This window comes from Haliotis rufescens, unplaced genomic scaffold, assembly GCF_023055435.1.
Source record: "Haliotis rufescens isolate VD_foot unplaced genomic scaffold, xgHalRufe1.0.p SCAF_3, whole genome shotgun sequence".
NCBI lineage: Eukaryota > Metazoa > Mollusca > Gastropoda > Lepetellida > Haliotidae > Haliotis > Haliotis rufescens.
The window spans coordinates 26,197,800-26,269,888 of record NW_025964001.1 but is presented as its reverse complement, the minus strand read 5'-3'; the positions used below and the strand labels follow the sequence as shown (position 1 = coordinate 26,269,888).

The 72,089-nt window shown below is 39.1% G+C and overlaps 1 protein-coding gene across 2 annotated transcripts; it reads right to left on the bottom strand.

Moving 5' to 3' along the window:
* Window positions 1-41,873: 41,873 nt before the first annotated feature.
* Window positions 41,874-50,573, bottom strand: LOC124144788. Of its 2 annotated transcripts, none has more exons than XM_046514350.2 (2): window positions 50,296-50,573; window positions 41,874-49,774 (listed from the first exon to the last, which is right to left on the bottom strand). In XM_046514350.2, exon 2 carries the CDS (start codon window positions 49,714-49,716, stop codon window positions 48,598-48,600), a length of 1,119 nt encoding a protein of 372 aa, XP_046370306.1. In that variant the 5' UTR covers window positions 49,717-49,774; window positions 50,296-50,573; the 3' UTR covers window positions 41,874-48,597. The 2 variants fall into 2 exon arrangements, with proteins under 2 accessions (XP_046370306.1, XP_046370315.1); XM_046514359.2 differs by lacking the exon at window positions 50,296-50,573 and adding an exon at window positions 50,152-50,273.
* Window positions 50,574-72,089: the final 21,516 nt, after the last annotated feature.

Genomic DNA, 72,089 nt, shown 5'->3' with positions numbered 1-72,089 from the left:
GACTCAGGCCCCGATCCTGGCTCCGGACACAAGTCTCATGCTCTGACCCCAGATCCATGCTCCATGCTCCATGCTCCATGCTCCATGCTCCAAGTTCCAGGCTCCTGACTCCAAACACTAGGTTCAGACTCAGACCCCAGCTAAAGGCCCTATGATCCAGGCTGCAGGCTCACATCTCAGCTCCAGGCTCCAGGCTCCAGGCTCCAGACACTAGATTCAGACGCAGATCCCAGCTAAAGGCCCTATGTTCCATGTTCCAGGCTCCAGGCTCCAGCTACTAGGTTCAGACTCAGACCCCAGCTAAAGGCCCTATGCTCCAGGGTGCAGGCTCACATCCCAGCTCCAGGCTCCGGGCTCCAGACACTAGATTCAGACTCAGACCCCAGCTAAAGGCCCTATGCTCCAGGTTGCAGGCTCACATCTCAGCTCCAGGCTCCAGGCTCCAGACACTAGATTCAGACTCAGACCCCAGCTAAAGGCCCTATGCTCCAGGCTGCAGGCTCACATCTCAGCTCCAGGCTCCAGGCTCCAGACACTAGATTCAGACGCAGATCCCAGCTAAAGGCCCTATGTTCCATGTTCCAGGCTCCAGGCTCCAGCTACTAGGTTCAGACTCAGACCCCAGCTAAAGGCCCTATGCTCCAGGGTGCAGGCTCACATCCCAGCTCCAGGCTCCAGGCTCCAGGCTCCAGGCTCCAGGCTCCAGGCTCCGGACACCAGGCCCTAGATCCGGGTTCCGGACAGCGAGAATATTCATGATTTGCTGACCAAAACTTGCAACATATGTGACCCAGAATATAAATGGATCATCATTATTACCCGGGAATGAGGAATGTTGGTTGTACATCAACAATTTCAAGAGCATAGGCTTATTTTACGGACTTTGATATGCAAAAGAGAAGTATAAATCATAGATCAGGTCGTTCATCAGGTGACGAGGCTAAAATATTCATCCGTGCCTCCTTTCCCTCGCTTCATCTCTCTTCATCCCTTGTAATCGCTCCTCTGGGGTGTGTGTGTGTGTGTGTGCGTGTGTGTGTGTGTGTGTGCGTGTGTGTGTGTGTGTGTGTGTGTGTGTGTGTGTGTGTGTGTGTGTGTGTGTGTGTGTGTGTGTGTGTGTGTGTGTGTGTGTGTGTGTGTGTGGGTGTGTGTGTCTGTCTCTCTCTGTGTGTGTGTGTGTGTAGGTGTGCGTGCGTGCGTGTGTGTGTGTGTGTAGGTGTGTGTGTGTGTGTGTAGGTGTGCGTGCGTGTGTGTGTGTGTGTGTGTGTGTGCGTGTGCGTGTGCGTGCGCGTGTGTGTGTTTGTGTAGGTGTGCGTGTGTGAGTGTGTGTGTTTGTTTGTGTGACAGTAGTAATTATATGTCACCAACAGGATATAAGCTTTTGAATGAATGTCCTTTATTGAGTCCGTGTGAGTGCAGGGGGGTGGGGTCTATATGTGTATAATGTATGAGACTGTCGGTATTTGTATACATACAATGGTTTAATAACTGTACACACAGTGGTTTAATGTCAAATGTATGTGTGTCCAATGTACCTGTATATGTGTGGTAGAAGGCAATTGTTTTATGTTTACAGTGCATATACTTTAAGTGCATATTGGTAATCTATGTCGCTTTCTTTGTCTGTCTGTCTGTCTGTCGGTCTGTCTACATACATACATACATACATTGGACATACATACATACATACATACATACATACATACATACATACATACATACATACATACATACATACATACATACATACATACATACATACATACATCAAGCTTGACAAATATTATGTGGCATTCACGTCGATAATACTATGACCAATAAATTGCATTTTTCGAAGGCATTTGGCAATATATGTTTATATATTAATTTTAAGCCCGAGTAGTTATGCTCGTTCTATAAATACGCACAGGAATAACATGTTTTATTTGATGCTGATAATAATTATAAATGTATGTGTTATAAGAAGCAGCGACAATTTTAACATGGCAGAGGCGTATAACCTTTCGATAAATGTATCGTTAAAAAATAAAATCTTTCTACATGAAGTTATCAAGGTTATGTAGTGTACAAGAGGTCTAAATCTTGACGCCATACACGTTGAGCGAGTAATGTTGAGGAACAATGGCGTTTAATGGCGAGTATTTTCACTTGTGTGTGCGCGTGCGTGCGTGCGTGCGTGCGTGCGTGCGTGCGTGCGTGTGTGTCTGCTCACAGAGATACCATGCCGCAGTTTACACGGATAGCCCACTCAGACATAATATATAGACTCCGAGCCAACCCTTGTTTTATCCCCTTAATGCCGGTCGCCAGGCAGTGTAAGAACAAGTACCATCTTCTAACGTATATTTTGGTATGATGCACCCAGGGGATCAAACCACCGACATTCCGCATCCGCTGACGATCTATCCACTAGATCGCAGAGGCGGTCGAATAAAAATGCTCTCTATTCATTTTTACATCTACCAACATAAGCCAAATTACACGAATCTCCTTGAAAATGTCATTGTTTGTACGATAAGAAGTTTTACATGTAGACATATTGGCTACTTGTTTGTGTAGCTTACGTTTTGATTTATATTTATCTAATAAACTACGGTTACAAATATCGAAACATTCAGGTAAACTACCTTGGTCAATGACTTTTTCAATATCCACGAGTAAGCATGCATTGAACAGGTACCTGAGAGTTTTACCGAAAGAGAGACTTGGCACAAACACACTTTAGAACGGAAACTGATACGAAACTAATAGCCTGGAAATACTTACACCAGAGAGCACAGCATCAACCAATAACTGGACGATACGTACATATGAGAGCATTGTATCAACCAATAGCATGAAACTACCTACACTAGAGAGCCTTGCATCTATTAATAGCATGAAAACATACATACCATCATTATGAAACTACTTACACCAGAGAGCATGTATCAATCTATCACGTGAAACGTAGAACAGAGAGCACTGCATCAACTAATAGTATAAAGCTACGTACACCAGAGAGCACTGCATCAACCAGAAACACGAGATACGTATATCAGAGAGCATGCATCAACCAGAAACACGGAGATACGTATATCAGAGAGCATGCATCAACCAGAAACACGGAGATACGTATATCAGAGAGCATGCATCAACCAGAAACACGGAGATACGTATATCAGAGAGCATGCATCAACCAGGAACACGGAGATACGTATATCAGAGAGCACTGCATCAACCAGAAACACGGAAATACGTATATCAGAGAGCATGCATCAACCAGAAACACGGAGATACGTATATCAGAGAGCATGCATTAACCAGAAACACGGAGATACGTAGATCAGAGAGCATGCATCAACCAGAAACACGGAGATACGTATATCAGGGAGCACTGCATCAACCAGAAACAAGGAGATACGTATATCAGAGAGCATGCATCAACCAGGAACACGGAGATACGTATATCAGAGAGCACTGCATCAACCAGGAACACGGAGATACGTATATTAGAGAGCACTGCATCAACCAGAAACAAGGAGATACGTATATCAGAGAGCATGCATCAACCAGAAACACGGAGATACGTATATCAGAGAGCATGCATCAACCAGAAACACGGAGATACGTATATCAGAGAGCATGCATCAAACAGCGGCACAAAGCCACCTACGATAGAGAGCATGCATCAACCAATAGAATGAAACTATGTGCAACAGAGAGCACTGCATCAACCAGGAACGCGGAGATACGTATATCAGAGAGCATGCATCAAACAACAGCATGAAAACACGTACACTGTACATATATAATTACGCTTTCCTTAATACAACAATAGCAGAGCATTGAGACAGGAGGCTGTCCGGCCACAGCTGGACAAACGGCAGGCAGTCCGGCATTCGACTCGGCTGAACTTTAGACATTCAGTTATGGCCATACATTGATATTATTTCGAGATTGGCAGATATATTCAGAATAATGGGATTACTGGCGTTATTGCCCATTTCTTTTACTGAAATATTATTTAATATTTAATCAATAGGTTTTAATAATATCGCATTCCGATGGCTGTCACGTGCGCGTTTCTTACATTAATCCTGTAAGTTATTAAACTAAAGGTTCTGAGTGGTATTACACGTTTCACATGAACCCATTTAATCCCAGCGTAGCAGATGTAGATGTTAGTTGAGGGTCTACATTGATTTAAGCAGATTGGCTGCAACGCCGCTTTCAACAGAGTTGAAATATAATAATGCATATAGATTTAACGGTTAAATGCATCAAGCGACCATTTCACAAATGGTTGAGTGTAAGCTTTTCGTTACAAAATGTTTGGCACCATGCAATGTTTACTCATTAAATTGTTTGTTTGCGTTTTTGTAATCAAGATGCTGTGTTGCTGACGTGTACAGAAAGGCGTATTTAAGCTACGTGGTACTTTAGGTCATCCAGTCTTTTAGTATGGCTCGACGACTATCTCTAAAGATATTCTATATCTCTGTATGTTATTAATTCTTTCGGTGGATGTCGTTTGGAAAAAAACAACACGGCCGTCTCACCCACAGGGGGAAGACTACTGCTAAATAAATCTGATATTTGCGGGCAGGTGACGCGATACATATGGCGGTTTTTAGATGTGATTGACAACTAGGAAAACCCAGAAACTACACCACGGTTCACTACGGGACGAGGAAGAAGTGTTAATCTATCAGTGTTTGCTTGGTTCTTAAAATTAGTGCTATGAAATAGGCCATGAAGCTACATACAGGGCGATAGGTGATGTGCGACGAAACGTAACCACTAACCTATGCAAACAGTACTAAATTACCGTTCAATTGATTTACATTTTGGCACAGGGGATGAGTACTTGTTATTTACGCGAGAAGAAGACCATAAAAACTATTTAATGGTTAAGCAAATTTGTTCAGACGACAATGATTTAACTGACGAAAATAACAAATGTACTCGATTTGCGAGATATTACCTTTAATATTATAGTTTATGAGGACTTATCAAGGAACAATGTTCATCCCATGACGAATGTTTACCCAAGACCAATGTTTACCCAAGACCAATGTTTACCCAAGACCAACGTTGTTTACCCATGACCAATGTTGTTTACCCAAGACCAATGTTGTTTACCAATGACCAATGTTTACACATGACCAATGTAGTTTACCCATGACCAATGTTTACCAAAGACCAATGTAGTTTACCAATGACCAATGTTTACCCAAGACCAACGTTGTTTACCCATGACCAATGTTGTTTACCCATGACGAATGTTGTTTACCCAAGACCAATGTTGTTTACCAATGACCAATGTTTACACATGACCAATGTAGTTTACCCATGACCAATGTTTACCAAAGACCAATGTAGTTTACCCAAGACCAATGTTTACCCAAGACCAATGTTTACCCAAGACCAACGTTGTTTACCCATGACCAATGTTGTTTACCCAAGACCAATGTTGTTTACCAATGACCAATGTTTACACATGACCAATGTAGTTTACCCATGACCAATGTTTACCAAAGACCAATGTAGTTTACCAATGACCAATGTTTACCCAAGACCAACGTTGTTTACCCATGACCAATGTTGTTTACCCATGACCAATGTTGTTTACCCAAGACCAATGTTGTTTACCAATGACCAATGTTTACACATGACCAATGTAGTTTACCCATGACCAATGTTTACCAAAGACCAATGTAGTTTACCCAAGACCAATGTTTACCCAAGACCAATGTTTACCCAAGACCAACGTTGTTTACCCATGACCAATGTTGTTTACCCAAGACCAATGTTGTTTACCAATGACCAATGTTTACACATGACCAATGTAGTTTACCCATGACCAATGTTTACCAAAGACCAATGTAGTTTACCAATGACCAATGTTTACCCAAGACCAATGTAGTTTACCCATGACCAATGTTGTTTACCCATGACCAATGTTTACCAAAGACCAATGTTGTTTACCCATGACCAATGTTTACCAAAGACCAATGTAGTTTACCAATGACCAATGTTTACCCAAGACCAATGTAGTTTACCCATGACCAATGTTGTTTACCCATGACCAATGTTGTCTACCCATGACCAATGTTTACCAAAGACCAATGTTGTTTACCCATGACCAATGTTTACCCAAGACCAATGTAATTTACCAATGACCAATGTTTACCCAAGACCAATGTAGTTTACCCATGACCAATGTTGTTTACCCAAGACCAATGTTGTTTACCCATGACCAATGTTTACCCAAGACCAATGTTGTTTACCCATGACCAATGTGTATCCATGTCCAATGTTGTTTACCCATGACCAATGTTGTTTACCATAGACCAATGTTGTTTACCCCTGACCAATGTTTTCATAAGATCAAAATTGTTACCCAGGACCAATTTGTACAGTGGACCCATCTCTAACCTGTAAGAATATTTACTCAAGACCAGTGTTTACTCAAGACCATTGTTTACTCTAGACCAATGTTTACATAAGACCAAGTTTTAGATGAGATTAATGTTTACTAAATATCATTGTTTACACAAGACCAATGTAAACGTTAGACCAATGTTTAGACGAGATTAATGTTTACACAAGACTAATGTTTTCATTAGACAATGTTTAGACGAGATTAATGTTTACTAAAGACCATTGTTTACACAAGACCAATGTTTAGGTGAGATTAATGTTTACTCAAAACCATTGTTTACTCTTGACCAATGTTTACATTAGACCAAGGTTTAGACGAGATTAATGTTTACTATATACCATTAGTTACACAAGACCAGTGTTTACATTAGACCAATGTTTAGACGAGATTAATATTTACTCAAGACCATTGTTTACTTAAGACCGATGTTTACACAAGACCAATGTTTAGGTGAGATTAATGTTTACTCAACACCAATGCTTACACAAGACCAATGTTTACACAAGACTAATCTCTACAAGAGAAGAATGTTTACATACAAGTAATGTTTACCCAAAACCAACCCCTACAAGAGAAGAATGTTTACACACGATCAATGTTTACCCGAGACCAATCCATACCAGAGAAGAATGTTTACATTAATCAATGTTTACCCGAGACCAATCTCTACAAGAGAAGAAAGTTTACACACGATCAATGTTTACCCAAGACCAATCTCTACAAGAGAAGAATGTTTACATTAATCAATGTTTACTCAAGACCAATCTCTACAAGAGAAGATTGTTTACACACGATCAATGTTCACCCAAGACGAATCTCTACCCGATAAGAATGTTTACATTAATCAATGTTTACCCCAGACCAATCTCTACCCGAGAAGATTGTTTACACACGATCAATGTTCACCCAAGACCAATCTCTACAAGAGAAGAATGTTTACATTAATCAATGTTCACCCAAGACCAATCTCTACCCGAGAAGAATGTTTACATTAATCAATGTTTACCCAAGACCAATCTCTACCCGAGAAGATTGTTTACACACGATCAATGTTCACCCAAGACCAATCTCTACCCGAGAAGAATGTTTACATTAATCAATGTTCACCCAAGACCAATCTCTACCAGAGAAGAATGTTTACACACGATCAATGTTTACCCAAGACCAATCTCTACCCGAGAAGAATGTTTACATTAATCAATGTTTACCCAAGACCAATCTCTACAAGAGAAGAATGTTTACATTAATCAATGTTTACACAAGACCAATCTCTACCAGAGAAGAATGTTTACACACGATCAATGTTTACCCAAGACCAATCTCTACCCGAGAAGAATGTTTAAATCAATCAATGTTAACACAAGACCAATCTCTACAAGAGAAGAATGTTTACACACGATCAATGTTTACCCAAGACCAATCTCTACCCGAGAAGAATGTTTACATTAATCAATGTTTACCCAAGACCAATCTCTACAAGAGAAGAATGTTTACATTAATCAATGTTTACACAAGACCAATCTCTACCAGAGAAGAATGTTTACATTAATCAATGTTCACCCAAGACTAATCTCTACAAGAGAAGAATGTTTACATTAATCAATGTTTACCCAAGACCAATCTCTACAAGAGAAGAATGTTTACACACGATCAATGTTTACCCGAGACCAATCTCTACCAGAGAAGAATGTTTACATTAATCAATGTTTACCCGAGACCAATCTCTACCCGAGAGAAGAATGTTTACATTAATCAATGTTTACCCAAGACCAATCTCTACAAGAGAAGAATGTTTACACACGATCAATGTTTACCCCAGACCAATCTCTACCCGAGAAGAATGTTTACATTAATCAATGTTTACCCAAGACCAATCTCTACAAGAGAAGAATGTTTACACACGATCAATGTTTACCCAAGACCAATCTCTACCCGAGAAGAATGTTTACATTACTCAATGTTTACCCAAGACCAATCTCTACAAGAGAAGAATGTTTACACACGAACAATGTTTACCCAAGACCAATCTCTACCCGAGAAGAATGTTTACATTAATCAATGTTCACCCGAGACCAATCTCTACCCGAGAAGAATGTTTACACACGATCAATGTTTACCCAAGACCAATCCCTACAAGAGAAGAATGTTTACATTAATCAATGTTTACCCAAGACCAATCTCTACAAGAGAAGAATGTTTACATTAATCAATGTTCACCCAAGACCAATCTCTACCAGAGAAGAATGTTTACACACGATCAATGTTTACCCAAGACCAATCTCTACTCGATAAGAATGTTTACATCAATCAATGTTAACCCAAGACCAATCTCTACAAGAGAAGAATGTTTACACATGATCAATGTTTACCCAAGACCAATCTCTACCCGAGAAGAATGTTTACATTAATCAATGTTCACCAAAGACCAATCTCTACAAGAGAAGAATGTTTACATTAATCAATGTTTACCCAAGACCAATCTCTACAAGAGAAGAATGTTTACACACGATCAATGTTTACCCCAGACCAATCTCTACCCGAGAAGAATGTTTACATTAATCAATGTTTACACAAGACCAATCTCTACCAGAGAGGAATGTTTACACACGAACAATGTTTGCCCGAGACCAATCTCTACAAGAGAAGAATGTTTACACACGATCAATGTTCACCCAAGACCAATCTCTACCAGAGAAGAATGTTTACACACGATCAATGTTTACCCGAGACCAAACCCTACCAGAGAAGAATGTTTACATCCGAACAATGTTTACCCGAGACCAATCTCTACCAGAGAAGAATGTTTACACACGAACAATGTTTACCCAAGACCAATCTCTACTCGATAAGAATGTTTACACACGATCAATGTTTACCCGAGACCAATCTCTACAAGAGAAGAATGTTTACACACGATCAATGTTTACCCAAGACTAATCTCTACCAGAGAAGAATGTTTACACACGATCAATGTTTACCCAAGACTAATCTCTACCAGAGAAGAATGTTTACACACGATCAATGTTTACCCAAGACCAATCTCTACCAGAGAAGAATGTTTACACACGATCAATGTTTACCCAAGACTAATCTCTACGAGAGAAGAATGTTTACACACGATCAATGTTTACCCAAGACTAATCTCTACCAGAGAAGAATGTTTACATTAATCAATGTTTACACAAGACTAATCTCTACCAGAGAAGAATGTTTACACACGATCAATGTTTACCCAAGACTAATCTCTACAAGAGAAGAATGTTTACACACGATCAATGTTTACCCGAGACCAATCTCTACCAGAGAAGAATGTTTACACACGAACAATGTTTACCCAAGACCAATCTCTACCAGAGAAGAATGTTTACACACGAACAATGTTTACCCAAGACCAATCTCTACCAGAGAAGAATGTTTACACACGAACAATGTTTACCCAAGACCAATCTCTACCAGAGAAGAATGTTTACACACGATCAATGTTTACCCAAGACTAATCTCTACCAGAGAAGAATGTTTACACACGATCAATGTTTACCCAAGACTAATCTCTACCAGAGAAGAATGTTTACATTAATCAATGTTTACACAAGACCAATCTCTACCAGAGAAGAATGTTTACACACGATCAATGTTTACCCAAGACTAATCTCTACCAGAGAAGAATGTGTACACACGATCAATGTTTACCCGAGATCAATCTCTACCAGAGAAGAATGTTTACACACGAACAATGTTTACCCAAGACCAATCTCTACCAGAGAAGAATGTTTACACACGAACAATGTTTACCCAAGACCAATCTCTACCAGAGAAGAATTATTACACACGAACAATGTTTACCCAAGACCAATCTCTACCAGAGAAGAATGTTTACACACGAACAATGTTTACCTAAGACCAATCTCTACCCGATAAGAATGTTTACACACGATCAATGTTTACCCAAGACTAATCTCTACCAGAGAAGAATGTTTACACACGATCAATGTTTACCCAAGACTAATCTCTACCAGAGAAGAATGTTTACACACGATCAATATTTACCCGAGATTAATAATTACAGAAGCCCAATCTTTACACAAGACCAATGTTTTCATTAGACCAATGTTTACCCGAGACCAACTTCTACCAGAGACCAATGTTTAAACAAGACCAATGTTTATCCGAGAACAATAATTTCCTGAGACCAATGTTTACAGAAGACCAATACTTATACAAGTCCACTGTTTCCCCGAGGCAAATGTTTACTCAAGACCAATGTTTACCCGAGAAAAAAGTTTACCCAAGACATATGATTGCACAAGACCAATGGTTAATCAAGACCAAGCGCCAAAAGCAATTTACTTTGATATAAAAAACCGCAGTGTACAATTCCGACTATATTAATAATCGAGACCCCTGGTTATGTTCTATCAGGACAAAACCAATACTGGATGGGAGATCTATACAAAATACGTTTACTGATTAAATATGGTATCGAAATAGGACCATATATTGTAACGGTAAAAATAAAACTGTGCTTATATATATAATATTTAAAAAAAACCATTCTGAAATTAGATGATGCATCTTTCAATAAATATTCATAAAGGCGATTCGACTTTACGGTCGTGATTCACAATTAGCACGTGTTCTCCAGACCTCTCCCCCATAGAACATGTCTAGGATGAGCTAGAAAGACCAGAACCAGCCGCTAACGCTAGCTCAGTTGGCAAATCTTCTGTTGACATTTGCAACAACACCCCCCCCCCCCCCCCCCCCCCCCACCCCCAAGGATGTTTTCAACCATCTGGTGTCTTCAATGCACCGCCGCTGCCTCGCCTGTATCAACTCAAATGGTGGTCACATCCGATACTGACATTGTTAATTGAGTTGTTACATCTCTTCTCTTTTAGGGCGCGTGCCTCTGTCTCCTGTCACCAGGTATGGGTTTTGTCAATGAATTTGGTACCATAAAACATAGATCAGACGAATGGCCAAATCCGTTGTTGTTATTTTCATAAACATAACATTCACACCACTTTCTATGAAGCACAGTTACATAATTTATTTCCGCTAACAGGTGAGAACATTTATGTCAATTCACCCATAGTTATAACAACAATACAGTAAAGTACGGTTATAACGAACTCAAAAGGACTAATAATTTTAGTTCGTTATAACCGTAGTTCGTTATAAGCATAAGATAAGATAAGATAAGATAATATTTATTGCAGAAACGTTCCATTACGGGACAGATGCAATTTTAAAAGACAAGACATTATGATTTATATATACATATATACAGACAAACATAATTTACATTCCTGTAGACACATACAAAAACAAAATAATCAATATTACATATTTTTATACATAAAATGTCAACGGTTGATTATGAGGGGGTATTTATTGTTTGAAATTATAGATGTGGAAACAAACGCAGTTGATATTGACTGCTTCATTATTTGACAGGATGTATTGAAATAATTTGTCTTCATGACTGTGGACATTTACATTTACATTTTGTCTGGATAGTTTTTCAAATAGTATATTTCTTTCTCGAGTGTGTTTAATACAGTGAAGTAAGTAATGTTTTTCGTTATCAATGATTGAACATGTAGAGCATAGCCTCTGATGTAGTGGGGTTGGTGGCTTTGTGTGTCTTCCAAGTTCAGACGAATGGCCAAATCCGTTGATGTTATTTTCATAAACATAACATTCACACCACTTTCTATGAAGCACAGTTACCTAATTTATTTCCGCTAACAGGTGAGAACATTTATGTCAATTCACCCATTGATATAACAACAATACATAAAAAACAACAACACCCCCTTCGTATTTTCTTTAATGCAAACTCTGGCCTTCAATATATTATTAACGCGACATTTAGTGCTATATAACGCTGTAACCTCACGTTGTCCATTCACAAATTCCTCCATCGGTATTAAGAGTTCACATGATTAATATTTCATCCTGTGGTACTATCACATTTCTCACACACCATTAGTAACACAGGCTTAGTTTTCATATTCTTTCTTACGTTGCTCTGTTTTCTAGCAACCACTCATTGTTTCTATGTGTTGGACAATTAGTGCACACCGCGTTACTTATATGTTTGAAATGATTTATTAATATAACAACTGTGTAACTACTTAAGGGATATGGCCTTTTAATATTTCAAAGAAAGGCCTTAGGCATGATTTATGACCCATAGATTTCCACTGGGCTTCGTGTATCAAATAGACTTGAGGTTTTGCCGTGGTTCTGAACAGATTGTATGTTTCTGTGTGCTAGCTGATAAAGTTGGAATTGAATGTCATGGTTGTGGTTGTGATGTTAATAATTGCGAACATTTGCTCGACGATCCGGGTAAGATACTTGGTTATGATAGTCATTTTGGTCGGATTATGAGGGAGTGAATGTATGGCTTTATGCCGCTTTTAGCAATAATATTGCTGTAGATGACGGTGATGATGATGATGGTGAGGTGAGGTGAGGTGAGGTGAGGTGAGGTGAGGTGAGGTGAGGTGAGGTGAGGTGAGGTGTTGAACGTCGCGTCTAAGATTATTGCACTTATTGCACTTATATAACATGCATGTACTAGTCCAGACTAATCACGGTTTTTTAGTGTCACCCCACTGAGATACCATGCCGCAGTTTAACATGAATATCCCACCTAGACACAGTATACTGACTCCGAGCCGACTAGTCCTTGTTTTAGCCCCCTAATACCGGGCACCAGACAGGGTAACAACAAGTACCAGCGTTTTACGTGTTTTGGTATGACGTGGCCGGTGATCGATCCCCCGATCTTCTCTAGACCACGGAGGCGGTCTGATGATGATGATGGTGAAGATGCTGATGATGATAGTTGTGAAAATTAGAACGACATTTGCGTTGGTGGTGGTAGGTTATGGTGGCAGTAATGGTTGAGGTGATGGTGAAGTTGATGGTAATATTGACGATGGTACACGATGGTGTAGGCGATGGTTGTTGATGCATAGGCGATGGTTGGGATGATGAGTATGCTGTTGGTGATGCCGTGTATGTTTTGGCTGTCTTTTCTTTTGCTGTTGGCAATAATAGAGCTACGACGATGGTGCTATTGATTGTTGCTTGTTGTGTTGTCCTTTTTGATGTAATGAATTGTTGACGACGATGATGAAGTAAATAGAAGTGTATGTTTTTATTTTGAATATGCTTACACGATACCGGTGATACTAGGGGTAGATGGTTGTGTAGGTAGTGGTTAGCATGGTGACTCGAAATGGTTGGCGTAGTAGAATGGGTAGTTGTGGTGGAAAAGGTTAGGTTAAAATATGTGAAGAGTGAGTGAGTATGGTTTTACGCCGCTTTTATCAACCGTTCCAGCAATATTACGGCGGGAAACACCAGAAATGGGTTTCACACATAGTACCCATGTCGGGAATCGAATCCGGGTCTTCGGCGTGACGAGCGAATGCTTTAACCACTAGGCTACCCGACCGCCCCTAAATATATGAAGTACTTACATTAAAAGTCACTTGCATCTTTACAATGAATATTTGGCAGTTGTCACATTAACAATTTAAGATATCATATCTTTGCAGCTATTATTTGAAAGAACAGAACACCTCTGTAAACTAATGCTCGTAAATGTGAACTTTTGACTCATGGATGCCAGTGGTTTATCAACATTTGGAACAACTCAGGGCGTAAGGCTAAAACTGTTAAATTATTCAAGTGGAATTTTCTCAGATGTCATTTAGGCCAGATCGTCGTCTCTTTCAACATACCGTAAGACGATCCTGCCAAAAAGTCGTTAGAAACAGTAAATTCATGTAGCTCCATAAAACTCCTTTGTTTTGCATGTTATAGATAAAGCCGAAGATATAACATGTAAGATAGAAAAAGTAGTTATTTCGTTTGTGAGGTCTATATTTCTTTAAAACAATGCACACATTGTCAGTAGCACAGTACATCATTGCTCTGCAGTGTTGATAGTCGTATACTATAGTACATGTACTTCTGTCAGGGTTTGTGAATGTTAAACATGCTCCAGACGAGGTGAAGTAAAGTGAAATAGAGTTTAACGTCGCGTCAGGATTCTTGCACTTGTATAGCGACGTGCATGCATGCATATGTGTGTGTGTGTGTGCGTGCGTGTGTGTGTAGCTGCTTGTACTAGTCCAGACTTATGACGAATCTTTAGTGCTAGCCCACAGCGATACCATGCCACAGTTTAACATAAATTCCCCACTCAATCGCAGTATACTGACTCCGAGCCGACCAGTCCTTGCTTCAGGCAGTGTAACAGCAAGTACCATCTTTTAACGTCTTTTGGTATGACGCGGCCGGGGATCGAACCCAGACCTTCCACTCTCTGAGCGGACGCTCTGCCCGTAGACCACAGAGGCTGGATTTAAAGGCACCAGTGTGATCATTAATAATAACTTTATAATAAAAAGAATCTAGGCACAGTATTGATTCATATTTATATGTACTGTATGTATTTATATTTATATGTACCACTTAAAAGACGTTGAAGAACACCCTTCTTTTCGTATGATCTGTCATGACCCTACCACCGGGAGTTCTTTCGCGACCACTTGGTGTCCTCACTGATTTTAAGTGGCCCATTCATATTGTTTTCCCAGTTTGTCAGCCCTTTACGGCAAGTGGAATCTGTTTCGGGGGATAAACTAGACTAGCTATTCTCTTGCATTGACAATTTATATTAACTTCTTTTGAGTAGTATATTTTACATTCATTTTGAAGCAGGGTAAGTAATGATTTTCTTATCTCAACTTGTCGTGTATGTCCGATGTGTATATTGGCTTTGATTTACCAATGGGTGATTGTCAATCAGACGTCGTTTGTCTACACTGTACGACTGAACAATATAAAGTTAGTTTATTATCAACGACCTTTGCTCTGGAGCATGTTTGGGCATGTTTATCGAGAAAATGCTGTTACTAGTTTCATCTGTACTGATATGTGCCCATAACGGTGTTATCGGATTTATGAAATGCTATTCTGTGAGTCTGAACAATTGTCTAGGTCAACTTCTGAATTAATCGTACTATACTCATGCATATTAGAAACGCAACGTCTTTTAGCTGTTAATGGTATATGCGCAGACTTGCCTATGATTTTAAGTATTTCATATTTTCATTTGAAACCGATAGTTGTTTCTGTGACTTTCGACAGTCTGCGCTGACCTCTAACAGTTGTGAAAAGAAATGGTGTCAATTTAGAATACAGCGACGTAAGTAACAATGGATGGCGTTACTGCAAAAATGGAAACGGTATATGTTTCCATGGCAACTTAACCGCATTGTCAGTATATAGACTCATCAGGGAAGTTTTTCTGTAATACCTTAATTAAATTGAATACATAATGAATTTATTATTCATGTTGTCATGCCGAATAGCAATTTTGCAACTGAGGTCAAAATATGTTTTTGAAAGGAAAATATTCTTACACCGTAAACAGAAAACATGCAATCTGTGCTTCAAATCCGATTTGATCATGCTTTTTCACCAATTGAAGATCTTTTCAATTCTGTTGATACCAATGTTTGTTCGATGAGTGGAAAAGGCGTTTGTCGTGGTTTGCTTGCGTATAACACATACAATCATGTATTTTTTTAGAATTAATTACGAACAAAAGTACGACCTAGGTACAACACTCTCCAATTAGCGATTTTAAACAATGTTTATTGTTAAATGAACAATTAGAATGGCCAGCTATTATGTTATGTGATTGACTGTTTTGATTGAATTGACAGTTATGGAAGTAATTGATATTAATTTTGTTATGGTGGGACATAACAAGGGTGTCACATTTACCCAATATTATTTCACCATTTTCAATTAAGAAGTCACTAACTTTCGATTTAATACAATTTGTGTATATCCATTTAAGGGCACAATACCAAAATATGCCCTACCTTAGGTAAGAGCGATAGAGGTGATGTATCGAATGATGGTTTGAAACCTTAGAATGGTTGTTTATTTCAGAAATTGAGAAGTGTTCTTTCCAGAACAATATGAAAACAAGATATCGTTTCCAATATCGTACTCATGTTAGGGACCGACCATGTGATATTCTGGGATTTTGTATCGGGATTAGATATTATTTGCAGCTTCAGCTAGAAAACCAGATATTTTTTTATTCAAGACTATGAGTCTAAATGCCAACTCGCGCACCCCAATTAGTGTGACGTAAGTGATAATAAACTGGGATATTCAGTTTACAGACTTGTGGGTGCGCCTCCGTGGTCCAGTAGATAAAGCGTGTGCCCCGAGAGCGGAAGCTCTTCTGTGGTTTGTTCCTCGGCCCCGTCATACCAAAAGACGTTAAAAGATGTTGTTACCATACCTGGCGCTCGGTATTAAGGGGATAAAACAAGGACTTGTCAACTCGGGGTCAGTATAGTGTGTCCGAGTGTTTTTTGTGGTTTTTTTGTTGTTTAATGGCGCACTCAACAATATCCCAGCTATATGACGGCTGTCTGAACCAGAAAATTCAGTGACTGATGTTATGAGTATCGATCCACGGGACTTGGATACGATGACATGCATCAACCTAGTCAGCCAGCTTGACCACCCGATCCCGTTAGTCGCCCTTTGGGACAACCATTGTCGACTCCTACGGCAATCATGGGTTGCTGAAGACCTATTCTAACCCGTATCTTCACGGGGCGCGTCAAGCAATCCAGCACCGTTGGCCGAAGTGTGTAGATCTCGGAGGTGATTATGTTGAAAAAAAGTAATTAGCAACCGACTCCATCAACGCTATCCATCGAAGCCAAGCTCAGAACCTTTTAGACGCCCATCGTACGTGGAATAATCATGACCAACACCTTTCCATGCTAATGACTTAAGCTGTATAGTCTTCCATACGCAACATGCATACTAGCACTCCTGGGATATGAAAATGAAGGTTTTATTGTAATTCGCCATGGTATATGATGCGATAGTGACATTGTATCGATGACATGTACCAAGCAGAGTGTATCATTGTGGTTTCAGTTACTTGGTGGTAGTTTCAAACAATTTGGTATTGATTAGAGTTCATAACTTTGTATTTTGTTCAGTGTAGGGATAGTTACATTGCATTTTACAACATGTGGTATATAGAGGCAGTAACGTTATATTTAGACTAACACGTAGTCAATGAAAACCTGTCTTTAAAATATTTTTTTACAAATTCTTTGAAAGAACATTTACTTTTCTGCTGTTTTATATGGAATGAAGCAAACTAGACTTGGTTTGTTTGATCAAGACTGGCCTGGGCTTTTAGTAAAAAAAAAATACCTAAAAATATAGATTCCACAGTCATGTGGACAACTTGATGTTGTGTCTACTTGATTATTATAGAGTGAGTGAGTTGGGTTTAACGCCGCTTTTAACAGTATTACAGTTATATCACGGCGTGTCAGCTTAATGTGGGAGGAAAGCCCGAAGTGATGCAGGGCTCAGACGTTGACCACTTCGGTGAAACCCACGAGCACGGGTATGGTGCTGACAAACCTAGAAACATAATAGGGGCGAGCCGGGATTCGAACACACAATCATAGATTTCTTGCGTACCCAAGGGACGCAACTCTGCACAGCGAATCGCGGCGCCTTAGACGACTGGGCCACCCGTGTCCCCTGATTATTATAGAGGTAGTGTCACTGTATTCTGTCAACACGTGGTATTTAGAGGTACGTTGTGTAGTATCCGTGTGTGGTATTTGGAGGTACTTTGTGTCGTATCCGTGTGTGGTATTTAGAGATACTTTGTGTAGTATCCGTGTGTGGTATTTGGAGGTACTTTGTGTAGTATCCGTGTGTGGTATTTGGAGGTACTTTGTGTAGTATCCGTGTGTGGTATTTGGAGGTACTTTGTGTAGTATCCGTGTGTGGTATTTGGAGGTACTTTGTGTAGTATCCGTGTGTGGTATTTGGAGGTACTTTGTGTAGTATCCGTGTGTGGTATTTGGAGGTACTTTGTGTAGTATCCGTGTGTGGTATTTGGAGGTACTTTGTGTTGTATCCGTGTGTGGTACTTGGAGGTACTTTGTGTAGTATCCGTGTGTGGTATTTGGAGGTACTTTGTGTAGTATCCGTGTGTGGTATTTGGAGGTACTTTGTGTAGTATCCGTGTGTGGTATTTGGAGGTACTTTGTGTAGTATCCGTGTGTGGTATTTAGAGATACTTAGTGTAGTATCCGTGTGTGGTATTTGGAGGTACTTTGTGTAGTATCCGTGTGTGGTATTTGGAGGTACTTTGTGTAGTATCCGTGTGTGGTATTTGGAGGTACTTTGTGTAGTATCCGTGTGTGGTATTTGGAGGTACTTTGTGTAGTATCCGTGTGTGGTATTTGGAGGTACTTTGTGTAGTATCCGTGTGTGGTATTTGGAGGTACTTTGTGTAGTATCCGTGTGTGGTATTTGGAGGTACTTTGTGTAGTATCCGTGTGTGGTATTTGGAGGTACTTTGTGTAGTATCCGTGTGTGGTATTTGGAGGTACTTTGTGTAGTATCCGTGTGTGGTATTTGGAGGTACTTTGTGTAGTATCCGTGTGTGGTATTTAGAGATACTTAGTGTAGTATCCGTGTGTGGTATTTGGAGGTACTTTGTGTAGTATCCGTGTGTGGTATTTGGAGGTACTTTGTGTAGTATCCGTGTGTGGTATTTGGAGGTACTTTGTGTAGTATCCGTGTGTGGTATTTGGAGGTACTTTGTGTAGTATCCGTGTGTGGTATTTGGAGGTACTTTGTGTTGTATCCGTGTGTGGTATTTGGAGGTACTTTGTGTAGTATCCGTGTGTGGTATTTGGAGGTACTTTGTGTAGTATCCCTGTGTGGCATTTAGTTACTTTGTATTGTGTGCATCAGACATATTGTAACCTTGTATTGCTTTGATGTATTATAGAAATATCGAATTGCACTCTTTTATTATCGTAAGATACAAAACAAAATTTCATTGAAATTCGAATGTCAAACTACAAAGTAAGACATTGCCACGTCCTTTCGATCTTAGAGATGTCAGTGTTGTCATTCATTGTTGTTTAACGTAATGTAAAGTAATATACATTTCATGGAACACTTGCTGTGGTCTCGAGTATTGTAATATCGACATTGGATTATTAGGTATATGTGCAAATGTACACAGTTACCGTCAGTGCACACCATGTATGTGCCTCCCCGCTTCAACACGAACCTGCCCGTATTCACCATTAGCCGCTGTGTTGGTATATGGATCCCCGCATGTCCAAACTGACCTGTTTGCACATACACAAAGGCCGCTATACTTTGCGCCGCAGTTGGACCATGGATGACCTAACTGACCTCTGACACCTGACCGTGACCTTAAAGGTCACATGAGGTTGAGGTTACGTCAATCATTCGGTAACCCCTCCCCGGCGAGCGGTGTTACCCACAGGTCAGCTCGTTGTGAGGTGAGCGAGGCGATTCAACAGCGCGTCAACAAAACCCAGCTTACATTTTAGCGTCCTGCTATTGCAATAAAAGTACCTCGTTGTTTTCACAAGAATATCTGTGTCATGGTTTTCATTCTTGCAATTGCGAAGCCATGTTTTAGGGGTGAAGCAGAGGCCAGTGGTATAAATCTATTGAAGCTTGCTGACTGTGAAATGTATTCACGTTGCGCCTCAACTTGCCCAGGCGTTGATGGGTTATAAGGTTGCTATTGATTGCCACGTGGTCGACAGACAGACAGCTCACGTCATGTTGCGGTCATAATTTCATCACTTATAGTCCATTGGCCTTGACATTATCTTAATGATGTTAATTCATCATTGCATAAAAGTACGTGATCCTTTTGGAATGGTTTAGTTAATACAAACGGTTTCAACCATAACATGTAATACAAACGGTTTTAACCGGAAATAAACTGGCATTGTATTTCGTGGAACTGCATTTATGAAATAACATTCCATGATTCTAATGTGAGGGTTCTCCGAGTGTCTAGTCTTGTTCAGAGGTATTCCGGATACCGCAGTGCTGTACGTTGGGTGCCATGAACTGTTTATCTGTACGATAATGCCCATATTGATATATATTTTTCGTTTTTTTTATTTATTGCAAAGAGTGACAAATCAACAAAATATTCAGCCTAACTTTATGAACACGCATGGCCATGCATTCCACGTGACAATCCCACTATAATTTAATCGTACCAGCTGTGTACACTTAAATGACTTAAGAGTTCTTAAATTTGAAGACAAGACAAATTACGTGGTGTGCCGGAGAGATGACACCCTCTTATATCACGTGTATTAGGGGTTGCAAATGATCCACAGGCACGTATGTTTGCCGTGCGACTGAATGGATGGGTGGGGGTGGGGGTGGGGTGGTAGGATCGGTGACTGCGTGATATCGTTCTCCGGTGCTCACTATATCAACCGCTATCAATCAAGAGTCCATTATTGATTATTCAGCTGGAATGTTGCTGAGTGCAGCGTTAAAAACAAAGAAACAAAAAATCAAAATAAACAAAAACAAGTATGTGTTGCATGACGAAGATGTGACGCTGTAAAAGATGCAGGTGACGTCAACACAAGATTCATAGATTTAGAGAAAAGTCGTATACACAGAACAAATGTTATCTGGAAACAATACAATTCCTGTTTACAATATCTTTATCTGAGGTGCTGACTGACAGCCATAACTAAATCCTTTAAAAATAACATCCGTGCCAAGTCATAAGATAAGGTAAATATGTTATTTATTTACCCAAATACGTTATTGAATTAACACATGTACAGAAAATGAACAACCGCCTTTTCTTCGTCAATATAATTATTACGTTTCTTTTCTACCTGCGTCGCAATTCGGGCGTCGTTATATCTGTTAATGATTCAGACTTCAATACTAAATGCATTCTGCTTTCTTTGAACGTTTTACTTCAAACTTCAACTTTTAAACGTACCAACCCTAATTAAAATATATTATATAGACAATAAAGGCGCCCAAACTCGTTCCATATGCAGAATAAATCGCTGCCCAAAAGCAGTCGTTTGTACAGTTCCGACTATTATCACTAGCATGTGTCGATGAATCACTATTGAATAGTGATGACACCAGGTGTTCACGAAACACTGCTCACTTATATCTATTAATGCCAGTAATACGTTCACTCATTTCTCAGCCTGATACTATCTAGCATAGGTTTTATTTTTTTTAAAACCCACTACATTCTCTTTGTGTTTCTGGAGGTTCTTATCAAACGGAATCTAAATGTTAAAAACTGTTAATATCCGCCAATACTAGAGAATACTAAACGACGGTGCATAGATATTTGACCTGCGATCTCTGATATTAAAGATTGCTACAATGATGAGGTTGAGGATGAGGGCTTATTGTCCACCAATGCAGATTCTAGTGTTGTGTTACCTCGTTGGCCGACAGTCTGGTCATCGGACGAATATACCGATCCTTGTAACAAGAGAGTGATATTAGGATCTTCATACGTGATATTTATCAGAAAGATGATATTAGAGGTTGTTATTGATATTAATCGCCCGTTTGACGTCTGTCTATCTACAACAGCGCTCGTTTGCTCGCAGATTATATTGTAATGACAGCATGATTTCCTCAAGTTGTTTACGTTAGAAATGGTGTAATATTACCCAAATGGAAACTGTTTATTTTGAATTTATCGAGATGAACAACATTTATCCGCACATTATCGTTTTAAAATATTTCTGTTGTAATTTGTAAAAGATTTATTTCATTTTGATTCGTAATGTGGAAGTCTATTTATTTTGTATATTTTGGAACATTTAATTTCATATTTAGCTGTATAATATTCCAGACGTTACTTCATATTTTATATTTCAGTTTGTCACGCCACTATATCATATTACATATGAGTCATTTATGATTGTGTGTCGACCTTGGGCGATGTTTAAACAAGCTGACACTAACAGGCTATATCTGCTGTTCGCTGACCGGTGGTGATCTGTGAAAAACATCGCTTCACCTGTAACTGACCTCGTCCGAGCTCCCCTGAAGTGACCCTGGAGGCTGTCTGGCGTTTCCTCACAGATGACCGACGGTCACTCAGCATAACGCCCTGCACCGGACATGGGGTCAGCGAACATAACACGCACCTGTCTGACGTGTAAGCAACAGGCCGGGCGGTGGCCACGCTAGGAAGGGAGATAATCGGTGGGCTTGTTTATTTATTCTGTACACTCAAATTTTGACAGACGGTTGCAGATAAACAGACATCCATTCCAATCTGAGAATAAAAATATAGCTGTACACTGTCTCATAATTAAAAGTGTAGTACACTGTCATTTACGTATGTTGGTAAGAGAATATTATCACTTTATCTGTGTGGAATGTATGCACAATACAACTAATATTTGTTACGCTCTTTGACAGTGAAGCTGTAGGTTTAGAAAATGTTTGAATAAATGTTGATGAGTTTGAATTGATTAATGAGGGGCTCACCAAAATAATTCACGAGCAAGATATTCCGGAGTGACAACTGGTTCATTATTGATACAAAGAAATTAACGTGTAAAGCAACCACACATTCGAAAACAAGCAGACTTGACCCCTTTGTATTTTATCCTAGGAAGTTTGACTATGATGTCATGCCTGGCGTCCTAAAAGCTAAACGCCAGAATCCAAATATATTAGGACGTAAATACTGTAAATCTTGTAATTAACGCGAGCGTGAATTAAATGCGGCAGATGTGGTCTTTGTTCGCATTAATGAAGCTTCGCATTTATGTCTCCAGCTTCCAAAATTTGAAAGTCATTCAACCAATCTGAAGCCGTTATTTCAACTGCGGTCAATCAAATATGACCAACGTGGTAATCCCCACTGCGTATTGACAGGTATAGAAATACCATTGACCTCCGTTTCCAGTTTGGTCACAGTTGTTGAATATGTGACTGAAGCGCATATTCCCGATGGCGTTACATGGGTTAGATCGGCCGGCGAAGGAATTCAACTCTCTTGATTAGGGTTCTTCTTGGTACTACTCTTAAATAAGCCAAACCTAGTTTCTAGCGATTGGAATACGTCTAAATGTCATCACCAAGTCAAACGTCTTTATATTATTTGGTTGAAATTCTAATTAATCGAAAACGTGCTCTTGTTTTAAAACAAATCATCGATGAGAAGGTGCGTGAGGCTCAGCACCATTTTAAAGCAACAAATTGCCATGCAGAGAATCGAACTAGGGTCTTCGGCGTGGCGGGTGAACACCTATACAACTTGGTTAACGCTTTGTAAGATGGTTCACGAATAACACTTTGCGATGTGACAACGTGGTTCACTGCTTCAGAGACAGAGCTCAGTGCAGAAAATGAGGTCCAAAAAATCAAGGCATTTTGTCCGAAACGAATCATACGTGAAAAGAGTCATATTTTCAGTTCGTTTTATAGCGCATGAAATCAATTTTAAGATTTTATCACAACGTATATTCCTTATATCTCTGTTTCGTAATATATTCTGAAGTCCTTCCCTGAAAAAAGTCATGTTTCAGAAACGTGGTACTGAAACTAGTAATCTGTGTATCTGTCTGCAGTTGACATAGACGCCATGGCGGGTAAACTTATTTAAAACCAGGGAGCCTTGTATAGCAATCTTGTTAAAAGGGTCATGTTTCTGTTACTCGTAGATCTTGGTTTACACATTTCCAAATAAAGTAATTGTATGCATAACAACACAATTATCTCGGTCAAATAGTCTAAACATGAACAGCTGAAGCTTGGGAAATTGAAACGGGAGCTTGCCATCAACGATAAGGCCTGGGTCAGACGAGCATGTATCTGTGCAACGATAATAGTATGAAACGGATTTTTGAATAATTCAGTATCTTAACAGACTTCTGAATTATTGCAAAATAGACGCTTCCCTTGCTCTCACGTTGTAATGCTTGTGCGTGAACACGATTAGTTATTTTAATGAAAATGAAGACAATTGATGAACAGTTAATTTGTCCAGATATCGAGATAGTAATCCGAATAAGTAGAACATTTATGGCGCACTTTAATTTTGTCACAACTATCTTTGTAAGGCATTTTTATGTTTTCTCGTTTCATCAAAAGTCATCTTAATGCAATGTTGACTTTATTGTACCCAAATATGTGCATTATTAATAAAACCTAAACCGATTTTTCTCTTCAAGCACTTTTCGGTGTCACATCTCATGGTGCACAGCCAATGTCGTTTCATTGGGCTAGAGTTTATTGAAATTATGTTCATATCGCGTGGTATTCTGTTCTGCGGGAAAGAACTCCATATCAGCGTCAGAAACCCAGTTACCACATGCGGTCGCTAATATCCCCTCCCTACATAGACACCCCTCACCCCATAAGGTCAAAGTGGAAGCGTCTGGAGTTCATGGCCTAACCGGCCATGATCATGAAACCTTGAATCCCCCGCCCCTTTCCCTTACCCCTTCTCTACCCCCCCCCCCCCCCGTTCACTGCCCCTCATCCATGCGGACCGGTGATGACTATCGCTGTGCAAATATCGCATGTGGACTAGGTACTGTCTGCAGATACCACTGAAAGTGCGCTGACGACTGTTAAACACACTAATAGTAAAACCCGTTTACATCTGGAGGCGATCTCGTCTCTCTTTGCACGATACAGGAAGCTAAGACATTTGACCTTGGCGTTGGCATCACTGCCGCGGTCATCGGCCCGGAACGAAACTATATTATTTCAATTTGAAACGAGGAACGCTGAAGAAAGTATTGTATTGGAAAGAGGTGGGAAAGACCCCATGCGCTAATGATATTTACAGTCATCGGTTCCTTCGGTAAATACAACTAGATAGAGGGCAATAAACAAATATTTACAGCATATTTCACAAACATCTAGGGGTTTTTATCTGAAGAAAATAGTTCCGTTTTTACGACTTACAACGCACACAGCTATCTTCTAACGTCTCTGTGTTTTCACAGAAATATATTTAAATTATTGTTTGACATTAAGTACGTTTTCAAAGCATAGAGGACACTGGAATTTGCATCCAATATGTGTGGACTTTTATCATTAAAGAAGTTCAAAACGCATAAATTGCTCAATAAAATATTCATATTTCATCGCTTATTTCCACTTAAAGAATTTGTAATCAAGGACTATCCAGTCGCCCTTAGTGGTTAGGGTAACGTATTACTACAGATACGTGCCAATACACAAGACGCACTATTCAATCTCAAGTCCCTCAACCATATTATTGTCCACTCCGCCCAGCCCTTAGTGTAATGCTACAGCTCTATAGCATCAAGAATCAAGAATTGTTTTGTACAGAACCCCCTCGTACGGCAGGGTACAAACTATCTACATTTGGGAATGAATATAATATAGACATGAAAGGTAGATATACATAATGTACATGAAATATAGAGATATTACATATCATTTTCATTCACAGTACGTAAAGCTCTATATGAAACAAGTCTAGATTCCCACAGGTTCTCAAACTCCCATATTACTGGGATCCTTTTCAGTTTACATGACGTTTGTTGTTTCTATCATAATTTTCAGAGACTAACGTTTGTCTCACCACGCACAAGTACTCGAAGGCATTCGGACTTACTTACTTGGGGAATCAAGTAAGATTGTTCATATCTTATTCTTTTCTAACGATAATAAACAGAATCATCATGATGTACTTGTATACATGTATAGACTGTATTATATCATTTAAATTAGTTCGTCATACAGACCCTAAAACAAATATATCCAATTCAGACCATGCAAGTCTATAATGTTTGGCAAGTCTAGATTACTGCAGTATCTGAAAATGAAGAAAGTCTCTGCGCTCTTGTTTTATAATATTTTATAACAATAATGTAACAACTGTTTTTTTCTGTAAAACAATGTTCATTTCAGAGACTAGATGTTAGTCAATATTCAAATGTATGGTACTAGTAATGCTATATTTAATATTGTAACTGATCCCAGCCAAATATGGTCGTCGTGAACGGCGACTTAATGGATCGAGTGGTCAGAATCAGTGACTTGGTTGCGCGTGTCATCGTACTCCGAAGGCATGGATAAATAGAATTTTCAAATATCAAACTCTGGTTTCTCTGGATTAATTTCAGGCCTCCGCCATGTGACTAGTATATCGCCGAGAGTGGCGTAAACAAATCAGTCTTGTAATATACAAAGGATTAAGACGATGGATGAGTTCAAGTCAGTGAATGACATTGGCCAAACTGAAATTTGTTTTCAAATCAGTCAACACCAGACTGATTACTTATAACGACAAACACTACGTGGGTCCTTCATTCCACGACAGCATGTTGTCCTGTTTGTTTAACATATCAATAGTATCTGGTCAGGCCATCCACCTGTGAAAGATGGAATGGTTTCCATGTCAGAGGCATGAATATCATATTCAAATTCTTGCTTTATATTCACTTCATTGTTTCCGTATACAGCTTATTTCAAACATTGTGGATTTTGAAATACGAACCAAGGACACAGAAGATTCATCATATACAATAGCGATAACATATACAATATAATTGATGAACTCTACTCTACACACAAAGTGATAGCATAGGTGTCCTTGTTATAATATTCATAAAGAAAGATAGGTGTTCACTCTCTAAAGTTCGTTCAACGTTAACCTTTTGTATTAGTTTGATTGTATGTTGACCAAAATAGCACCATTGGCCGATGGCAAACATATGTGCCAAAACAGAGATATAATGAAGTGTCTGTTTGAGATACGATAATGAAACTGTAAGTATGAGATTGTGCATTCTGGATGATCTATATCTCTGTTTGGAAATTTGACATGAAAGAGCATAAGTTTGAAATTTAGTATTATTTTTATGTTTTTATATTTGTATTTGTATGTATTTGAATTTTTTAATGAGGTAGTATGAAATGACAAACACACAGTCATACGTTGATTGTTTTAGAGTGAGCATAGTTTTACGCCCCTTCTAGCAATATTCAGGCAATATCACGGGGTAACATCAAAATGGGCTTCACACATTGTACTCACATGTGGACTCGAATCCGGTTCTGCGAGGGGCGACTGCTTTAACCACAAGGCTACCCCACCTCCCCTGATGATTTCGAGTGTCGGCGCCGCATTGGTGTTGTTCAACATTCACTCGGCTTCGGTTTTATCAGGACAAGAACATATTCTGTGTGTTTGTGCTGGATACAGAGTGATCTTAAACATGTCGCGACGCTAGTCGTTTCATGATGCATGAACTCACTGACAGTGTGTGTATAGATGGAGGGTAACCTATGACCAAATTATGCATGTCCAAATCACTCACAGTGTGTGTGTTCCCCGTGATGATCTGGCTTTGAATTATTTTCAGCAACCCATGATTGTTGAAGATGAAGGCTCACCTATGACCAGGTAATGCATGTCCAACTCACTCACAGTGTGTGTGTTCCCCGTGATGATCTGGCTTAGAATTAAAGGCTTACTTATGACCAGGTTTTGCATGTCCAACTCACTGTCAGAGTGTGTGTTCCCCGTGATGATCTGACTTAGAATTACTTTCAGCAACCAATGATTGTTGTAGATGAAGGCTCACCTATGACCAGGTAATGCATGTCCAAATCACTCACAGTGTGTGTGTTCCCCGTGATGATCTGACTTAGAATTACTTTCAGCAACCAATGATTGTTGTAGATGAAGGCTCACCTATGACCAGGTAATGCATGTCCAACTCACTCACAGTGTGTGTGTTCCCCGTGATGATCTGGCTTAGAATTAAAGGCTTACTTATGACCAGGTTTTGCATGTCCAACTCACTGTCAGAGTGTGTGTTCCCCGTGATGATCTGACTTAGAATTACTTTCAGCAACCAATGATTGTTGTAGATGAAGGCTCACCTATGACCAGGTAATGCATGTCCAACTCACTCACAGTGTGTGTGTTCCCCGTGATGATCTGGCTTAGAATTAAAGGCTGACTTATGACCAGGTTATGCATGTCCAACTCACTGTCAGAGTGTGTGTTCCCCGTGATGATCTGGCATAGAATTACTTTCAGCAACCCATGATTGTTGTAGATGAAGGCTTACTTATGACCATGTTGTGCATGTCCAACTCACTGACAGTGTGTGTACAGATGGAGGGTAACCTATGACCAAGTGATGCATGTCCAACTCACTGACAGTGTGTAGATGGAGGGTAACCTATGACCAGGTTGTGCATGTCCGACTCACTGACAGTGTATAGATGAAAGGTAACCTATGACCAGGTTGTGCATGTCCGACTCACTGACAGTGTGTAGATGAAAGGTAACCTATGACCAGGCTATGCATGTCCGACTCACTGACATTGTGTGTACAGATGAAGGATAACTTATGACCAGGTTGTGCATGTCCGACTCACTGACAGTGTATAGATGAAAGGTAACCTATGACCAGGCTATGCATGTCCGACTCACTGAAAGTGTGTGTATAGATGAAGGATAACTTATGACCAAGTTGTGCATGTCCGACTCACTGACATTGTGTGTATAGATGGAGGGTAACGTATGACCAGGCTATGCTTGTCCGACTCACTGACATTGTGTGTACAGATGAAGGATAACTTATGACCAAGTTGTGCATGTCCGACTCACTGACAGTGTGTGTATAGATGGAGGGTAACGTATGACCAGGCTATGCATGTCCGACTCACTGACATTGTGTGTACAGATGAAGGATAACTTATGACCAAGTTGTGCATGTCCGACTCACTGACAGTGTGTGTATAGATGGAGGGTAACGTATGACCAGGCTATGCATGTCCGACTCACTGACATTGTGTGTACAGATGAAGGATAACTTATGACCAAGTTGTGCATGTCCGACTCACTGACAGTGTGTGTATAGATGGAGGGTAACTTATGACCAGGCTATGCATGTCCGACTCACTGACATTGTGTGTACAGATGAAGGATAACTTATGACCAAGTTGTGCATGTCCAACTCACTGACAGTGTATAGATGAAAGTTAACTTATGACCAGGTTGTGCATGTCCAACTCACTGACAGTGTTTGTACAGATGGAGGGTAACTTATGACCAGGCTATGCATGTCCGACTCACTGACATTGTGTGTACAGATGAAGGATAACTTATGACCAAGTTGTGCATATCCGACTCACTGACAGTGTGTGTACAGATGGAGGGTAACTTATGACCAGGTGATGCATGTCCAACTCACTGACAGTGTATAGATGGAGGGTAACTTATGACCAGGTGATGCATGTCCAACTCACTGACAGTGTATAGATGAAAGGTAACCTATGACCAGGTTGTGCTTGTCCGACTCACTGACAGTGTGTGTACAGATGGAGGGTAACCTATGACCAGGTTGTGCATGTCCAACTCACTGACAGTGTGTGTACAGATGGAGGGTAACTTATGACCAGGTTGTGCATGTCCAACTCACTGACAGTGTACAGATGGAGGGTAACTTTTGACCAGGCTGTGCATGTCCAACTCACTGACAGTGTATAGATGAAAGGTAACCTATGACCAGGTTGTGCATGTCCGACTCACTGACAGTGTGTAGATGAAAGGTAACCTATGACCAGGTTGTGCATGTCCAACTCACTGACAGTGTATAGATGGAGGGTAACCTATGACCAGGTGATGCATGTCCGACTCACTGACAGTGTATAGATGAATGGTAACTTATGACCAGGTTGTGCATGTCCAACTCACTGACAGTGTACAGATGGAGGGTAACGTATGACCAGGTTGTGCATGTCCAGCTTTCTGACAGTGTACAGATGGAGGGTAACTTATGACCAGGTTGTGCATGTCCAACTCACTGACATTGTGTGTACATATGAAAGGTAACTTTTGACCAGGCTGTGCATGTCCAACTCACTGACAGTTTATAGATGAAAGGTAACCTATGACCAGGTTGTGCATGTCCGACTCACTGACAGTGTGTAGATGAAAGGTAACCTATGACCAGGTGATGCATGTCCAACTCACTGACAGTGTATAGATGGAGGGTAACTTATGACCAGGTTGTGCATGTCCAACTCACTGACAGTGTACAGATGGAGGGTAACTTATGACCAGGTGATGCATGTCCAACTCACTGACAGTGTATAGATGGAGGGTAACTTTTGACCAGGTGATGCATGTCCAACTCACTGACAGTGTATAGATGAAAGGTAACCTATGACCAGGTTGTGCATGTCCAACTCACTGACAGTGTATAGATGGAGGGTAACCTATGACCAGGTGATGCATGTCCGACTCACTGACAGTGTATAGATGAAAGGTAACCTATGACCAGGTTGTGCATGTCCAACTCACTGACAGTGTATAGATGGAGGGTAACTTATGACCAGGTTGTGCATGTCCAACTCACTGACAGTGTATAGATGGAGGGTAACTTATGACCAGGTGATGCATGTCCAACTCACTGACAGTGTATAGATGGAGGGTAACTTTTGACCAGGTGATGCATGTCCAACTCACTGACAGTGTATAGATGGAGGCAGACGTATGACAAGGCTATGCATGTCCAACTCACTGACAGTGTGTGTATACCAGTATTAATATCTTCCATACTTTTCCAGTATGAATACCTTCAATATTATACCAGTATGAATATACACGACTATATCAATATGAACATTATATCTGCATCAATACCTTACAAGTATCATGACCATAAATTATATTTTGGCATGAGTATATACAATACTTTACCAGTGTGAATATCTTCAATACTATACCTGTGTGCATATCTATAATAATAGTATAATAATCTATAATATCTATAATGTTATTATCTATAATAATAGTATGCCAGTATGAATATCTTCAATACTAGTATATCAGTAGGAACATAAATCCATACTATACAAGTACATCCGTAGGAATATGTCAACCACACAATATCATACGACATAGCTCTAGGATATCGTTCTTTTATTTGGAGTACAAGTTATTTTCTGAATTTAATCTCTCTTATTTTGTATACCATATTTTATTTAATTTTCAGTTGCCCATCCCACATGCACAGGTATACTATTTCAAAGGATGCTGGTTGTTATTGATCATAATTGAGCTATGAATTTTAATAAATTAAGATCACATGAAATTCCAAGCTAATATAACTCAAATATATAGTTAGATCAGTGTACACTGTTTCAAATAAAGTATATTTAATGGTAATGTTTTTATGATCTCCATTTATTTAATAAAATGATAACACTTGAAAATACATCCGATGTCTATAACCGCAAGGATAAACACTATAATGTACTGTCAGTTATTGTAGGATCCGTATGTGTCTTTAATCACACGCCACCATAATGATTAAACGGCAGTGCCATAAGTCTCCTTGCGTCAGCCGAATTACCCTGTCATCATGATGGCAAACACTGATTACTAGCCGAGTAATTACCTGATTAAATAGCAGCATCGATTGCGACCCGAGCATCGCGGAACGTGCTCGCTGAAAGTACGCCCGATTCATTACCACAGCTCTCCACATGTGTTCTTGCTTTGACCAGTTAATGCATGGTGTACACGACTTTTTGGTGGTCAAGCGCCCTGACCACATAGCATGTTGAAGACTTGACATAATATTATCTCTAAGTAATACCCGATTGTACTGGATAAAACAAGACAGCAAAAGGTAATGGCATAGGTATTACATAACGCTAAATGTATCGTAATAAAAAAGGGACGAAACCCTTTCATTATCACAGAAGGTCTATATTATATGATGATTCCGACTCTATCATAAGCATGTGTTTATTAATCGATATCAAATAGCGACAAGGTGAGCTTATCCTGCCCGCCGGTGGCACCCGTCAGGATCACATGCAAGTCAATTGTATATAGGGATTTGGTGGTGCATTTGCTACATCCAGCAATATATCTGTTTGTACTGAATTTTTTTATGGAACTTTGGAATTTGTACAAAAGTGGAATGGACGCGTCTTTTATCAGATCTTCTTCGACAGTTAACTAACTTGTCTTATATGAGGCATTATTTCATATGTCACTAAAACCAAGTTCTTTGTTAACTAACTTGTCTTATATGAGGCATTATTTCATATGTCACTTACACCAAGTTCTTTATTAACTAACTTGTCTTATATGAGGCATTATTTCATATCCAAGTTCTTTGTTAACTAACTTGTCTTATATGAGGCATTATTTCATATGTCACGTATACCAAGTTCTTTGTTAACTAACTTGTCTTATATGAGGCATTATTTCATATGTCACTTATACCAAGTTCTTTGTTAACTAACTTGTCTTATATGAGGCATTATTTCATATATGTCACGTATACCAAGTTCTTTGTTAACTAACTTGTCTTATATGAGGCATTATTTCATGTCACTTATACCAAGTTCTTTGATCAACGAAGTAATGTAGAGATGCGAATGACAGGTTCATCTTCCCGAATTGGCTTCGACAGCATCCATCATGATTTAAATTGTGATCCCAATATTTTGGGCCATATTTTGAATCACCTGTGACTACACGACCAACAGGTATGGCGAGTCTTGGCAGCCACGAGTCGTGGAATGTTCTGGAACACGTTCCTATAACTGAACACCTTAGATGAAATGGGATTCGTAAAGAAAAATGAAAATGGCGGTTCTTGAAATTTGAAAGATTGTAGGACATTCAATGAGTTTTGTCTGAGAATGTTACTGAAGGTTAAAGCATTAATTTTCTTGTTTCCAAATTTCAAATTCAGGAACATTCAATTTCCTTGTTTGCAAATTCTATATTTTCCTGATTTTATGGAGTTTGTTTCTGGTTTGGCCAAAGGTTTCAAAGCAATATTTAGAATTATACTCTCTAGTACACACTGTCAGCTCTCACTGTGTGTATACCCATCCAAGGAAGGAGGGTAAACGAATCTTCCAAATCAAAGGTATTATTTGGCCTTCGTCCTTTTAAAAACCATGGTTGCGCTGGCGTCTTTGGGATGCCGGAAACAGACTCAAAACTTGACTTTGGCAGCTCAGAGAAAGGTTATAGGGTATACATAAATGATAGTAGTTATTGCATGGTCATTGTAGACGAGACTTCACTTCGTTTTAAGATAGACACCAAAATAACGCCTGATGCAATTCCCTAATTTGACTTGTACAAGATGTCTCAGTGTTATTTTTCAGTTGTCCAATTGACCTTTCTTAGGATGTGTTTGTGACGGGTCCCACCGGTGGGGCAGAATACGCTCACCTTTTTGTGAACACCTGACATTTCTTATGATTGTGGAAATAGTTTTGTCGCTTTACTTTAGATTCAGATTGAAACATTTAACATCTTAAGAAATCGTTATTGAGAATGTCTCAACAGATAGATACAGATGTTATGCACGTACAGATATAAACAGAGAGAGCGTTCATTGTCCTCAATTACGCTACCCGTTGTCATCAAGGTAACCACAGTGTCATTACTTAACGACCGGTAAAATAACAGATAATGTTTTCCTAAGAGAAGGAAATATGAACCGAGTCTAAGAACATAACTCATCTGTTCGTCCATCATGGGAACGATTTATTCCTTCAGGTAATATATATTTCATGTACTTTTATCATGCAAATATGTTCATGTGTTCGAAGGGCCTGGAGGTATATTTTCCTTTGGGTCTTATCGATTGCAGGCGGTAGCATCACATATACAAGGAAGTCAAATGACAAGGGATTCATGTTTTTCTGTATTTGGTAGACGTTGGGAAAGTATGGAATTAATGTGTCTGACGCCTGTTGTCATCGTCTGTCAATTAACTGATACAGTTTTCAGAGGACATGTTGGATACATAACGGTTTCCATATTTCCCTTCAAATCATGACCAAATTTCTAATAAAGTATGTTTATAAATAATTTATAGGTACTTAGTGTGTTAGAATATTATTAAAAACTAAAAGACGATTCTTGCTTAATAAGTAACTACACATGTCTAGTGACACGACGAAGTTCATATTTGGCATCTGATAAACAAGAGTTATGAATTATATTATTGGACATGTTGGATACATAACGGTTTCCATATTTCCCTTCAAATCATGACCAAATTTCTAATAAAGTATGTTTATAAATAATTTATAGGTACTTAGTGTGTTAGAATATTATTAAAAACTAAAAGACGATTCTTGCTTAATAAGTAACTACACATGTCTAGTGACACGACGAAGTTCATATTTGGCATCTGATAAACAAGAGTTATGAATTATATTATTGGACATGTTGGATACATAACGGTTTCCATATTTCCCTTCAAATCATGACCAAATTTCTAATAAAGTAAGTTTATAAATAATTTATAGGCACTTAGTGTGTTAGAATATTATTAAAAACTAAAAGACGATTCTTGCTTAATAAGTAACTACACATGTCTAGTGACACGACGAAGTTCATATTTGGCATCTGATAAACAAGAATTATGAATTATATTATTATATGAATATTGGCGAGGGTCTTTGAGGGGGAAGCCAGGGAATCAACACCATGCAGATGCCTTTTTGACAGAACATGAATGTTTGCCGAATATAATGAATCGCCATGACCTCTGACCTCAATAGACAATAGAATAATCATGGTGACCTACTTGGTGTCGTATCGGTTTGTTAAATAGATCGCGTAGTGTGTGAACATTGGTGCCTTACATTGCAGCTTATTTCAAATTAAAAGAAATAACGTTGTTCTGTAATCTAAGGAGCATTCGGATGTTATGTCCTTTTGTTGATGTTCTTCGTGGTACTTTCATTTGTTACATTGTATCGTTTGCATTCAAAGTGTGTATGTACGTACTAGCACAGACCCGTTAAGATCCGGAGTAGAATAGGTCTTCAGCCACCCATGCTTGTCATTGACTATGCCTGTCGTAAGAGGCGACTAACGGGGTAGGGTGGTTAATCTCGCTGACCTGGTTGATGCATGTCGTATCCCAATTGCTTGGATGGATGTACATGATGTCAATCACTGGATTGTCTGGTTCACACTCGATTAATTACTAAATTTTGCAGCGTTAAACAACAAACAAACAATGTACCAGCACTAGCAAGTAGCTCCGTCAAATTCGCCTTGAAAAGATGCGAACCAGAATACTATGGGTATGGGTCCGAAGCCCGATTATGTCTCTGGTGTTGTCAGCACTTACCCGTGTTCGTGGGTTCCTAGTCTGTCATACAGACCCTGAAACAAATATATCCAATGCAGCCCATGGAAGTCTATAATGCTTGGCAAGTCTAGATGCAGTTCAGTGGATACGGTTCAGATAAACGTGGCGAACTGAAATGTAACCGTCTTGTTTAGAAAGTATTGAATCTACATCAATGATCATTTGTTCATAAGTCAAATAGGCAGCGGAAGTCACCGGTGCAACCGGTGGGGCAGGATACTCTCAACCATTCGCGAACTCCTGGTACCATCACTATTTGATAGTGATTCATAACCACATGCTCATGATGCAGTCGGAATCTTACAATCGACTCTGCTTTCGGCAGAGATTTCTTATGATTGTGGAAATAGTTTTGTCGCTTTACTTTAGATTCATATTGAAACATTTAACATCTTCAGAAATCGTTATTGAGAATGTCTTATTGAAACATTTAACATCTTCAGAAATCGTTATTGAGAATGTCTGAACAGATAGATACAGATGCTTTTGGCGGAGATTTTTTTATGAATATGGAAAGGATTTTGTCGCTTTTATTCAATTCATACATATTGATAACATTTGGAGATGCAGTACCGGTTAGGAACGCTAACTGCTGTACATTTTCTTTATCAAACGTAATATAAACCTAAACACAGAAGTAATGTCAACTCTCTTTTTACATGATATGTAGGATCGATGATGGCATGTAACTGCATTTGATTAATAAATAAACTTCAATATAGTCCTCAGTCGATACGTATGAACCATCAAAATTTAGAAATATATTATTAGAAGTGAAAATACGTAATTGATTTTATTATAAAGATAACAGCTTACATTTGTCTGAGACCGTGAATATCCGGGGCAGAAGAGGTCTTCAGCAACCAATGCTTGCCGTAAGAGGCGACTTTGCTTGTCGTGAGAGGCGACTAACGGGATCGGGTGGTCAGGCTCGCTGACTTGGTTGATGCATATCATCGTATCCCAATTACATGGATCGATGCTCATAATGTCAATCACTGGATTGTCTGGTCCAGACTCAATTATTTACAGACCACCTTCAAATAGCTGAAATATTGCTGAGTGCGACGTTAAACAACAAACAAACAATATTTGTCTGAAGGTGGATGTAGTCTTGTGGCCATCCTTCGAATGATCCGGTCCGATTTGTCACGCGTGTGTGATATGTGAAGTGGCGCAAAACGTACTCACAGCACTTACATCATTGAGAGCAGCATGACCTATTTATGATACCCGGTAGTTTATATTGATTAGTGTATGAGTCACATGAACTGTCCTTGAATGAAAGTATGTACATGTGTCTATGGGTACCCCCAAGGTATATAGGTAAGCCCTTCTCTTATGTCTCCGGTCGTGATACTGCTGGACCATTGCGATTCTCACTTACCACATAGCCGGTACATGGACTTGTGGAGATTCCGAGTAGGAATATAGATCTCCAGCAACCCATGCTTGGCTTAATAGACGACTAAGTGGATCATATGGTCAGGCTTCGTGACATGGTCGATTGCAATGTCATCGTATTCCAATTTCTTGGGATGATAGGCATAATTTATATCACTGGATTATCTGGTCCAGATTCCATTTTATACAGACCGTCATCATAATGTTGGAATATTGCTGGGTGTGGCGTTGAACAACAAACAAACAAACATTCTTAAGTCGGTACATACACATACCTCCCATCCTAAATGTTATACCGTGTTTGTGTGAGAATTTCTTCTGATAAATAGAGAATCTCACCCGTATGTCTTTTGATATCAAATATATCAACACGAGTTGATAAAAGTGGAATTTTTTTTTTATCAATGAGGGTTGATCTATTTGATTTCAAAAGACACAAGGGTGAGATTATATTTATCATTCAACATCATTCTTCCAACTTTTTCAGTTTGTAGATAGTAATAATCAGTGTCTTAAGTGTAAAAAGTACTGCTAACAGCTTCAGTAGCTGAGCCATTGGTGATGTCATTTGATTGTGACATCATGGTAACAATGACGTCACAATGGTCTGCAAAGCATTGTGATGCAATTTCTTTGCAGTGATATCTACAATGTAGATATCGCTTGATCTCACCCAAGCGATATCTCCTGTGGGGGCCAGTTTTGGATGATAATTAGGAATCCCCGCGAGATTGAAATTCTGACGGTGTGGCCATGCGATGTAATTTATTACACAAAGAATAAAGTCATGTATATTTATCAAAATCGACTTAAAGACACAAATATATTATTCTTCTGTTTTCATTTTATTATTTCCATTGTTTTTCGTTGTGAGCGAACCACGCTCAAGGATGTGCAATGCTGTAACAAGAATGGGATACTTGGGCCCAAAATATTTGAATTATTATAGCTATTAAATAATCAAGATGAACTATCTCAACAATTTCTTTTTGAGCATCGTGAACTAGAGTGAGTGAGTGAGTATGGTTTTAAGCCGCTTTTAGCAATATTCCAGCAATATCACGGCGGGGGACACCAGAAATGGGCTTCACACATTGTACCCATGTCGGGAATCGAATCCGGGGCTTCGGCGTGACGAGCAAACGCTTTAACCGCTTGGCTACCCGACCGCCCCCGTGAACTAGAAGCATGATGTCTGTTCACTGTTCAGTTTTCTGTTTTCCCCGAATACCCGCATGTCCTCAAAGTGATACACAATGCAAGGTTATTTTTAGGAAATGTCTTATTGAAAAATTACAATTTAATATCATATCGTGACATAAAGATCGTATTTATGTTTGTAATATAAAAATAACGAAAGAATAAACGTCAGTCATCGTTAGTCAGTGAAATAGAAATTCGCACGACGTAAAGGAGTTTTGACTGAAATTCATATATCTATACAGATAAGCCAGAAGCCATTGTGTCTGTTTCTGTAGCAATAAACCCGCTTCAAAAATAGACACAATGACTCTTGCAAAAAGCAATCGCGTCATAGCGGAAGTAATAAAAGTGATATAATTATGCGATAAAGGCACATAAAGCTTTATGATGTGATAATATATATGGATATGTGGGATATGTCCATCAAAATGTTCGTTAAGTATTCATTCAGTGCTATCAGATCTACACATCCATTGTTATCTCCAAACAATAACAACATAGTAATGTAACTGTTGGGATAAATGACACAAATTCATGTTCAGTTATGCGACTTAAGTACTTCCTTTTTTTATATTTTGAAATGTCATATTGACAATATAACCTAATGTCCATAGTATATATATTTATAAAATATGGCATGTAAAGTATCTTCACGTATATGTTCTCTCTCTTCCACCTACACCCAGACTTATCCACCCACACGTGCATTCATACACATTAAAGGAAACCTCACACATCCACTTACACCCAGACTTATCCACCTACACGTGCATTCCTACACACCAAGGGACACCTAGCACACCCACCTAAACCCAGACTTATCTACCCACACGTGCATTCCTACACATCAAAGGACACCTCACACATCCACCCACATCCAGACTTATCCATCCACACGTGCATTCCTACACATCAACTGACACCCCACACACCAACCTACACCCAGACTTATCCACCCACACGTGCATTCATACACATTAAAGGAAACCTCACACATCCACTTACACCCAGACTTATCCACCTACACGTGCATTTCTACACACCAAGGGACACCTAGCACACCCACCTAAACCCAGACTTATCTACCCACACGTGCATTCCTACACATCAAAGGACACCTCACACATCCACCCACATCCAGACTTATCCACCCACACGTGCATTCCTACACATCAACTGACGCCCCACACACCAACCTACACCCAGACTTATCCACCCACACGTGCATTCATACACATTAAAGGAAACCTCACACATCCACTTACACCCAGACTTATCCACCAACACGTGCATTCCTGCACATCAACGGACACCTCACACATCCATCCACACCCAGATATGTCCACCTACACGTGCATTCTTTCACATCAACGGACACCTAGCACATCCACACATCCACCTACACCCACACTTTTCATATACAACAACACTTTCCCATCAGCATCCTGACTACCCATCAACAGACATATTGTCACATCCATTTAAACACCTAACACACCGTCAGCCTATACTAATTCTGCTATGACTGTTCTATCACTGGGTGTATTCAAGCATAGCCTGAGGAATATAACATTGCGATTCGATATATACATCTACCTTTGATCGTGTCGCCATTCAGTAATCAACATACCTGTCTTTGTTAGTGGAATAATACAATCTGCACGGACACGACCATGTCGCAAACAGCTGCTATGGTATTCAATTCCTGCCCTGAATGATTATCTAAATGCGACGTGACAATTTCAAAAGGTCATGTATAGATTTTTTGCGTTACGTGTCTCAAATGATCCATCGTCCAAGTGTCACACACCGGGTATACGGACAAGCTCATCGACTTTGGTCCTTCGATCTATTCACGGATGAAAACCTCGCTAATTAAAAGCAAGGCGTTGTTCGGCATATAGCATTATGGTATTACTTGCCATAAATACGATTGGGCGTTACGTGGCTCAATAGCGAGGTCATTGCAACTATTATATGATTATTGACCACGAGTGCACTGTCAGTTCAGTCATGTGTCAGATGGACCCAGGTGCCTGTGATCAATAACCTGATTTAACCTCCAGGAATATAACAAACATGCCTCTCTGACCAGCGTGTGGAGGCATGGTGTCAATCTCGGAACTGTAATCCCGATACTGTATTTGTGATCAACTGATTGCAAACCTACTCCTATATTCGAACCCTGTGTCTCTCCTTCGTGTACACGGAGATCCAACATCAGCATCCAACATGGCGGCACTTTTCAACAAGCGCCCGCCGGAATGACGCCATTATGATCTGTGTAAGAAGCTTGAAGTGTCCAGCGATGTTTGCTTGTCGGCCGCAGAGCGTTATATCGACCCAGCTGACCGCTCAAGGCCGAAGGATATTCTCTCTGCGATCAATAACTGGTCACTCTGTTGGCACTATCTACAACTTTCACACTGACCACTGTTACATGTGGAGCCTCTACGCTTGTCCTGAACTCTTGTTACATGTCTGAATATTCCAGACATCCGGTCCAGTTGACAAAAGATGACGCGTATTTGTCCAGCTATTGTTTATGTTAGCCGACTGAGACCAAAGACCAGTGGTCAGCCAAGGTCGTGATTCACACATAGTATGATAAGTGACCGCTCCGGCCATTACGTGGTGTATGGCCTACTTGCCTTGCTGGCCAGCTTGCATAATGGCGTCTCGAATTCCCGCGAGATTTACATAACTCATGGAGTAATTCAAGCTCCGTATTATCAGGTCGCTCGTCTAAGCCAGCGGTCACTTGGGGTCATCTTTTGGGGTCATCTGTATATCATCCACGCTGATCTCTTGATAGCTTCATGCTTTGAGGGCAATATAATATTTACATACAGCTTCAAGAATATCCCATAAGGACTGGCAAACAATACACAAATTTTGCACTGATTTTAATAGTGTTTTCATTCCAATTGGACAAGTATTCATTGTAATCACAGTTTTATCTTATATCACATACTAAAATCTTCATTAGAGGCAATAACCTGTGGTGATCTAACGCGACGAAAAGCTCATCCCAAGTTATAGTTTTCACATATTACATAAATAAGACAAGATCACTACGTACGCACAATGTTGGCATGGGTTTTCAAAAACTTAGCATCAACTGGTCGAAACGGAAAATCTCAAGTCAAGTCATTGAACGTGCAGAAGTGAACAGTATCTTCTGGACAAGCCATTACATTGATAAGACAAGATCACTACGTACGCACAATGTTGGCCTGGGTTTTAAAAAACTTGGCATCAACTGGTCGAAACGGAAAATCTAAAGTAAAGTCCTTGAACGTGCAGAGGTAAGCTGTATCTCCTGGAGAAGGACCATCTGTCTCTGACTCCTATGTCCTCAGCCGTGGCCAAATCATTTCCATAATTCACAATGGCGTTAACGACAGAGATATTTCTCAAGACGAGATAGAAATGTCTTTAAAGCGAATTTTCCCATTTGGCTATCGATCAGCCGAATACCTCGCTCATTTCTCCTGCTTAAATATACATGTACAATAATCGCCATGGTTGAGGGGACCACTTAAGAGGATTACTCTCTCACGACTCTTGGGCGGTTTACAAACCCATCCCTCGGCAAAACATTTCAGATTTTGAAGACGGAAGTGTTTTGGGTGGCAGCTTCGACCCATTGTGTACAATTGTACTCCAGTGTTGTTAAAATCATGTATAATAAATCAAAGATATTGACAAAGAAAAACAAACATAGATTAACGTGTTACAGATTTTAATAAAATTCGCTTCATGGCGAAACATTCTCCATAAATAACAATACTCTATATATATGTGAGAGTTTTGAGAAAGTGAGGTAGGTTAAAAAACCCGCTGATGGTTACCCGACAAACATACCCGCTCATCAATATCAGAATGCTACATAGGGACCGCAGACTCGCATATAATATTACAAGTGAAGAGATGGGTGCCTTGGAGAACAGGCACTCGAGTTCCCATTCGGAACACTTCGGTTGTTTCCGTTATGTAACGGACATTACCGAATACTTACGGGAATGGATATGTTAACGAGGTAGATGGACCGACAAGGCATGCATATTATGATATGACCATTCACCCGCAACAATCACATTTTGATCAACAGGAGTAGAATGTGGACATGAAAGACGAACCGTTATGGGCGTTGCCGTCGATGAGCAACGAAGTAGATTAACGAAATTTGTTTACCTTCTTACTGATAAGATCAACAAATTTGAGAAAGCGAATGTTGATGTGACTATAATTTTGATTGTTCTTTCCTGAGCATGAAATGTAATGAAATGCCGTATATGAATGAACAGCACTGAAATGTACAGGTTTGAATAATCGATGGAAATAAAAAGGCTTCTCGTGATAAATACCTTTGAGACAGCTCGACAGCTACTCGGAGTAAATAGAAACAAACCGTGAGTCAATAATAAGCTAATCTCGATAAGGGCTGAACGACATCACTCGTCGTCCCTGATCAAGGTTATACGATTTTGGATACGATGATTGTTGAAAGTCAATGAATGAAGCTATGGTCGTTTTTATTCGACCAATTGACATGTACTTTGGTAATAATATTATCAAGAAGGTAAATATTATTATTTTTAGTCACCATACAACACATCCACGCAAATATCGTATGAAAAATAACAATATCAGGAATATAGCATTGAATTGAAAGTATGTGCACATTTTCCCCAATACATCAAAAATATACTTTTGGGAATATAAAATGTACACTACATTTCACAAACAAGTGCCCCCATCTCTTCACTCCAGGATCACATTGTGGCGCTCAATTGCGAGCTTGCATATGAAACTAAATTAATCTAACAGTAAAGAAACTAGAACAATTTAAAGTAAAACGAAGTGGTTACAATTACACATTATAGACTAAAATAAAATATAATTTTCGCTCAAAAGATCTTCTCAATAACTGTATGGTTAAAGATGCATGACAGCCACGCAAACTGTTATTAAATCTGCAATGTCACCCATAGCGTTGCGTCACTTCCGTAGAGTGTGCACATCACGTGGTACTATAAATAGGACCAGATATAATTTGGGCTCATGAACGCTGAACGCACAGGCATATCGCCTGTCTGGTGTGATTTATGAACATGCAACCCAATGTCAGGGAGATGAAAATATACAATGTCTAATCTACTGTAAACAGTGACAATAAACCCGTTTTCGTCGGAAAAAAGTATTAATGTGAAGTCTATTTAAATAATCTTAACCCATAAACATTTCTTTTGAGTTCGTATGATTTAAAAAGGTTTTCCAATGCGTACACCATTTCTGCTTCTAAAGTAAATGATAACATGTCAGGCAAATTCAAACTGAATACAAAGAATATATTATCATTACGCCTTTACGCTAATTACTGCGTAAACACAACTCACTACCAATTCCGAAAACATCTTTTAGTTTCAAAATTGAATGAAAACATCGAATAAAAGTACTCAAATACCAAAAACATAACTGTGTTGATTTCGATGACAGCGGAAAATGCTACATTGAACAATCTTAAATCATTTGGATTTTTAGAAGAAGAATGTATCCTTCCTTAGTCAACAGAAACTGTTTGGTTTCATGAAGTATGTTAGACTCATAAGCCATTTATCAAAGGATAAGGATATGCACCAATGGCCTTGAAGCACTCAAATGATTCATACCACATATACACTAAAAATTCCTAGACAAAAATAGCACTTGACATGAAGCTTTCTGTTACCCTTCAGGGTACAACTAATTCACATAATGAACTGGGCCACAATATGGTGATACACTAGTGGATTTCTATGAAACGGCTTTCGGTCAGAAATGCACCATTTTTGTATGACATAAAGTGATGTAATAGTTACACAAACAGTAGAAACTAGCGCAATATACAACACTTTGAGCACTGTATTGACACAGACAAACACCATGCTGAATGTCCACAAAATAGTTGAACATTAAATAAGACAAAACATTTTAGCACGACATTGGCATATCAACTGATATAGCACTAATGCGATTGAAGTTCTATTTAAACTATTCTGCTATATATCAACGTTTCAAACAATCAGGTTTTCATATTCACTATTTAAAAATAAACCGCTGACTGACACATAATATATAGCCAATAGTGCAACACTTAACATCCATGACCGCAAAATACGACACATGTTGGTAGTCACACCTGATAACATTGATTTTTTTCAACACATGCGTTCAGTTCTCTAGTGTTTCAAAACTCACACATTAACATGGATTGAAAATAGTCAATACAACGCCATATTATTCTCAAATTAAAATTCGAATTATGCTACTTGTTGAACAAATCACATAAATCATAGGTAAATCGATTTCACCTGTAACATCCAAAGATGAAGACGTAAGACATTGCCAGCATATATTATTCAAAAGATGGAGATGTGTGGTGAATATTTACTTCTCGTAACCGATCGTATGATCACCATGCCCCGAAGCTTCGTTTCTCAGCTGTTTACGAGAGTCGTTTCCAAACGACACCTTATTAACTTCAAACACAATACGCCCCTTCATTGGTCAGTGAAGATCTTAAAAAATGCAACTAATACCACTGCGTTTGACGTGGAATGCTTTCAGCCAAATGCATTTCAAACAGATAAGTGTGGACTTTTTTTGCGTTTGTGATGGATATTAAGTGTCCTACATTGAAATTACCAAAACAGGCCATCACAACGTGCAAACCGAACTGGTTTCTAGGGTAACGTAGGAAATGGTTTCTTATGTAATGAAATTTATAAAACAAACCAGCATGGTGCAGGTCATCAATAAATCCATAACGTTAATGACAATAACTTGAAACATGGATATTTTTTAGAAAATGTACAAAACAAGTAGTAACCTTAAAATTCAAAGTGACAGTGCAATATACATTCAATGCATACATATTAAACACAATAGTATATAATTCTCACGCCCTTCGTGCGAGTGAATACATACGATGATAATATACATAGCAACATGACATATGATGTAATTCCCTGAGAACAAAATGGAGCGAGCGAGCAGACATTGGGACTGTGAGACATTCCCATGGACAGCAGGTGGATTAACAATATTACTTTGAAAGCCCCCAACACCAGCTGCCCATGGGGGTAGTCGTGAGGTAGATAGTGTGTACGAAAGAAGCTGTCTGTTAGACAACCTATTACAACTGCAGAGCCGACGAATGCTACTACACTGATTTAACAAAGGCAAATGCCCAAATTGGCAGTGACACATATAAAATAACTATTACAATAAAATAGTACTACAATTACACAAACACACTAACTAGCCCAGGCCCCTTGGTGTGATTGGTCTCATGAATGCTGGTAAATCAGTAATCAAATTGTATACAAAATAGCATCTCCTTTTCAGAAAATAGTTGAAGGGGATTTGTTCAATACGTACCCACATGCTAACAATGTGAATTGCTGTAAAAGACCGAAGTTCGGGAAACATGATTTGTCATCGTCAAAAGATTGAGTTCTAAAGGAATAGTTTGTGCAAAAATAGAAAGAAATAATCTCTCGAATCTGTTGATATCGGTGTTTTCCATGGCGCATTTTACCGTTTGTACGACATTGAATAAAAGCGCCTGAGTGTACCCAGCGCCCCCGAAAAAAGGCTGTTTATTATGTTTCAATCCAATCCAGAGATAAATGCGATGTATCATCCCTGAGGTTTATCATTGTTACAATCGATGTGGAGGGGGAATCGTCCTAACGACGACCCCCCGGGGCATATTCTCTAATGACGAAGTTTATCTTCTGTGTTTCAGAATAACGATTTTATGATGGCCAGAAGGCATAGCGTGTTACATGGCCTTTTCAGTATGAAGACCATTAATTGTTATGCTTTTCAATTCTTGCCATATATTCACAACTGATGACGCAGCTGCTGATTTAAACCAACCAGGTATACCTTGTGAAACGTAAGGATGGGTGTTTCTGAGTTGGAGCAAAACGATGTTTTTTTATCTAGTTCACCGCGTTCTGTGAGTGTGGCTTAATGTGACATTTTTTGAATAAAATGCATTCATCTACCCGTAATACCATTCCTCACAACCCTTGGTGAATTCAAACGTGTGGCAACGTTTATGAAGGGTTTACAAAAAAAAGCACAAGTCATCAGTTCATGACAAAGTACAATGAAACACCGAAAAAAACAATCATACATACATATGCATGTACTTAAAACACCCGCTCGTTCAAATAGCAACAGTTCAATCATAAAAACACAAACATAAACAAAGAGAGCTACCTCAACGACCTACACAACAAAATCTACGATAAATACAACACTGTTAATCTAAAGTAAAGTTGCAATATCTTTTTCATCAAAGAACCCAAAATACTTGTGTTTCGAGTAACAAAGTCAATTCGTGCTTTTTCTTGCGACTTGGAAAATATTATCACATCTGTAGCTGGTCGTCAAGAACACTCATTAAAATTGATATTTAAAAAATCTATTAATTACATGTTACTTGAAACACAAGTACCATCTTTGACCTAACAGTACCACTCAGTTCAGATCTGAAGACAGGGTATTGGCTGCTTCTAACACAATCTATTCGTATGCACACAAATATACCACCATCTATCCGAATTCATCCAACATCATTTATTTCGGATATGAACCCTGAGTTAAAAACACATCCTTCATGAGACCGTGAATTGTGTACAATTATGAATATTAGATTGGAACTTGGAAGTGGGCAAGGTGCCGTCTTGCTTCCGTAGTTGAGCACTGAGAACATCGTAATAAAATACACCCGTATCGTCAATAATCATGACGTCAATAATCAAGGTCTATATGAACAAAAGGATCTCTGGTCGCCAGCCAACATAGTTATTCGGCAATAACATACTAACATTTCGCACTCATTCCCACCGTAATGCAAAACCTTGATAAACTACTCCGTGTTAAAAACTCCTATGATTTGTCTGGTCGGGGAAAGGCCAATGCTGGGAGAATGGCGTGGTTATTACGCAAAGCACTAAACATGTCATAAGGGCGTATTAGAAATCACATGAATTCGTAGGACTTAATCACGTGTGCAATAATCAGCTGTTTATGATACAAGACAGTGTGGGAAAGTCCTACATATTTCTGCGATTGGTTACACCAGCAAAATACACAATCGATTAGCACTAATAGATTCAACAGCACTCAATACACATAGCAACAGGGATCCATAAAAAAGAGGAGCTTAGCACTTACTATGGAACCTATCAATGAACACTTTTCTCGATTCGGGAAAATAGCACTTCAGGTGAGACTGAATCCAATTTCACCTTAACCTACACCGAGATCTTGAGCACTAATTCAATTTTCACAACACTCAAAGGTTTTGGAGAACTTGATCTGGTATAAAATACGAACTAATCTGTGACATTAAGACGACGAACTTTGAATAGGCGCGTGGGCACAGGGGACACGACAACACAATTAAACAACTTGTAGTAAGTAATATGGCATAAATAATGGCTCACAATGAACATCTCTGTGCATAACAAATAGGAACAAACAATGGGTCGGTGTTTTAGCAGAGACATCAAATTCCAAATCAATGATAAAAGCTGGTCCAAGTCGATCTCTTCCGCTACACCTGTCGATTAGATTACCAGGCCTCAACAATCATGGATCTATCAAGCCGAACTTATTAACATTTTAAGCGTTCTGGATGCACTCGGGTGCACCCGGGGAAGATAATTCTCCGAACCGGATGAACCTGCCGGTTGAATGGGGGTGAGGAAGGGATGGGTTGAGGTTTTTGTGTTGCGTGTTGCGCCCTATTTCGTATTGATTGTGACTCAATCCCGTGTCAAGTAAAACAAGATTATATGAACCGTACTAGCTCTTACGAGTTGCACTTGAGGTTGGGGATAATATACGGGTGTGGTTTTGAGGATGCGCTTGACAGCTGGAGTATTTAACACGGAGCAGCCTAGCAGTCCCTGAGAATTGTATATAGTAATGCATTATATGTACATGTAATGACAACAACGTGCCCAAACGGCCGGCAGCACAGTGACGTGACCCGTATCGGAGTGGGTGTTCCAGCCCGTCGACGAACCTACCTCAGGAGAGGGCATGTCAAGTCTTGAAGCATACACACATGAATGAACAGCTGAGAGGTCACGTGACCGGTAGTGCTCAGCGGCTCGTACAGCAGGGTATGAATGGATAGATGGCTGTTGTAAACACGACCCCACAGCATATCCCAAGCACGGTGCATGTTCTTGACGGGAGTTTCCTTAACGTACAGCAATGACTAAACACATAAGACATTTGCATATAATTGGCAAACAACATGTCCATTAAACCCCTGCAACATGTAGGATAGAAAGCGAGACAGGGACTGAGGTAGTAGACTGACGAACCTGTGTCCATTGCTGAGGTAGATAGGCTGCTGACCGGTGGTCAAGAAATCCACTAGCTGTTATACAACATACACCGAAGTCGGGCCGTCTCTGTTTTCAGTGCTGCCACCTCCACTCGGAGTTTGAGGTTTTCTTGCTCCAAGAGTGCAGCACGGATTGCAATTTCGTCTTCTTTTGCACGCCTGGCATCCCGGGACCGTTTTGCAGCATCATTGTTTTTTCTTCTTCTTTCCCAATATGCAGAATCCTTTTGTTCATCTGGTAAGGACCTTGGCCGCTTGCGCCCTGCCGCTGTGAGGGCGGAGGTACTCGAGACCATGGGGCTTGGGCGGCTAGAAGGAGGGGGGAGGCGGGGTTGGGGGGACACGCAATTTGGCAAAGGCGGCGACATCGTTGTTCCGTTGTTGCTGCTGCCGCTGCTGCTGGCGCCCGTACGTGTCGGGCTCGTTGTTTCCACGCGCATGTGTTGTTTTGCCATGGTTAAAAGTTGTTTATCTCGTTCACGAAGCACCTGAAGTTGTTGTTGATATATGTTCATAATTTCGTCCGAACTCAAATTGAGCCCCTGCAAGGCTTGTCCGTCAATTTGAGGCATAGGCGGCATCCCTGCCATCCCGTAATACCCCAATGGCATTGATAATGCTTCCTTGGGGTAGGCTTTGAACGGGCGAGAATTCTTATTCCCGTGCAATAGTCTTTGGTCCATGAAGCCAGGCATATTGGGCAAGTGTCCATTAGGCACGAAGCCTGATCCCATCCCCGGGACAAGACCCATGGGTAGGGAGTTGGGGGACAGCGGTAAAGATGCCCGGGGGTCACCAATTGGGTCCGAGGACCGACTGGAACCATTGGAGGTAGTTTCGTTGGATTTATGTTCAGGGTATGATTCCTGAGACCCATGACTAGCTGGTGGGCTCACTGACGACACTTGAGAATCGTCTGTCAGACTTTCTGAGATCGACTCAACACTTTTCCTTTTCACAGAAAAATCCAAAGGAATATCCTGCACGACTGTCTTCTTCTCGTCCTCTCCTCCCATGTTTCTCTCCTTCGAAAATGTCCCTCTATCAGTGACACCGTTACTTCCGTGGGAGTGTCCGTTGGTGGTGTGTCTATGTGATGCTTGCGATATAGTTTCCTCCGTACTAGCATCATTCCCGCACTCCGCCATCTCCCCCTGCACTCCCCTATTGGCAAACAGCCATGTACACAACTCCGTGGCCTTCACGCTGTAACCAAAACATAGCGAGATAGTGAAACACTCAAACACCAGTACGTAGTAAGCACGACACAACTCTCGCCTATCGCGATACCTTTCAATTCACAAACCCCTCTCTCTCTCTCTCACCAGTCCATGACGCACTGATAAAGCTGCCTTTATTCGGGACTAAGAACAGGAATGTGGGCGAGATACAACACTATGTAATGAGGAATATGTCACTGTTCTCTGCGGTTGTAGGCCATAGTTTTCGCATAGCATCGATCAATGAATATGAGGATTTTCCCACAATTAACATCGTGGAAAGACGATAAACACTAACACATGGCTGAAGGCTGACTGAAAACAGGGCAATGAAAACATAGATATTGAACGGTTGTTACGTACCAGGATGAGAGCCTATGTAAGCTATATAACTGTACCGTGCGCAACGCTCAGGACGAGGGTCACTTGATGTGTACTTTAGTCGACAGCGCTGGCCGCTTGCCCATAGACCAGACTGATTGTATCACAACAAATACTGTATCATACCTTTGTTAGCCGCTGGCCTCTCTTCGCCGGATCGCTCCGTCACAAACAGCCATGAAATGTTAGCCATACAATGTGGTGTAATGTACGTGAACACAGGTCCATTATCGTTGGCTCTCTGACCCCAAATGACGCGAGGGTGTACCATGTATGCAAATCGCAAATCGCCCTCAGTGAAGATCACGTAATCCAAAATTAGCTAACCAATCGGGTTGGCCTCCTCGGAACGAGGCATGTCCAGCCGAACCGCGCTGACATCACGGGCAGGGCGCTCATTGGCTGACGGGTCCCGCACTTCAAGGTTGCGTAAGGACAGAGTGGTTGCATTACAGGCCAAAAGGTGACAGCCTCGTTTTGGACTTCAGAGAAGTGACCCTATTACATTGCGGAGATCGAAAACACTTATCGTTTCTATTTGTATTGCGCAATTAAAAGCCAGGATGGGAGTGGTGATGAATTATCGAGAAAAGATGAGCGTGTGAAGTTTGTCCTGTGATTAGTACAGGCGACTGCTATGACCGCTGTGTTTATTTCACCAGGTTATTTACTTCATGTTGTCACAACGGTCAGTGGCGATTTCGCATGCTCTGACCAGGCCAGGCCAGGCCGGACGTGACTGACCGAGCGATTGACGTACTCGTTGATTCGCGTTTCCTTGCAGCATAACTGTATACACGTTTATGACTGTTTGATATGAGATGACTATATATCAGTGTCATTGTATGTTTACATTACGCTCTCCATATAACCGAGCATTGCATATCGCGGACTGGTCAGCATCAAGAGGGCATGTAGAGTTCACGCGAGGCGAGTAGGAGGTGGGGGGAGTAATACCACGGGCTAACAGTTAAAAATATAACCGGAGGATAGCGCGAGTGGGAATTCGTTGCGACCTCAGGGGTAGCGTTAGACACGACTGGCACAAGTAAGAGATTGTGGGAGTGATCGTGCATGGCCCAAATTCTTGCCCCGGCCAGTGAGAGTCAACCATGACTCGTACAAGCAACAACACAGTCACAGCTGACCTGCGTGGGTCAGGCTTTCACTCGCACGGAGGGCGAACATAATGTTATTGTTTACGCGGATGCATTGTATCAATGAAAAACTGTTTTGTTTGTTTCATTCCTTCAATATTGTATATATTTCGATCATACGTTGACAAGTAACAATGAGCGGTTATTAATATATATATATATGTGTTTGCTGAGTGTATTATTTTTTTATAAACAAAATAACAATATATAAATGTAACGGTGTATCAAAAACTGCATTTTTCCAATTTGAAATTCGCTTTAAAATATAAACAAACGGATTTTATAAAATAATCCTTTTTCTTTAGAAACTTATTATCATCTTTAATTTCCTAAAGTTATTATATTTCCGAATTCTGGTTTGTTTGAAATGCGATTTGTATCCGGGCTCATCTTACCGGCTTTAGATGCCGAATACAAAAATTTAATTGGATTAAAAAATTGTTTGAGACATTTTTATCCGAAGTTGGCATTTTCACGTCATCTTGCAAGCTCTACTGAATACATGGTAATTTAAAAAAAATAAAAATAAATGAACAATGTCAATCAACCGTTTTTTTAAACTATGACATATGAACTATACTATTATGTAGCTAAATCATCCATTATGTCGTGTCAAGCTTATATGAGGCGGTGAGATTAATAGCAATTTTATTCATAGTATTTTTGCCGTCGTTGATATATTATATATCGCAATGCCTACACGATAAATCCAAACACGGGCCAATTACAATAAACTTGACAAGCCAATTGTATTACGTATGGAAATTACTTAATACGTTTGTTTCAATTAAATATCCATATATTGTGCCGTTATACACATGTACATTTTATGATTGATAACTTAATCGATCGTTTTCTTGATATTGATGAAATAATACTTTATAAATATTTGCTAGCCGTGAGTCAGTATAAAATTCCGTTGTCAACATAATTTTCCGTCTGCGATAAGACAGGTTATATTTAAGACTAGTTAGCTCTACTAGTTTCATCGCGCGTGACAACCAGTCTGAAATAATTTTACTGAGGTTATCGGAACGATAAACAAAAATCATCTATTTCACTCAGGACTTCATCGACAAAGCCTTGATATTAATCACACTTATTTTTATGATCGAGAAACAAACAACTTTAATATACTGCAGTTGATATTAACTTTTTTATCGGCACGTTATTGACTACATAAAAAAAACGAAATGAATTTGTTTCATGAAATTAAAATTATACTTGTTTCAGTCTTAAATTTAATAAAATTAGAACATAATTATGTTTAGATTCGAGCCTAATCCTACGGTAATATTATTGAAATAAACAACATACAGGCCCTCTTAAATTGTTTGTCGAGTGTTTGTTGTTTAAAGTATAAAAACATAACAGTGCCTCACAATACAATCATTCGCAAAGCTGTTTCAATCATGGCGACCGACGTGTAAGACCCTATCACACTGGCCTACAGGGCGCGGAAACATTTTATATCCTTAAAAGTGAAAACTGAACATAAATGGCAGCCAGCACAACAGACAATCGTTTGAAAGAGAACTCGGGTCTCAATGGGGACAAGTTCGGACGCTTCACTGACCTCCGGATGTTACGGCTGACCAATCTTACACAGTGCAAGGATAAGGCGTAATGGCTCTGAATGACCAGTTTGTCAGAGGGGCGTTATAAAAGGTGTAGGAGCTTGAACGAAAGCCAAACAGAATTTTTTAGATCAGCTTTATTTGCACCAAATGACTCAGCTGTATAAAAAACCATCTTTTGATAGTCTGTCAAAAATATTATTTTATGTGTGTTTACTAATACTTAGTTTTCCGCTATTGATAATAAATGTTTATAATTATGTTGCAAATATATAAGAATTAACAGACGTGCGTTAGAGCGTAGTTTTATCAAGTGTAGTTTAGTTACATTGAAAAAATAATGATCCTCTTAGCCCCAGATAATGAAAGCACAGATAGGTCAATTGTTTTATCCGTTGTATTTAACATCTGTGTAACAATCAATATCCATCGTAACCTACATCGACCAGGTAGATATTGATCACCATGTGTTTGCTGACAACAGCTTTTCATTCTATAAAACGAATAATTGTACGCTGAGTCCATCCCATCTGATTCACAAATTCTCCCCGTATCACTTTATCATTCTGCTTGCGCATCAGAGCCACCAATTAATACGATACAGGCATAAATAAACATTGACAATTGCTAATTACGGGTTAAAATGAGGATGGATGTAACGCAGTTATCTCCCTTTATCTCATGTATTTGGCCATAAAAATGAATTATTGATATGTCATAGTTGTGTGTGTTTACGTTTGTGTGTTGTAAATAGGACTGTTTGACCCCGGCTATCTTCTTCTTGTTGTTGTTGTTGTTGTTGTTGAAATTGAAAGTTTTCATAAATAAGTACACGACTTTAACAAACAGTCAGCTGGCATGTGTCTCAACAAGGATTAACCTTGTCTTGTCTTTCGTCGTCACCAAAAGCCATTATCGATTTGTTGGTCTCATGACAGTGAAGTTTTGTCAAGCTTGCAATGGCGTCTACTTATACCATTATACGATACAGCATATGCGGCCAAGACATCGGTCAGGCGATTAGGGATCGAGTTTTGGTCATTCCGAGAAAGTACAGCTTGGCCGATCATTTAAAGTAACATACAATCCCGTAAATAGTTATATATAGGGTTAAACAAAACTATTTATACAAGGGTCCCAACGAGTGTTAAAAGAATTTCAAGTCTCTTAATTCCTAGAGTTGAAAAGGGGATGAATATAAATCGCTGGAGTTGAGAATGGGATGAAGGATGGAATGGGGGCGGTGAATATAAACTACGCACATACATATTAATGAGAATATTTGTACAGAATCCTATGTGTCAACACCAATGTCCAAAGCACACTGAGCGCACTGTCAATGTTCAAATGTCGCATGTGAATTTAAAGTATGGAAGCCTTTTCGACTGTCCTATTTATGATTATGTTTGATATCATCATTTTAAAGAAATGATTTGACGTATTAAAGAATTTTGATCGTGTGCAGATGACGAAAAGCTATCCCTACTTTTAAGCAACACTTTGATCATAAAACAATCTGGCAAAAGCTGCTTCATATTTTACTGCGACGCCAACGGCTTCTGTACAGTTAGTGTTGTAACGTCATATTCATTCATGAATATCATTGTGTTCATACTTTTGAGGATTATTGATGTATTTTAAGTCTCTCATAACCCCATAGGAGTGACAAGTGTATATTGATGACATTTCCATGTATTGTATATACGCAGACTATAATAAGGCATTTGTCTGTCTGTTTGTTTTATGAAATACGTGCTCAGGGATCTGTAGGAGACAAGTGACATCTTGTGCTTTAGAAGTTCTACAAGAAAACATTATTAAGGAAATGATCGCAACATACACACCGTGTATAATTAATACCACTCACATAGCACCATTAACAAAATGAATTAACTTATTCCTTATGTGTAGTCATAATCTGAAGGTATTACTAGTACCTAAGAAAATAGGACACGTCATCATCATCGTCATCGTCGTCATCGTCGTCGCCGCCGTCATCATCGTCGTGGTCGTCGTCATCATCATCATCATCATCATCAGTGATGTGATGTGATGCGATTACACTGTGAATAAGTAAACAGAAGAATATTAATAATTTGCGAAAAGGGAGCCGGAGAGATAACCTTGTGGTTAAAGCGTCCGCAATGTGTGAATCCCATTTCTGGTGTTCCCCTCTGTGATATTGCTGGAATATTGCTAAAAACAGCGTAAAACCTCACTCACTTCTGTGCGAACATCTACTACCAGAACAGTTAACATTAATGATCTCAAAATGCACAACAATGGCATATACAACATGATAAAATTAAAATTAAACGGAAATGAAAATGATAATAATATCGAATACGAAAATAAATATGGTGCGACACATTTGATTTCTCAGTTACACAGAATAGTACATACCATATCTTTTATTTTGCTTGGTAATGTTATTGTAGTATATCTTTCTGAACTTGTACGTATCGATACGCCGAGCGTGTGTCGTATTTCGTTTTCACTCTATCTGGAGTGCCAGGGGCCACGTTCTGCTTGACGAGTTTGAGTAGCATTAGTGTGTTCAGTTTAGCCTAAAAATCAACATAATAGAGAAACATTTTGATGAGGTAGGTTAACATGGGCTATCTATAATATCTACTCAGTGTATATTTATTTTTCATAGTTTTAAGACAATTTAACCAACTGAAATGGACTGAATGTATTATTTATTTCGGACAGAAAGTGAATGGTAATATCTATCTAGCTAGTATAGTATCTAGCTTTTTGTCCACTCATATGTATATTATAAAATACGATAACAAAATGCATGTCTATGTATTTTATTTATTAAACCTAAGTACAACTATCATAATAACAACAATAATTCCTCCTTGCTGTTGTTTTCATTCTAATGACGCAACAGTGTAAATGATTATGTAATATTCATTGCAGCCAAGTCATACGACACATTCAACGACCTGAATTATATATTTCTCTTTACGGTAAATTGATAGTATGGGTGCCAGTTTATATTTTTTGAATTTGTTATTTTGATATTTTTTTTCAAGTCAAACGCTTCGCTGCAGTGTTGGAAGAGGGACGAGCAATAGGTGTCACGTGACTGGTATCACATGACGAGTATCGCTGTTGAGATGATCAGTGCTACTCTGTGGTCAGCGATACCGGTGGTTTACAGTGTCCAGTATCATGACCAGAGCAGAGAGATCAAATTAACTCAGTAACCATGACAACTAATGTTTTCCCGATGCCAATACGTTTTGTTGGATGTCTCTGAATTTAGAAAAATAATGCGTTGTCTGAACTTTATGAAACCGACGAGAATTGTAGGAATCTTTTTAGCAGACGAAATATTTTTAGCTGAAACCTACATTGGCTTGTAGAAGTAATGCCATTTCTGCCATTTATGAAAAATGTCACCCATTTCAACAGTGACTTTATCGAATCTCTTTCGTAATGTATTTATCACCAGCTTAATGATGTCTAGAGTAATCCGGGAATAAATGTGTACTCCCTTAGTCAGACAAATTGTTAAAATACCAATAATATAAAACGCAGAGCCTCATTAATTCACTCGCGCGACTTTAAACAAAAGACAGCTTGGTTCTCGAGAGACGACTGATCAAGATTGTACGACCAAACACGACATCCTATGGCATTTACAACTAAATCTAAATCACCATCTTGGTTAACATAACTAGGCTGAATGGCCTTGTAACATCTGTTTTGTGTTGGTAACCCATGACAGCTGCACTGGCATTGGCTATTTATTACATTGATCTCGAACTGAACTTGTTATTAACAGTATTTTAGAGCATAAACGTGTTGATGTATTTTAAACGCCATAACCTAACGGCCTTTTACTGAAATACGCAAATGTTTTTAACTTTTAGCGACGATATTTTCAATATCAAAAGACACGAGTGTGAGATTCTATTTATCATCCAAAATCACCCTTGCATATTTTTGTCAGTTTGTAAACAGTATTAAGCGGTGTAGATCAGATTCAGAGACAGAGATAAGTGATGTCATTTGACTCTGACGTCATGGTAACGATGACGTCTCAATGGTCTCCTTAGATATGTCGCTTTAGCTCACCCAAGCAATAAGTCCTGTTGAAGCTAGTTTGGGATGATACATGATAAAGACAGAACGACACAAGGTTTCTGATTTTCTTACAGGATGATATGATATGAAATGAAAGGAACACAGCGCCCGTTCTTGTTGATATGTGTTGTTTAACAACATATAGGAAGTTTCCTTACCACCACACAGTAAAATTATGATAAGTTACGTTTGGACTGATAAAGCACAATAGTATCCTGAGTGCCATACTGAATGATGCGATAAGAACTAGACTGACCATTGTGACTCATTGATGTGACAATAGAAGTACGGTGAGTGACCATAGATATTGTGCCTAAAGGAATAACAAAAGAAGTACGGACAACGACAATTGTAACGGATTGAACAACAGAAGAACGATGAATGGTCATAGTGCAGGACTGAATGATAACAGAAGTAAAATGAATGGTCATAGTGCAGGACTGAATGATAACAGAAGTAAAATGAATGGTCATAGTGCAGGACTGAATGATAACAGAAGTAAAATGAATGGTCATAGTGCAGGACTGAATGATAACAGAAGTAAAATGAATGGTCATAGTGCAGGACTGAATGATAACAGAAGTAAAATGAATGGTCATAGTGCAGGACTGAATGATAACAGAAGTAAAATGAATGGTCATAGTGCAGGACTGAATGATAACAGAAGTAAAATGAATGGTCATAGTGCAGGACTGAATGATAACAGAAGTAAAATGAATGGTCATAGTGCAGGACTGAATGATAACAGAAGTAAAATGAATGGTCATAGTGCAGGACTGAATGATAACAGAAGCACGAAGAATAGTCATAGTGCAGGATTGAATGACAACAAAAGTAAACTGGGTTATCACAGCGCCGAACTGAATGATAACAGGAGTCTAGTGATTACTTTTACCGTACTGTTTGATTGCAGCTCAGTGTCTGCTCTGGGTGACAATAATATGTACAATATTGACAAACAGGAAAAGCGAAAAAATACTCTTAGTACCATATTGACGTATAACCGAAGCGCAATTTATTTATCTTAGTACCATATCAACTGATAATGACGCTCAATGAAAGTCATATTGACTGATTACAGATGTGCTGTGAACGCTCTTCGTTCTGTAATGAATTGGTGCATGTATTTTCTGGTAGCAGATAGTTTAAATTATAGTAAACTATATGCTGATGATAGATGCATATATTCACTACTCTAGTACTGCATCTACTTATAACAGATGCATATGTATTATCTTGCACCGTATTTACTGATAAAAGATGCACATATATACAATTCTGGTACCGCATCTAACGGGTATAACGGATAACTCTAGATCGACATCTACCTATAACAGATGCACAATCATTAGTCTTGGACCGCATCTGCTAATAATAGATGTATAATATACGCCAGGGGGACCGCATCTAATGGTAACATACCCATGATACTACGATAGTACCGCATGCACAGATAACAGATGCATATTTACTATTCCACTAATCTATATTTCGATAACAGATGCATATTATGTGTTCTAGTACGTATAAACAACACCTGCATATGTACCATTCTATTAATGTATATACTTACATCATACGTAATGCCTCATCGACTATTAAAAGAAGTTTCAAACTGTTCTATGCGAGGTGTTTTGCTTGGTAGCTAAAAATAATTAGTTTCGATGAGGATGAAATAACTCTAATTGTTCTTCGATATACTTGTTATTATTCCGAGTCATGTATTATTACGAATTATTCTGATACCTACGCTTTACATAGTGGTGGCACGTGGTCCTGTGCACAACACACAGGTCACAAATCAGGTTAAGTTAAGCAATGTCAGTCGCGGAGAGTTCTCAGATGGATGAGCGCGTTTTGCTCCTAGGAGTTTCTAAGGCTTCGGTCCTGCCCCACATTGAAGCACATGTAACACATGTGGTGTCTCCTTGAGCAAGTGACTGTTCGAAATGTACCTCTCTTCACCCAGCAGTGAATGGGTACCCAGTAGGATGAGATGGTGCCTAACAGGCAGCTTTGGTTTGTATACTCCCCAGGGAGGTGAGAATGATTCTTGAGTGTAATAATAGCGCTTTGAGCATGCCCCTGAGTGATGTGAAAATATGCGGAATATAAATAGCCTCTTATTTTTATTATTATTATTATTATTATTATTTACAGATAAAATTAAAAATGCAGCAAAGAGGCGTGGGTGATCAAGGCACAGTCAGGCTGGTTGGGCTCTTCATCAGCTCAGGGCCCTTGCTCCCTCCACACGCATCCCAGACAGCGAATTGGACTTCTCTCAGGAAGCGCTGCCTAGTCAAACCCACCCAGAACTTTTCGGAGAAAGTGAAGGCTCCCCAACACTGCAGCCTTCTGCATTACCCAGATTGTCAGAAGGGCTGTATTCCTGGTAGCAAACCCGGGTATTCTCCCAATGTCAGTCAACAGATTGGGAGGTACCAAACCTAAGGCACCGAGAACAATGGGGAGTTGGACAACTTGGTACTTGGGATGCAAGAGTGACATTTCGAAAGCGAGGTCTGCATATTTGCCATGTTTTTCCTCAATCTTGTTAATCACATTACTGTCAAAAGGGACAGAAAATTCAATGGTATAAATGATTTCATTGGATTTATCAAAAAGGACAAGATCAGGTTTGTTGGTCCGGATACGTCTGAGGCTATAAATGGGTCTATTCCAAAAAAAATTGTATTTATCATTTTCCATGGCGCCCTCTACATATTCCGGGTCGTACCATGGGTGGACCTCTGTGTCAAAACCACAAGCATGGCGAAGACGGTAAAAAAATGATCGAGCTACACCATCATGTCGTTTAAGATCCTGTGTTTGTGCCAAAGCTGGGCATCCACTGACAATGTGTTGGACAGTCTCATTAAATTCATTACATAATCTACATTTCATATTTACATTTTGAGGCAAAATTACACATTGACGCTTTCGAATTGGAAGTGACTGGTCCTGAGCAGCAAACAGAAAGCCTTCTCTTTCACAATGTGTTGGACAGTCTCATAAAATTCATTACATAATCTTCATTTCATATTTACATTTTGAGGCAAAATCACACATTGACGCTTTCGAATTGGAAGTGACTGGTCCTGAGCAGCAAACAGAAAGCCTTCTCTTTCACAATGTGTTGGACAGTCTCATAAAATTCATTACATAATCTTCATTTCATATTTACATTTTGAGGCAAAATCACACATTGACGCTTTCGAATTGGAAGTGACTGGTCTTGAGCAGAAAGCCTTCTCTTTCACTTTTCAGACCAGACGACTTCATCCAAGGGAAGAACTCTGCAGGATTGCTGATCTTCTCAACACACTGCACATGCAGTGGTCGTTCAGATAGCGACACTCATTTCTGTACCGCCCAGCAGTACAGAACCATCAACAAAATCAACACCGACGTTGAGATTATGCCCCACATCCTCGGCTCGTTTTAAAAAACTGTGGAATGCCTTGTTTTCATGAGTCTTGACATGCTTTACAAGAGGATCATCAGACAAATAAATGTGTGCAAAAGTGCACAAAACAATTCTATCACGAAGAGCCCCAACGTTAATCAAACCACGTCCTCCCATTATCATTATTATTATTATTATTATTATATAAAAATCCATCTTCTCTGGACGTATTAGCTATCGTCGTGGTCGATGTCTTTTCCTCCTCCTAACGCTGACCCCGTTATTGATGTCGTTACGGGTGAAAGTGGTAAACATTACGGCTCACAATGTTCACCAAGGTCATAGCAGTGTGAATGTGTATGCAGCCCTTGATGTTTATGTCACACACAGCTAATAACCTAATACAGTAATCTGGCAAATCGGTAGATGGAATATTTCATTTCCTGTTTATGACGCTGAGAAATGTTCCGGCCAAACGACACCGAGTCTCGCATGCAAATAACGAGGAACTTGTGAACAAAACTGCCATCGTACTGGTCACGAATTTCGAGTAGGATTGCGTGACGACCGCTGTTCCCGAGTGGTGTATATTTCTGGAAGGTCGGTGGAGCTTGACGCTTCATGCATGATGAAATCCATCGCTTATCGCAACCGGTGACGTGGTACCTGTTATGTTCTCAGTGGGTCGAGGGTTTTGTTTCATAAAGTTGTCAAAAAAGACGAGGTTCAAGTTGAGTGTGGAGTCATTAGCAAAGTATGGACTTCAACATCTGTCGCAACTTGTTTTTGTAATCAGTCTATACACACATTTGTAAAACTGTTAGACAACACACGTCTATCTCTCTCTCTTATCTTGCTCCCTGTATTTCTGGCAGGGCCTGATATTCAAAGCGGCCCTTTGTGCACAGCTATTACCTTGCCGAATGGGGAATATTTGAAATATTTCCATTTAGATCAGTCATGAAGCCAGGTTATTGATAAGCCGTCACACCCATGGTCGTAATGTGCATTACTGTAGGGCGCGTTAAGTAAACATTTGTATTGGCTAACGTAACGTGACTAATATGACCCAGTTAACGTTCTTGGGCAGGCCACTATTATTTGAATAACAGAGCACTTGAACAAAGGAGGAACACAGTCGCCCCAAAGGCATTATTTCCTTGCCAATAAAAATATACTCATTAACATATTACCTATCTTCCCCAAACCACTACATATTAAAATAGCAGCACAATAAAAACACCACATTATACCAAAAAAAGATAACAACATAACTCAACAGAAACAAACACATACTAAAAATACGATACCTATCAAAATAAAAAAAATAATTAATTAAAAACAACAATAAATAAAAAAAATAAAATAAAATAAATAAATAAATAAATAAATAAATAAATAAATAAAAGACACAACACAAAGAAAAACAACAACAGCAACCGAAAAGTCAACCATAAACAATTACAGGCAACTTGTCAGACACTCCAAAACACCAACATAAACAACGCGTGTGTCCCGTTTTTTAGAGAATTTATTTCCTTATTAGTAATTCATCTATATTGATCCTCTGTCTCAGAGAAAACAGTGTTAAAACATATGAAAATACATCTCTACATCACCCGCACGACAAACATAGAGTAAATTATGACTAAATGCCGCCAAAAGCCCCTGTACGTAATAATCCACGAATGACTGGTAAAACAGTGGGGACGCTGTCATGCCAGAATATATCAACGTCTGTTTCTTGTTCTGAAATACCTCCATATGATATGAACGCTTTCCAATATGTCAGCGGGGAAAAACAAAAGGCTAACATTTGTTGACGTACAGGGGAAGACAAATCGATAACATGCTAGCAGACATCTTTCTGATCTTTTATGCCGCGTATTTTCTTCCTGTACGTCTAAAAGTGTCGGGGAATTGCCAAATCATCTGATCATCTCTGAACACATTGTACGGGTTGATTGACAGATTTTGAAATGTACACGTATAAAGCCATTGAGTTTACAACGATGGACGTTGATAATTCCGTGATAGCAACGCTATCACTTTGGGATTGATTGTATTGTACAAAGGATTGTATTGACAAATACCTGTGAATTCACTAGAATATGATAATTTTATATTCAAAGCAATATCCTTAAATAGCATCCCTGCATAAGCATTGTCATATTACACAACGGCACACCACAGATAACATCCATGAAATGTATATTGATATTAAGCAGGAACTAAACTAGTGGTTTATTAGCGAAAACAGATTCCATATATCGATTTAATCATGATAAGTCACCACTATATATATCGCACCGGTGGTTGGCCAGCAGGCTCATTTACCTACAGGGGTGGAGGGGTGGGTGTTGGTGGGGTGAAGCTGAAGAGATCAATATCGCATCTATATTACACGAGCCCGCACAATCAAATCTGTGGGCCAAACTAATAGCTCACGGCGTCAGTACAGATTCATACACACTTACAAAACATTATGTAAATGGTCGATATTTCATTATTATCAGTGATAATACCAAAACAACACAATATTGTATTTCATAACGACATCGTTCGAATACATAATCGGGTATATTTTATCACCTGGTGTCCTATTGATGTCGGTTGTTTTATAACCATCCTTGCTACTGTGACGGTTTGATTAACCGCACGCAACATCCATACAGGTAGTTCAAGGAATAATCAGCTTTTTCAGGATGTTTGTGGACAGAAGACAATACTGCTCTAGAAGGTGCAGAAGCCTACAACAGAAGATTCCTAAGCAGGGCAATTGATGTGATTGTGGAGATACGATCTTTTATGTTAATGTTTACTTATAATATATATTCTACTAGCTTCTCTGTTGACGTTGCTGTAAACGCAAATAATAGTAACTATATGAAACAATAACATTTTCAATAATGTATTTAGGAAGTTATTTCCTCGGGGATTATTCCAACTCTTTAACTTTGAATCTGCGTGTCTGACTTGAATTAACTTAAACTACACTGGATTTAATGTAAAAGGAGAATAATATATTATTTAGATATTTTGAAGCACTTAAACAAAGTTGTGTGCGTACACGTTATCTTCTATAAACAAGATGATAAAGCGTCCGTGTGCTTTTCCATGTACGTTTAAGGAAGCATTGATGTGTCACCTTTCGCCTTTTTCTCAGCAGAGGTATGTTCAAAACTGAAAAAAAATATTTCTCATTTTAATTTTTTTCGTATTCCAATTCAACCATCTTTGTCCCATTAACAAAAATAGGTAAAAAGAAAACGGAACGAGACCTTAACATATAAAACTTACTTTCACAATAGAACGGTAATCGCGAACCATAATGGTAAAGTAATACCACCAGGTGTTCGTGAAATTACGCAATTTTATCTTTCATTTCAATCATTGCGTTATATACACTTCAAAAGTCTTTATTGAAAGTAGTAATGTTATTATATCTATTAATTTGAGAACGTTAGAAATAAACGCCGCGTTTGGAGTATCAACACAAGCAGCTGACACAGGAATGTATGAGTGGAAAGAAAACGGTGGCCTACTCTAAAAACAAAACTCGCGAATCATTGTAACGGTAAGGTACTGACACCGGGTGTTCATGACGTGTGAATTGTGTTACTGGTGTGACATACAGACCACGACACGGTACACAGGATGGGGACGATAAAAGATGCGATCCGATAGGCCTAGCTCTTGATTCTCATAGATCCGGCTCTTGGTTCTAATATATCCAGCTCTTCATCTGACTCTTGATAACTGAACATATCCTTACACTTAGATATGCATCCAACTTGATGTTCCCAAACTTGCACTTGTAATATCAAATAACACAAACATAGACACACACGCATCCGCGCGCGCACGCACGCACGCGCACACACACACACACACACACACACACATGCGCGCACACGCAATTTCAAATATGCCTACATCCCACACGTTTCATTTTTGTCAAACATACTGACACAAAATCGTATATCTATTTTGTAAATTGTATTGAACTTAACACAAGGTATTCCAAGATTAAATATTCAAATTACGATCAATTCCTAGTATAGCGCGGGTATAAGCATGTTGTGTATAGTCCATAAAGTTATATCACTGAAATGTTGCATGGCATTCTAGATGAAATATTTATTCAGCATGCCGTTTAGTAAACTCTACAAATTCTATACAAGATTTACCATGTTAAAATATATTTAAAAATGACATCTTGCTACAGGTTATTTCCCAATTATTTTGATATGAGCATGTGTTTATGATTCCCTATCAAATAGTGATGACACCAGGGCCCACTTGCACAAAGCGATCTTAGCGCTACGACTATTGTAAGCCTATGTTAAAGTATGGGAGTTACGATCATCTTAGTGCTAAACCGCTTTGTGCAAGTGGGCCCTGGGGTTCGCGAAAGGGTGCTCTTATCCTGTCCCAACGGTGACACCAGTCACAAACACATGCAAAGGCAAGTCAAATGAATCAATAACTACCCTCTTTCCTTTGAAATAGCATTTATATCGTTACCGTTGTTTACAGAATACAGTTCGTCTAATTGTTTATGATTTACATTATTATGTCATTCATAAAGATAAGATAGGACATTTGGATATGAACGACAGTGAAGTTAAATTTCATATATAGATTGAACCATTTCAGCTTGGATGCAATATTCTATTATACTGTAAATGAGTTAGATGTTAATACTCCCTTTCCACATAAAGTACCATTAAAGGTGCTGCCAAGATTTACCGAGTCACGTTAGATACACGATTGACATATCAAATATGATCAACGAAATACCACGTTCGCCATTTTTTACACAGTTCACCATGTCAAACAGTTGATAAATTGCTATCTTAGCCATTAACTTCAAGTGTTTCGATTATATATTAGCACTTTATTAAAGTTATTACGGTATCAGATTTACAATAATTTCATCAATGTGTTTTAAGTTACACTATTTATATCGGTAGCATTAAAACATAACATTTGGTCAGTTCATTTTGTGCATGAACCAAATTAGTATATCATCATGCGTTATTAATACTTAGTCATACGAACAGTACCAAACTACCGACTTCTTTTGGAAACTTATTGAATTATTGAGAAGGGACAGTGCTGCGGTATTTGAAGTACATGTATAATACATGAACAAATTGACCGGGCGGAACCAAATCGAATGTGCAGCTCATTTTAGAAAGAATGATTTGCCTGGGAATTCTATTTACATGACGTTAGTTTTGAGAGCACAAAGGTATCAGACGCCGTGAAATTGACCCCGAATTGTAGTTTGAGAAGACTGACATGTGGTATTGACATGCAGCTGCACATGCTTCTATAACTGCCCTCGATCACAGGTCCCTTGATACATCCGGTCATCTCCATTGTACTCCAGCCAAGGAGAAAAAAACAGCGTCCAGTCGGTTTTTTGTCTTGGCGACAGATAAAAATCAATAAGACTACGACTTTTATTGGAAATCCTATCCTCTCCGAGCGGATGAACTTTTGACTTGCGTGAGCATCCGCGTCAGTGAGAGAAACGAGCGGGGGTAGGGGATAGGTAGAGGAGGGTGGGGGAGTGTCAGGCAAATGTGCAGGGGACGGACGCCCTTGTGGACTTGAGAAATGGGTTTTAAATGTTGATGTGTGAATTCAATTCATTATTTGCTTTCTTCTTTTTTTCATGAAATATAACAGATAACGACCTTTGCAGAGAATTAAAAAAATGCCTGTTTTACTTTGTGGTGGGTTTAAATCAGATAAGATAAGATAAGATAAGATAGGATAATATTTATTGCAGAAACGTTCAATTACGGGGCGGATGCAATTTTAAAAGACAAAACATTATGAATCATATATACATATATACAGATATACATAATTTACATTCCTGTAGACACAAACACACACACACAAAATAAATCAATATTACATATTTGATGATATTATTATACATAAAATGTCAACGGTTGATTATGAAGGGGTATTTATTGTTTGAAATGATAGAAATGGAAACAAACGCAGTTGATATTGATGGCTTCATTATTTGACAGGATGTACTGAAATAATTTGTTTTAATGACTGTGGACATTTACATTTACATTTTGTGTGGGTAATTTTCCAAAGAGTATATTTCTTTCTTGAGTGTGTTTAATACAGTGAAGTAAGTTGTGTTTTTCGTCATCAATGGCTGAACATGTAGAGCATAACCTCTGACGTGGTGGGGTTGGTGGCTTTGTATGTCTTCCAAGTTCCATATTCATGGTTACTTAATCTTAGTTCAGAAAAGTGCACTCGATATTTTGTTACTTTACAGTGACTGAGATAGGGTTCTAATTTTATTTCATTTTTAACTATCCTGTATGCCCTATGTTTGTTTCCTGTGCCTCTTGTTGCATTTACATCTTGAAGAGATTCCTTGAAGAGGGAGTTAAATATAGATTTGATTGTCTCTTTGAATATTGGTGATAGGAAAGCTGAAGTATTCAAATTGTGTTTTCCTAAGAACAGATTGAGGTGGTAAACCCATCCTAATCGTTTATATCTGAATAGTTTGTATAGTTTGACATAAGGAAATATATGATATTAATTAGGGATGAAAAATTTAAAGAGAAACATAAGATTAATTGCACTTCTAAAAATGAACTTGTCTGTAATGAATGCTTCTCTGTAACGACGTATGAAACTGTATCAAGACAATACTTAAGGCAAAATGAACAAAATAGGTATCGATTCACTATCAATGTCTCGGAAGAATAGATGAAAAATATGTCATAACATGAACCCGATCTTTATTAGTAGACGAACTTAATGAGAAAATGTATAATATGTAGTGCTCTTAAAGACGTAATTAGCGGGAATAAATGAAAATGGTACATTTAACAGTCTTATATCCAAGGAGGGCGAATATAACAATCTACATCGAAAGTATAATTATCATAAATTACACATGCACGTATACTGGCACGCAGACGCACGTGCTCATATCTACGGGTTACACGTTGAAACAGAAGGCCTTACCCTCTCCCCGTCACCATCTATATATGTAAAATACCAGTTCAAATACCGTTCAAAAGATAAAAGCGAAGAAATGATAACGCAATATACCTTATTCATATATGTCATTGTAAAAACATCTGATAAAATAATGTAGATTGGTTCCTTCTTAAATCTTATGGAATTCTTAATTCACGGTGTCCCTCGTTTTAATATTTAAAGGAATATTGCTAAAAGCTCGTACAATCACTTAGATTATTCTGACAAGAAAATGAATGAATAGTGTTTTTCGCCAAATCTCTGGCTATAGAATAAAACATGTTCAGAAGCAATGGTTTTAGATTAACAAAGAAATCCAACTGACGAACACAAGAGCTAGTGAGTAAATGAGGGAGTATGGTTTTACGGCTCTATTAGACAATTACAGCAATATTATATTCACAAATTGTAATTACGAGGAAAATAGTATGCCATGTTAACATATTTAAATGGATGATTATATATACTCTTTTGAACTGCATCTTCATCATTGCAAATGGTAAATGCAAGAGCTATATATCACAGGAAAGCCAATATAACACTCTGCATCGAGAGTATAATTATCCCAAGTTACACATGTGAACGTGCATGGGCATTACAAGATTGCCACGACGGGGGACACCTGAAATTGGTCTCACAAATTGTATCCCTGTGGAATATAGCATGCCGTGTTGACATTTTTAAATGAATGGTTACCATATTCTAATTCTTCTGATCAACGTCTTCTCCACATGACAAGCGACGACGTTGTCATCGTTGTCACCGTTGTCATCGTGGATGAAGTTTTTCTTTTTCAATCCGTATTATTTAATCATTTAGTTTTTCAAATAAGTTTCAAAAGTCACTGGCACGGCAGACCAACGTGATTACTTATTGAAACCAATGTATATACTATATTCTCTTTAATCAACAAAAAAATGAACAAATAATTCGACAGTAAACGGTATCGACCCTTTAATCTCAGTTTTTATAAATCTAAAATTACACAAAACCCACTCTGTTGATAAATTATTTAGGGGTTACTTTCATCAGGGAATGAATACAAAATTGGTATATTTAATTCAAAACCAGTGTCATTAGAATTTTATGCCTAAGATAAGTCTAAAGAGGTATATAATATTTTAGTTCATCTGATTTGTAACTAGAGGCTGGATACACCAGGTATGCATATGGAATAAGCGTGCATGGAAATGGAACAACTGCTGTTCATTGTTCTTTACGGCAAATGTATATCTTGTATCAGAAACTATAAATTTTGAAAATAATTCCCCGAGAAACCAACTAACTTCCGAGACGAGTTTTCAGCGTCGTCTTGAGAGCGTTAGGCTTTACAAGAGATGTCATTACATGGTGTCTGGTTTGGGGTGCTAAGTGATTTCTGATAGAATGTTCGTGAGGCTCATCTTCAAATTCCGATTACGAGCCAATCCCTTATATATAACAAATAAAAGCTAGATGTGGAAGAAATAATTCTAATCACCTTATATCTGGTGTAAAAACAGACTTGTTTTACATGATCGTGTAACCAGTGTCTCTTTACAATATTGAAAGATTTTAACGATTTAATGAGCATCTTGAATCTTGATTTTAAATAATAAACCGTCATGTGCTTACATCGTGTATTCAGCTAAGGTTTAGGTACTTGAAGGGCATTATCACCGGGCATGTTGGCAGTGTAAGCACGGTTGATTTATGGCTTGTATTTTTAACAGCCCTTTTGCATTTTGAAATGGAATTTGTTTCGGAAGATAATCGTGACTGCCTATTCTCTGGCGCTGACGTTTTATGTTATAATCTTAACCGTTAGATGGTTACTGTAACGACACAGTCTCGATTTACACATCGCTCGTTCAACAACGTTTTGACTTAGCCTGAAAATCGACAACATCTCATGAAGCATAGTCTCTCTCTTGAACAGAGCTTGACGACAGTAACGCTATTAATTCTCAGATGTTACTGAAAAGGTTTGGATTAGGTTAAAAGATACCATGCCACGCTCATTATTATTTGAGCATGTTGACATGCTTTGTTTATGCAAATATCCTACATGCGTTCCTGGTTCATGAGGCTTTATTTCAGTTCTGTTGTCACATTTTCCGTGAAGGCGATACACCATCCTTGTTGAACAGTAATGACAGACCGTGAGTTGAATTCACGCCAATGGCCCAGGAGCCTCGTGTTACGTTCGGGTGAAGGCGTTATCTATCGACTAAATGACATTCCTAGCTTTTCATATTTAAATGTGTGCATAGATTCAGAGGGTCAAAACAATATCCATAAGGCTGTATGATAAGAGGGATGACTTCAATGGTCAACTTTCCCTTAATGTCGAGCAATATTCCAGCAGCTCCAGCCTTTGGTATCCACTCTTTTGAGGTACAATCGAAAGGCTCTTTCTACGTCTCTTGCTCAAAAGTTGTTTGGACAGGGTTAAAACAGCCTTTGTGAAGCTTTCACATAGTTTTAAGGTAGACATGTGGAGGACATTTCTAAATTTGACGCATCAGTAACATAAATTATGTCCAAAGTAATTCCCTATTTTGACTAGTATATGTTTCGTGATTTTGTCAGGTGAACAATTGACTTGCCCTTGCATGTTTTTGTGACGATGCCATCGGTGGAGAGGATAAGCTCACCTTTTCGCGAACGACTTGATAGTGATTCATAAACACATGCTTATGATATTTTCTGACACTGTTCTTAGCAGAGATTTCTTAGGGTTCTGGAAAGGGTTTTGTCGCTTCTATTCTTTGAAACGGCAGCACACTGTGAGATATGCATATACATGTATATACATACACTGTAAGTATAGTCCGAACCTCATTAATCCAGAAAATACTATTTATGACGCTTACTGTAAGGAACGTTTACATATTTTCAAAGAACGTTTTTTCGTAACAATGATTCGTTGATGCGGATATTGGTTATTCCGGACGATTACACTCTGAACGGTCCCGTCCGAATTAACTAATTTTCACTGTTTCTCATTCTAGCTGAGAGACTGAAATATGATTTTGAAGTAATATACTTGGGTATAACATTTCATCTTAAGGATACCATTTCTAGTATTAACGATAATTGGGTCTAGTGTACAAATGTCTTTTCATGGCTTTAAAACATAGTCCAACTTTCAACATATCATCTTCGGCTTTGGACTAGTGTTACAGAGTGATTGCTTATCCAATTCGTTCTCGGATATATCACAGCACACATAGGAACTCACCACTGTCCCGCTGACTCTATCACTACACCCTATTTTGAACCTAGGGACATGGTATCTGGAATTTGACTCATTCACCCCCGCCCCGGCCAAACTCACAAACCTATTATAACCCCTCCCCCCACCCCACCACACACACACACACACACACACACACACACACACACGCGTAACCATTGCTAACCCAACCAACCACAAACCCATTTACCCAACCGCCCACCCAAACAACCCACGATCATCGCCAAACAAAAACATACTCATCTAACTACTCACGCACCTTGTGCTAGCCCAATAAACTGCAAAAAACCATTATAGCCAAATGGTTAGCTAATTAATATATTATAATTTCTATACGTTTTGTTCATCCTGGAATTTATTCAACTGTGGCAACTGAGTTGATTTAACAGCGCAATATAGTCACGCTTCAGAACATCAGTGCTTGTGCACTGACACAAAGGGAACTTCTTGCTACAGGACATACCATACCGCGTTGTCGGTTTCACAGTGAACTCTGCAAAACTGTTGTTGGGTATTATTGCAATGGTTTTCTTACACAAACCCTGTTTTAATGAAAAATACGATTTAGGGCCTCGCACTGTACAATATACAAGCATTAGGGTAATAGCTTTAAAGGTAGTCATCGAGGCCCACCAAAAAGCTGGAAGACCTAACGGAACACGTGGCGTAAATACGCACACGTCACCAGTACAACATCTTATTGTACATTATTCTCGGAAAATAATTTATCCGAGTAAACATTTAGTGCCTTATGGTTTGGCAGCACAAAACCCACATCCAAGCCGTTTGTGAATAGAGCTGTCAATGCCTACCTGTAATTGGCAATTTGGAGCTGTTGTATCAGTGTAGGCATGACTGACTCATAGATTTCAACTCCAGTCTCAGTGTAGTAGGACTAGCCATTATCACAATCCTTGCCACTTCTTATTCACGATATTACCCATTCGTGACCCAACTCGTGTTATTCCGGGACAAGCCGAATAGCGACTCGTGCCCCTCTCATGGCCATTTTTGCGACCGGGTTCCGTCTTAGCGCAGACGGGCATACCTAAAACAATTGTCAACTCGTTGCGTAATGGTTCACATTTATTTCCCCATATATTATATGTATTTCAGATGCAATTTAAAGCACAGCGAGACATGTGGAATTATACAGTATGATTAAACACATTTAACTGTGTCTTGGGTATACTTTTAGATGCAAGACATATGTAAAATAAAAAAAATATTTCTGAGGGATTCTTTGACGAAGAACTTGAAATCATACGCGCATTCTGATTGGTTTGTCGTATTTTCGCACATAACATTCATCGATAGGGGGACGAGTCTTCTTGCAGGCTACGGAAAGGGGCGAGTGGTGACGAATGCGATATTACCCTGTCAACGTACATGTGTTATCT

Bases quoted from the DNA above. Each gene is read 5' to 3' on its own strand.
- LOC124144788 (XM_046514350.2), bottom strand. From the start codon at position 49,716: ATGGCGGAGTGCGGGAATGATGCTAGTACGGAGGAAACTATATCGCAA.